The sequence below is a fragment of the Emys orbicularis genome, chromosome 6 (assembly GCF_028017835.1).
Source record: "Emys orbicularis isolate rEmyOrb1 chromosome 6, rEmyOrb1.hap1, whole genome shotgun sequence".
NCBI lineage: Eukaryota > Metazoa > Chordata > Testudines > Emydidae > Emys > Emys orbicularis.
The window spans coordinates 54757395-54829483 of record NC_088688.1 but is presented as its reverse complement, the minus strand read 5'-3'; the positions used below and the strand labels follow the sequence as shown (position 1 = coordinate 54829483).

The 72089-nt window shown below is 42.0% G+C and overlaps 1 pseudogene; it reads left to right on the top strand.

The window, feature by feature from the left end:
• The first annotated feature begins 36637 nt into the window (after positions 1-36637).
• Positions 36638-48652, top strand: LOC135879852 (uncharacterized; annotated as a pseudogene).
• Positions 48653-72089: the final 23437 nt, after the last annotated feature.

Below are 72089 nucleotides of genomic sequence, written 5' to 3'. Positions count from 1 at the left end.
GCTTGGACCCAATTATTTAAGAGTCCACCTCCTTCCCTGTGTCACACTGTGACAGTGGAGATCAATGGGGGATCTCAACTATCAGTGCCTGAGGCTCAGCTTTCTAGTGTCCCTGGCAGGGAATTCTTAGTTGACACTGCCTGCCTTTGCCCCTTACCCTCCCTGAGTATTCATCAGAGTCTTTATTTGGAGAGCTTGGGATCATGCTGCAAGGCATTTTTGTTCACTCAGGCTTTCTTCTGAGCACTCACGTTTGTTGTTTTTTTACTGGTTAGTTTGATGTCTTATGTCAGGGGAAGTCTGCTCCCCCCACCCTTCCGAAAGATGGTTCTGTTTCTGAATTTTGAACTCACTGTATGGTTAATAATTTTCATACTGCTCCTAAGTGTTGCTAAAGACTCTTCACTCATAAATAGAGAAATGTTATTAATTTTCAAAATAAATACATGTATTTGGATGAAAGATAATAATGTACACGAGATAACTTTTGTTGTTGGGATCTAGCTGTCAGAGCTGGATCCCACTGCATAAATCTTTAGCCTTGGCATGTGACTGGAGAGTTCCCTCTTCCTCTGGCTGAATGTTTCTGCAGTTGTCTTGTCTTGTCTTTGAACTCCTCTGTCTCTCCTCCCCCACTCCTCCTAGCACACTTTCTTCAATTCTCTCAGGGCAGCCCATAACTCTGTCTAAAGCCCTACATTTCTTTCTGCTCCCTTAAGGCTCTGGCTCTGTTTTCTTCCGTCATTTTTCTCTGCTCTCTAGCCTGTCCAATTTCATCACTCACACATAGGGAAAGGAGGAAATAGACTCAGACATTCTTCTCTAGACTTGGTAATGGGGGCAGTATATATAATGTAACATTAATTTTAAACATTTGAGCTCCACTGGGAATATGAATGTTCTACATGTACATCAAAAATTGTTACAACTGCCTTATAAGCAATGTGAATTGTACTAGGTAATATTTCTTGTTCTTTTCCTGAGGCCCAATGTTTTTAATTTAAATGCTGATGTGGCTTTGTTCAGTAATAAAAGCCTTTAAAATGCACATATTTGAAATGCATATTTCAAAGTTACATCTTCTTGCTCTATTAATCTTTTAAATAGGATAGAGATATTCTGACACATTGTTTATTTTGCTTGGTTTGTTGTCTTGTGCCCTGGAACTGAAAATGATATTCCTTTGCTGATATTTATTCACAAATAATGTGGGTTATCTAATGTTCCACAAGGAAGGTTCTATAAAGAACTACACACTCAATAAAACTTTTGTAACCTAAGTCACGCCATATTGGGATCTTTGACTTCAATGATGCTATGCTGATTTATGCCAGCTGAGGATCTAGTCTGTAATATTTTGCTTGAAACCTCATTCATTCTCTGTTTCCTTTCTCTTACTGATGATTTCCCAAGGCATTTGTGTAAGTCAAATCTTTCTCCTTTTAAATCAGCCTGTGGTTTCTGCTTGATTGATACAGAGTATGTCTACACTGCTGCTGGAGGTGTAATTTCTAGCTTGGGTAGACATACCTGTGTTAGCTTTGATTGAGCTAGTGGGCTAAAAATAAGAGTGCAGCTGCTGCTGCACAAGTGATGGGACAGGTTAGGCGCCTCAAGTACATACCTAAGGTCTCAGATGGGCTCGTATTCAGGGCAGCTAACCCATCCTGCTGCCTGTATCACTGCAGCTATGCTTCTATTTTTAGTTTGCTAGCTTGATGAGAGCTAGCACAAGTATGTCTAAATGCTGTATATATACAGCAGTGCTCATATACACTATGAGCTAGGGCTTTGATTCCAGCTCACACAGACATACTTGCTGTAGCTCAATGGTGCTAGTGGACTACAAATAGTAGTGGAGCCAGGGTAGCACAGGCAGTGGTGAGCAGCTGTAGGGGGTATCTGTGCTGAATATGTACCCATGAGGTTCTGGCAGGTTTGTATGTGACGTAGCTAGCCCATGCTACCTCTCCATGCTACCCTGGCTATGCTACTGCTTTTAGTATGCAAGTAGTGCAAGTATGTCTATTGAAATGGGAAATCACAACTGTAGCTCCAAGTGTAAATGTAGCCTTAGTATGTCACATTCTAAGGGTCCAATCTTGCTCCCAGTAAAGTCAATGGCAAAATTCCCATTGAAAAAGATTTGGACTCTAAACCAGGGCTCGATCTCAGTTATACCAGGAAAATCCAGAGTAACTGTATTGGCTTCCCTAGAGTTACTATGGACTTACACTAGGGTAATAGAGATCAGAATATGGTGATCAGTGTTTATGATATTAAAAACTCATCAACATTGAAACAAATGAAGCAATAGCAGCTTCAAATAGTGTTTGTTTATACACAAAACTTGGTCATCTGGAAAGAAATGATACTATTAACAGGAAAGGAAATAGAAGAAAAAGTTCACCATAGTTTAATGAGATTCTTATAAAATCTTAGCATTCTCAAACTTTGCTGGAGATAGAGAGTGACTGTTTATTGTTTAAGCACTTGGTAAAATTCCAACGCAACAGAAATTGGATTGTAATCTTATCTACAGTAGTGTGACTTAAATCATAGTAAACTCCACTTTTAAGGGGAAACACAACTTTGATCTTATCCTGGGTAGCACTAACATTTGTTATATTAACTGTATGAGAAATAACCTTAATTTAGCATGACTGCAAGTTGCATTAAACACTGCCATGTTTTACCATAATTATCCAAAATGAAAACAAAAGTGATTTAATTACATCGGGTCAGATTCTTCCTGGCTCTTATGTGAGTGGCCGAAGGAGAATGGGAGGGTTCAAGGACAGGCTCTCACTTTGCCCACAAAGGAAGTAGGGAGGGTCATGGAGGAAGCAAGGCTATAGCTCAGTCTCCCCATCTGCAATGGATTATGAAGTGGAACCATCGTAGCAAAATGTACTCCATAAAGGCATGTATTTGTAATGCTAAGCACGCTCCCTGTGAGCTCAGGGCATGCTCCCTGTGAGCACAGGAATAAATTCTCAAAAGGCAGTTATAGATTCATAGACTTTAAGGTCAGAAGAGACCATTATGATCTTCTAGTCTGACCTCCTGCACAACGCAGGCCACAGAATCTCACCCACCCACTCCTGTAACAAACCCTGACCTATGTCTGAGCTATTGAAGTCCTCAACTTGTGGTTTAAAGACTTCAAGGTGCAGAGAATCCTCCAGCAAGTGACCCGTGCCCCATGCTGCAGAGGAAGGCAACAAAAAAAAAAAAACCCAGGGCCTCTGCCAATCATCCCAGGAGGAAAATTCCTTCCTGACCCCAAATATGGTGATCTGCTAACCCCTGAGCATGTGGGCAAGACTCACCAGCCAGACACCCAGGAAAGAATTCTCTGTAGTAACTCAGATCCCACCCTATCTAGTGTCCCATCACAGGCCATTGGGCATATTTACTGCTAATAGTTAAAGATCAATTAATTGCCAAAATTAGGCTATCCCATCATACCATCCCCTCCATAAACTTATCAAGCTTAGTGTTGAAGCCAGATATGTCTTTTGCCTCCACTGCTCCCCTTGGAAGACTGTTCCAGAACTTCACTCCTCTGATGGTTAGAAACCTTCGTTTAATTTCAAATCTAAACTTCCTGATGGCTAGTTTATATCCATTTGTTCTTGTGTCCACATTGGTACTGACAGGGCCGGCTCTGGCTTTTTTGCCGCCCCAGGCAAAAAAGCCTCCGGCCCCCCCCCCTCCCGCGGGGGGGGGGGGGGGGGGGGCGAAGCAGGGGGGGGGGTGAGCCCCGGCGGGGGCTCGGCTCTCCCGCCGGGGGGAGGGCGGCCGGAGACCAGGGGCGAGGGTGGCGAGCCCCGGCGGGGGCTCCGCTCTGCCCCCGGCCGCCGGGGGCAGGGCGCGGGGGGTGGGGGGTGGGGCGGCGAGCCCCGGCGGGGGCTCCGCTCTCCCCCCGGCAGCCGGGGGGAGGGCGCCGGAGGGGAGGGCGGCCGGAGCCCTGGGAGGAGGGCGGCGAGCCCCGGCGGGGGCTCGGCTCTCCCCCCCCCCCGGCGGCCAGAGCGCCGGGGGCAGGGCGGCAAGCCCCGGCGGGGGCTTGGCTCTCCCCCCGGCGGCCAGAGCGCCGGGGGCAGGGCGGCGAGAGGGCGGCGAGCCCCGGCTGGGGCTCGGCTCTCCCCCCGGCAGCCGGGGGGAGGGCGCGGGGGGGGAGGGCGGCCAGAGCGCCGGGGGGAGGGCGGCGAGCCCGGCTGTGGCCCCGGTCTCCCCGGCGGCCCGAGCGCCGCGCCGCCCCCCTCCAGGTGCCGCCCCAAGCACCAGCTTGGTTGCCTGGTGCCTGGAGCCGGCCCTGGGTACTGAGCTTAAATAACTCCTCTCCCTCCCTGGTATTTATCCCTCTGATATATTTATAGAGAGCAATCATATCTCCCCTCAGCATGCTCCCTGTAAGCAAAGGAATAAATTCTCAAAGGCAGTCATTCCTAATAGATAACAGTCATTAGCCTTTATTAGTGATCACTGAGAGTAAAACTTAAGAAAATGGGGAGAGGCTGATAAAAATCAGCAAGGGTTTGTTAGTTTAGAGTATAGACGATTCATGCCTCCCCATACTGGGACATGTCTCTCCTCTGCCCAGTGACCCACCCTACCACGTTACCTGTGGGGTTGGGTGAGGCGGCGGGGGGGCTCTGTCTTTCTCTCCCTGTGCTCCCCCAGCACATTCAGCTGCTCTCCCCGACAGCCAGATGGGAAGTGGAACGGAACCACTTCTGCCTGAGAGAGGCTAGCTAGGAGGCAGTGTTGGCCTGCTCACTGCCCGGGCTCAGCTGCTGGAGACAGGGGCCAAGTGAGACTGAGCACCCTCTCCACCCTGGCATGTTTCAGGCTCACTTGGCCCCTGTCCCTGGCAATGAGGATGTCAGCAGGCCGCTGCTGTCTCCCAGCCAGGCTCTCAGGCAGAAATGGCTCCGTCCTGCTCCCCGCCTGGCTGCCAGGGAAACCAGCTGAACATGACAGGGGCGGGATGCGCAGGGAGAGAAGGACAGAGCCTCTCTCCCTCCCTGGGAGGCCAATATGCAGGGGCACTTCGTCATGCATGCGCCACCCCTCCTCCCCAAGTGTCGCCTGTGATTTAGAGAGATCATAAGGACCAGGAAAAGGACAGGCAGCTCAGAAAGAGAGGGAGAGGATACAGAAAGAAAAGCCAGCCCCAAAGATGGAAGAGCTAAAGCTAAAATAGTGCCATGCTCATTTACCCCACATGAGAATCTGGCCCAAGCACCACTGTTTGAAAATCTACTCTCCATTTAGACACTTTTTACTGTTTAGAACTGTTTTAAAAGATACTTCACATTCTCTCTCAACCCCAAATTCTGACATTCCCACTTGTCCTCTCAAGGTCTAAAAGCTTTGTTGTTAAAATGGCTTGGAAGGCTGAAAACAAGTTTTCTTTGTCACTATGGTACTGTCTCTGAACGTAACTGACTTTACAACTCACAAGAGGCCAATCCAAGGTAAGGAGGGCTTCCGACTCCCAGAAGCAGCTTGTGTTAGCTATATTGGAGTAACAGAAACATCTCCAGCCAGAATCACTCCTGCTGCACTGCTGCTTGGAGTCCCTTCAAGGAGGAAGCTGATCTCCCATAACAGCAATACTACTGTTAAAGATTGTTACTTGTTCTATTGGGCCTTGGTTTCCTATGTTTTATGTATATTGGCATGCAGCAGCTTTGCCCCATTTATCTCTAAAATGGGCAATAGGAGGTACAATAATTTGTACTATAAACTGATATTGTTCTGCCTTCTTTCTCATTTATCTTTCCTTCCTCACCTTCTCTTTTTAGCCTTTTCCCTTCTTTTCTTCCATTGTTTGTAAGCTTCATAGCACTGCTAGATGTCTTCTATTCTTTTAGTGTCGAACAGTTATATCCTGGTGCCTGATGGGCTGAATCTGCAAAGTCCTGAGCAGTCTCAAATTCTGTTGCAGTCAGTGCGATTTGAGGGTGCTCATCACCACCTCACAGGATCAGGGTGTATCTTCACTGCAAAGTTAGCTCAGGTGATTGGCACTTAGGTCTGACCACTGTAATTGGCTTAGCTTGGGTGATAGCAGCCACACTGCAAAGCCACACTCAACTTGCTGCATCAATACTGGTGCTGTACTCCTTTGTGTGCGGCACTAGGACTTCTGGGGACACATCCCATGGTTAATAGTGTCTCAGCTTAATGCAGTAGTCTATGAATTATTTTCAGTGTATTGTGGGAGAACTTGTCAGTCCTTCCTGAGCACCTGTGTGAAAGTGGTCTTAGCCCACCAACTCAGTAAGTAAACCACTTCCAGTTTGGCACACTCTAGATTTCTATCTGTGGCCTTTGTTCTAACTAGTGCCAAGGCTTGGATCCAGCTCAGGATGATGACCTGTTCCAGCTGTTGGTATTAATGCAGCTTTCATTTCAGGTGTATATTTAGAACCTGAAATGTGATGGTGGGCATTTTGGCAGCAGATTGTTACCCTGAGAAGGTGACATCATGCTTTGCTAAGGAGATCACACAGGCTGCATGCAGCCTTGGAGAGTGGACACACCTGATGCAGGTTTTAGTGAACATGGAATCACCGTGGAGGAGGAACCACAAGCACATCATCATGCTCACCTGAGATGACTAGTAGTAGACCCAGAACTTTCCTATGAGGAAAGCCTCATTTGTAGACCTGTATGAGGAGCTTCCTTTGACCCTTCAGTGTGAGAACATGTAGATGAGAGGGGTTATATCAGTCCAGAATTGGGTTGCTATTGCCATCTGGAAGCTGGCTACCTCAGATTGCTACAGGTAGGTGGCTAATCAGTTTGACACTGGAAAATCCACAGTCGGTGCAGCGGTGATGGATATTTGCAAGGCAATTATTGTTTTGGTACATCCATGGTTGGTGACGATAGCTAGTGTCCCCAAAATAATAGTGGGCTTTGAGCGAATGGGCTTCCCAGACTGGCACTCCCCTCAAGGTGCACAAGATTATATGGTATTTCCAGTCTGGAAGCAGGGAGTACTTAGGTGTTGAGAAAATATGGTTCAGGGGAATTCTGGGAAGGTATTGGAGGATGTGAGTGGCTTAGGTCTGCATCCACACTGTGAGTGGTCATGTTAGCACCATTTAGGCTATAATCCATCACGTCTTACAGACCAGCTAGACTGAATTTAAAGCAGCATCACACTCAAGTGATAGGATTTTATGTGTGAGAGTCAAGTTAGGACAACACTCAGGTAAGGACCTGAGTTAACTTTGCAGTGAAGACATGCCCTAAGTTAGGCTGATCTTTTCTCATAGGCCTTTCTGGCCATTTATGCTAGAAGGGTGAAGGGCATGACAGAGATTATACATTTTCTCAGTATCACGCTCTCTCTCCAGCACTCACAGTTGGCCTTGGTCAACAGCAAACTCACCATCTACAAGGAGCCCTTATAATTTGGTTAATCTTTGGGGCTGATATGAGGATCCCTGCTCTTATGATTTCAGGGGGACACATATGCCTGAGCCAACACTATCAGAGCTCTCCAGCTATGCTCATGAAATCTTTTCAGGACATGCTATGGATGTGGGCTCCCAATAAAAGGGGTGGAGTCTTCGTCATCCAATTTCAGGGGAGCAGGGCACACAGTTTGAAAGATAATTGCTCTCTGACCAGATAGCTAGGGCACCACAGGGAGTTAGCATAGGAGAAAGGCAACATTAGGAAGCAAGCAGGCCTGAAAAAGGGGAAACGCAGATAGCTAACAGGTACACAGTGTAGTAAAAGCACCAGACAGCAGTGTAGCCAAAAGCCAGCACCACTTCTCAAAACATGCAAAAGACCACCTTGGCTTAACCACGAGATCTTGCATGATCTAAAAAATAAAAAGCAGTCATATAAAAAATGGAAACTAGGACAGATTACAAAGGATGAATATAGGCAAACAACACAGGAATGCAGGGGCAAGATTAGAAAGGCAAAGGCACAAAATGAGCTCAAACTAGCTACGGGAATAAAGGGAAACAAGAAGACTTTTTATCAATACATTAGAAGCAAGAGGAAGACCAAAGACAGGGTAGGCCCACTGCTTAGTGAAGAGGGAGAAACAGTAACAGGAAACTTGGAAATGGCAGAGATGCTTAATGACTTCTTTGTTTCGGTCTTCACCGAGAAGTCTGAAGGAATGCCTAACATAGTGAATGCTAATGGGAAGGGGGTAGGTTTAGCAGATAAAATAAAAAAAGAACAAGTTAAAAATCACTTAGAAAAGTTAGATGCCTGCAAGTCACCAGGGCCTGATGAAATGCATCCTAGAATACTCAAGGAGCTAATAGAGGAGGTATCTGAGCCTCTAGCTATTATCTTTGGAAAATCATGGGAGACGGGAGAGATTCCAGAAGACTGGAAAAGGGAAAATATAGTGCCCATCTATAAAAAGGGAAATAAAAACAACCCAGGAAACTACAGACCAGTTAGTTTAACTTCTGTGCCAGGGAAGATAATGGAGCAAGTAATTAAGGAAATCATCTGCAAACACTTGGAAGGTGGTAAGGTGATAGGGAACAGCCAGCATGGATTTGTAAAGAACAAATCATGTCAAACCAATCTGATAGCTTTCTTCGATAGGATAACGAGTCTTGTGGATAAGGGAGAAGCTGTGGATGTGGTATACCTAGACTTTAGTAAGGCATTTGATACGGACTCGCATGATATTCTTATCAACAAACTAGGCAAATACAATTTAGATGGGGCTACTATAAGGTGGGTGCATAACTGGCTGGATAACCGTACTCAGAGAGTTGTTATTAATGGTTCCCAATCCTGCTGGAAAGGCATAACGAGTGGGGTTCCGCAGGGGTCTGTTTTGGGACCGGCTCTGTTCAATATCTTCATTAACGACTTAGATATTGGCATAGAAAGTACGCTTATTAAGTTTGCGGATGATACCAAACTGGGAGGGATTGCAACTGCTTTGGAGGACAGGGTCATAATTCAAAATGATCTGGACAAATTGGAGAAATGGTCTGAGTTAAACAGGATGAAGTTTAACAAAGACAAATGCAAAGTGCTCCACTTAGGAAGAAAAAATCAGTTTCACACATACAGAATGGGAAGAGACTGTCTAGGAAGGAGTACGGCAGAAAGGGATCTAGGGGTTATAGTGGACCACAAGCTAAATATGAGTCAACAGTGTGATGCTGTTGCAAAAAAAGCAAACATGATTCTGGGATGTATTAACAGCTTTGTTGTGAGCAAGACACGAGAAGTCATTCTTCCACTCTACTCTGCTCTGGTTAGGCCTCAGCTGGAGTATTGTGTCCAGTTCTGGGCACCGCATTTCAAGAAAGATGTGGAGAAATTGGAAAGGGTCCAGAGAAGAGCAACAAGAATGATTAAAGGTCTTGAGAACATGACCTATGAAGGAAGGCTGAAAGAATTGGGTTTGTTTAGTTTGGAAAAGAGAAGACTGAGAGGGGACATGATAGCAGTTTTCAGGTATCTAAAAGGGTGTCATAAGGAGGAGGGAGAAAACTTGTTCACCTTAGCCTCTGAGGATAGAACAAGAAGCAATGGGCTTAAACTGCAGCAAGGGAGGTCTAGGTTGGACATTAGGAAAAAGTTCCTAACTGTCAGGGTGGTTAAACACTGGAATAAATTGCCTAGGGAGGTTGTGGAATCTCCATCTCTGGAGATATTTAAGAGTAGGTTAGATAAATGTCTATCAGGGATGGTCTAGACAGTATTTGGTCCTGCCATGCGGGCAGGGGACTGGACTCGATGACCTCTCGAGGTCCCTTCCAGTCCTAGAATCTATGAATCTATGAATCTATATCATCTCTGAGACTGATCTCAATCATTTTTTTGTGACCTACCCAGCACCTGGAGGCCTGAGCATCTGGGAGACTTATGGTTGTTCCCCCCAGATGAACTGAGCAACAAACAGCCAACCCTGACTGGCCATGTGATTCATTCCAGTTGGCATCCCCATTTATATAGATCCTTAAAAACCAGAAATGAGTGGAGTGTTAGTAATTTTAATTGCCAAGTAATTGTTAGGTGACTGAATAAGATCCAATTCTGCTTTTATAAATGTGGTATGACCGCTTCCAACTTCATGCCACTTTCATTCAGTGATTTGAAGGATCACCCGCACTGCTCCCTCACTGCGGTCTCATTGCTTTGTGCTACTTGTCCAGGGCAAAGTGCCCAAAGCTGACTGAGTTGACCATGAAAGCAGCATCTCAGTGTATGAAAATGCTCCACTGCTGCACAGCTAGTGTAATGGCTTCTCCATCTTTCTCATCCTTGCCAACAGAGTAAGAGACATGGATGAGGGGGAAGGGACATACTCATGGTTCACTCAACCCCAGGGATGACTGGCTGCCACCAAGGGGACGATAAGTAGTCAGCCTAATTAAGAGCAGCCATCAGGTTGCTCTAAAGGGGACCTGAGCAGCACACAGCAGGCCTGGGACTTGGAGTGCTGAGGTTGTTTCCAAGCCCTTTTCTTTGCCTTCCTCTCTCCATGCCCTGGCTTCCTTTCTCAGCCACAGCAAAGGATCAGGGCTTTTGTCTTTTTACAGCATTGCTTGTGAGGCATTGGTGAAAAGAATGAAAGGATGTGACGCTTTTCCCACTGCTGCAGTGTTGGTATCTCTAGAGGGGATGGGCAAAGAATCAGATAACATGGGAGATACATTTGCTGAAATAATCAAATTCATCCTTCACACCATGCTGTCTGCCTTTGCATGATGTCTGCCTGTTGTGTACATGGTGCTACTATAAATTATGGTGGTGATGATTCCAGCATCTATGTGGCTCTGAGAAATGAAGCAGAACATATTGTTCCTGTGAATGGGTCTACACATATACTTTAGAATGATGCCAGCATCACATTTGACAAGTTATGTAGGGTAAGTGCTAGTTTTGATAATTTACAGTCATTATTCAACATCTGCCAAGAACGCTGCGGCACTGAAAGATTTAGTTGATTTGGCTAAAATGAAGTGAATATAGCTACTTTGCCACAGACCAGGAGGTTGACTGACCGCACTTCTATTTGCTGTTTAGAGTCTGCAGAGAAGTTGGTCAACCTAAAATATTAGAATCAAACTCTGGCCAAATTTGACACAGCTGTATTAATATTAATGGAACTTAACACAGAATCAGTCTGGTTATGATAATAACTATTGTTTGTTCATTCTTCTTCCATGTTCTCTCTTTATTTAGTATTACTGTGTGTAAGATGTTGGGGATGGGAGTGAGAAGGAGGGTCCAGCTGAGACATGGATAGCACAGTTTCTCCAGGCTCAGTTATAGGGTGATGGTGATTCCATCTTTAGCTCACTTAATACAGAGTTCCAGCCTCCCACGCAGAAGTGTCCCATATTGTTTGACTGTGGGGTTCTGGTAATATATATTACCAGGTACCACAACAAAAATGATATGAGGGAAGATTGAAAAAATTGGGTTTGTTGAGTCTGGAGAAAAGAAGACTGAAGGGGGACATAACAGTTTTCAAATACATAAAAGGTTACCAGGAGGAAGAAGAAAAATTGTTCTCCTTAACCTCTAAGGATAGGACAAAAAGCAATGGGCTTAAATTACAGCAAGGGCTATTTAGGTTGGACATTAGGAAAAACTTCCTGTCAGGATAGTTAAGCACTGGAATAAATTGCCTAGGGAGGTTGTGGAATCTCCATTATTGGAGATTTTTAAGAGCAGATTAGACAAACACCTGTCAGGGATGGTCTAGATAATACTTAGTCCTGCCATGAGTGCAGCGGAGTGGACTAGATGATCTCTTGAGTTCCCTTACAGTCACATACATCATGTTTAGACACCAGGTAGAAAAGACATCAGATGGAGAATTCAGCTTATTTGTAAAGTGTTTTCTAATGTCTGGCTACCATTTGCAAGCACAATATTGTCATCTTACTTACTGTTATAATAATATATGGAGATATTCCTATCTCATAAAATTGGAAGGGACTTCAAGAGGTCATTTAGTCCAGTTTCCTGCCTTCACTAGCAGGACCAAGTACTGTCCCTGACAGTTTTCGTTTGTTTGTTTGTTTCCCCTTTTATCCCTAATCCCTAAATGGCCCCCTCAAGGACTGAATTCACAACCCTGGGTTTAGCAGGCCAATGCTCAAACCACTGAGCTATCCCTTCCCCTCCCTCCTTTTCATATTCTCCTATCCCTGGTTACTTATTTCTCTAGAAGTCTCTGACCTTTCTTTTCTTGTGTTTGCCTTTTTTGTGGTGCTCTTCTTTATCTGTGTGTTTTACTTTGTTGGTAGGGTCTCTTCATCCTTATCTTTAGCAAAGTACTTTTTTTTTTTTTATCTTTAATCTTTCTTTTCTCTATATTGGTCTGTCATTTTTCTGTGCTTTTTACTTTTCCTACATTTTTTTGGTGACTAGCTAACTGAGGGTTTGGGGGGTGTTGTTTTTTCATATTTAGATAGTTTTTTCTTTTCTGTTTCAGCTTTTGTCTTATGATTTGTGTCTATGATTATTTGTGGTTTTTTTTCTTTGTCTCTCAGTGTCTCCCGATTTGCTTGTTTCTTTTATTTGATCTTAACATTTTTCTTCCTCCTTGCTAGTCTCATTATATTTTGTCTTTAGAACAATTGTTTTCCCTTTCTGTCTGTCTTTGTGTGCTGTCTTTTCCACGTTGGTATCTTACAGTGTGCCTTCACTTCTGTTCTCCTTTTGTTCTATAGCTGGTTCTTTAAAAAAAAAAAAGGCATTATCTAACTTATCTATCATGCTGGACTGACAGAAATGAAGAGTGAAAATTTCTCTTTGGGCCTAGTCCTACACTCACTGAAATCCATATGACACTCCACTGACTTTTTAATATATCTGACAAAGGCATAACAAGATCCAGTGGTTGGAATTTGAAGTTTGACTAATTCAGTGGCCTTGAAATAAGAGGAAATTAGCAGTGATGGTAATTAAACATTGGAACAGATGACCTGGGGAGGTGAGGGACTACCCTCTGAGAGAAATTCTACAGTCTGTGTGTGGGGAAGGGGAGGTTGGGTGGGGGCAGGCTGGATGGTCCCTTCTGGCTTTGGAATCTGTGTTTCTGTGAATCTATGCAACTCCCTGTTCATCCACATCCTTCACAGGCTATAAGGAGACCAGGATTGTTTGCATCGCCCTCAAAATGCAGATAACATTTGCAGTTCTGCCTTATGACGTCTCACACTTTAAGGCTTCAGGTGGTAGCCTGCAGGGTCAAAGAAGGATTTTTCTCCCCTTATGCCCAATTGGCCAGTTATAGTCTATTCTATTTTGTTGTGTTTTTGTTTTTGCCTTCCTCAGAGGCATCAGGCGGTGACCACAGCAGGAGATGCGACACTGGGGTGGGGGAGTAGGGGGGCGGCAGACCTGTGCTCTGAGATGGTACAGAGAATCCTCTTTCTTAGAGAGTTAGCTGGTGTGTCTTGCTCAGATGCTCAGGGTCTGGTTTCACCAGATTTGGAGTCAGGAAGGAATTTCCCCCCAGATCAGTTTGGTCTTGGAGGTTTTTCATCTTCCTCTGTAGCGTGGCGCATGGTTTGCCTTCTGAGATCATCTGGATATATCTCAGCTAATCAATTCCCGCACTGCAGGGACCTCAGGCACCTGTAGCACCATGGTCTCTCCTGTACTCTGCCTTTGGCATACAACAGTTTAGGCTCCTGAAGATTGAAATGCTTCAGTTTAACTCAAGTTATTGGGCTTAATATAGGTGTATTGGGGTGAAATTTAATGGCCTGTTATATACACGGGGTCAGATCATATGATCTAATAGTCTTTTCTGGCCTTAAATTCTGTGAAACTAGAAAACTTCATTTGGGAACAGGATCATACATCTTTATGAACAGGTATGCAGTAGGGATGGTAACAAATTCCCCCAACATGGTCCTGTTCATGGGTCTGATTCTCATTTACACTAAGGCCCCATTACATGGCGTTAGCAGTGTAGAGAGGCCAAATGTCATGTCTGGCCAAATAAAGGCCCCTCAACATTGCCAGAGTACTGTAAAGGGGCATTAGTGTAAGGATATGTCCTGAAATCAGAGGTGCAACTACAGCATGTGTAGCCATACCTGAGATTTGATTTAGCTAGCTTGAATAACCATAGTAGTGAAGCTGCAGCAGCATGAGCTAGCCTCTTAAGTAAGTACTAGTGTCCATGGACGGATCGTATGTGCTGCAGTCAGACCTTTGATTGCAATGTCGAAAATCAGGCTCAGTGTCTCAAGATGATTCTGAAAGGCTCACTAATGCGGCTGGGATTATAGGTAGTGCCTTCATATACTTGGGGCATGTCTTTACTAGCAACGTTAAAGAGCTGCTGCAGCAGCACTTTAACATGGCTGTGTAGTCGCGGCACCAGCGCTGGGAGAGAGCTCTCCCAGTGCTATAAAAAGACCATCTCCAGGAGTGGAGTAGCTCCCAGCACTGGTGCACTCTCTACACTGGCACTTTATAGTACTGAAACTAGCAGCGCTCAGTGGGGTGTTTTTTCACACCCCTGAGCAAGAAAGTTGCAGCGCTGTAAAGTGCCAGTGTAACAAGGCCTAAGCTTACACTTAAAAGTTAGGTTGATGTAGCTACATCTGTCAGGGATGTGAAAAAACCACACCCCTAACTGACATAGCTATGTTGATTTAACCCCCAGAGTAGATGCTCCTTGACTGCAGTTCCAGCTCGTATTCTGTGAGAGTCCAAAAGACTGCAAGAGCTGAAAAATTGGCAAATCCCCAGTTATCTTAAGTATCTTATTTTTTTCCTAGTTGCTTTTATTAGCTAGGAAATAGCCTAGCCTTTTTATATTCTTTAATTTTAGGGTGTGATTGTGTGGTTATGTGTATATGTATGAGCACTCATAAAGTCCGCATAGGAATATGTCAGTAAGAAAGTTCCCCAGGTTTAAACAGCCCTAAATATTGTCTCATAAAAATGCTCATTAAAGTGTGTTCTGTGTAGTATGTTTATAAAGTCCTGAGAGACTTGAAATTCTCATCTGTATTTTTCTGGTACACAAGAATTGTCAAATTTGTGCTGATCAAGGATATTCTATTTAAAATTACAATCTCTCTTCTGGGAGGAGAAGAAAGGGTTAGCTACCACATACGAGTAGAATTCTATGCAGGGAGGTTTAAAATTGGCTATGAGTTTGTTTTTCAAATATTAAGCAATAATTTGGTTTCCATGTGAAGACATTTAACCAGCTCCATGTTATAGATTTGATTGACTTTGGTACACTCTGACTTTGGTTGACATTTATAACCAAATAGACTGCCACCTTTTTAGACACCATTAGAATTAATAAGGATTGATTGTTTTTAGTATTAATTTGATGATTTAATTCCAATCTGTGCTGCGACTAATTTGTTAATTTGACTGTGATTTGATATCGATTTGGCAGCTGTATTGCTTCATTTTGTATTTTAGCTTAGTATTATTAACAGTGCTAAGCTTTGGTGATGTGTTTTCTAGATTTTATTAAGTTTGTTTTAAAAACATTTACAAAATTGATACTAAGTCACATTTCTTTAAATAAGCAGAGTGAGAAGAGAATCTCTGAGGATACCAGCCAGTCTATTTAAAAGCCTGACTAGTTCCCCTTCATTAGCCTTTTGTCTTACACTGTTCTTTAGAATCTGGACAGACCAGCAAACTCATTACACATAGGCCACCAAACTGCCATCAGCTTGCAATGATTTTCAGTTCCTATACCTGGGACATATTTGGTTGGTTCCTAGGCATTACTGTCATGTATAATGTGACTCTGGTAAACCAAGTGCCATCTCTGGCCAAGTCCATAGGCATTTGTCAATTCTTAGCTAACTCCTAGCTGGAAACCAAACCAGCTCACCTGTATGCTAATTTTGTTTAAAACAGATATGTTTTATAAGAATATATTTAGCATTTAGAATCTATGAAATGCTTGTAGGTCTCTGCATGCATTAATCTCATTTGTAATGTCTGTATTCCATGCTACAGGGAAATATGTAATTTTTGCTTTATAACTTTGAAAATGTTTGCTCTGAACTTGTGAACCCAGGCCTGGGAATCATCTTACCCACCCATTCAGCTAGCCTATCAAGATTAAGGAACATCACAATACAAAGTGAATAGCCCTATCACACCTGGAAAATGCTACATGAAAGGGAGCTTGTCTCTTGGACTGGAAGGCCAAATGTTAAAGATAGGCCAGAGACACTAAATTAAAGCAGAGATCCTCAGGGTCCACCCTAAAAGACATTTTGAATTATTACATCTGTCACCTTTAGGAACGATAGGTGTTAACTCATTTGTGTCTGTATGTTCGCCTGCTTTAATCTGAAAACTCATTTATTTTTCCTAGTTAATAAACATTTAGATAGTTTATTACAGGATTGGCTACAGGCATTGTCTTTGGCTACCCTAGATCTTACAGCAATCTGGGGTAAGTCACTCGTCTTTTGGGACTGGAAGCAACCTGAATATTTTGTAATTTTTGGTGTAAGTGATAAATTATCACTAAATCTAGGTTGCCTGAGTGGCAAGTTAGACTAGAGAGCCCAAGGGGGACTGTCTGTGACTCCATGGTAAGACTTGTACAGGGATCCAGGAGTTCATATTTGTTAGTAGATTGGTGAAATCTAATTATAAAACATACCACCAGTTTCTGGTATCTACCCTGTTTTTGACAATCTGCCCTGAGGTAGGCACTTACAGTCATGAGCTACTCCAGACACAAACTATTATCAAGAACAACATCATATTGAAGCACACCCATAGTAGTGAGTGCTTCATAGAATGAAATAATAGGTTTGCATAATGGTTGTTACGTTACTGGTAACAAATTAATAAAAAACCCGGGCACAGATCCTGCAGACACTTCACTTTATGCAGGGTGAACAGTCCCATTGACTTCTTTGCAATTATTCAGGATATATGACTAAGTCTTTTCAGAATTGGGCCCAAATATGTTAGGTGAAAATTCACAGTTAGAAAAAAGGGTTGAATTCATTGTACAAGAACTAAGTACTGACCTTGAACTACCATTGGTATTGAGAGGAAATGGGTGTACAGATTGAGAGAAGCACAGAGCAGTCATACTGATTCTATAGACTGGGTTGAGGAACTTTTTCTGACACTAAATCAGCACCTGGTAGCAGGCTTCCTGGCAGAAAAGTCTGTTAGCAGTCATTTAACAACGTTAGTCCATATTCTACCCTGGTACACAATGTAGTCCCAGCCTGAGTCCAGGAAATGAAAAGTTGTGGGGTAAATTAAAAATAAACAAATCCATGATTTTAACTTGCCTGAATTTCTCTGGTGTCTGTTTTATCTCACTACCGTATTTTCTTTATTTGCTCATTTGCTGCTTTCAATGTGTACATCTTGTTTCTTATTTCTTTATGTTTGTCTTCTGTTGCCTTTTCTGTTGCTCCCTTAGTATTGTGAAATGATTTAATTTTAATCAAATTTTTAGAAAGGCAATAAATAGGTTAGCATTACTGGGGAAATGGTAGGAAAGTGCATGCAGATTACTAAATGCTTGCTGCAGAATTTAGAAAAGTCCTTTTCCCCAGATTGGGCTTCCATTGGATGCAGATTTGTGTTGACTAGCTTCAAAAGCGAATGAACTGACCAAACATTAGACTTAGTCTAATTGCCGCTTCCAGTCACATCATCGCCACTCTTTTGCCAAAGGCACATTTATTAACTACACTTGATCAGCTGGGAGTGCATTTGGTTTTTTGAAGTTTTCTGAGGTTGTGCTCCACTGTAATCAAATAGATTTGTGTGCAGCAGGCAAGGCTTCTGGGCAACATTTTCACGTTAAAGGCAGGAAACAGAGAGGTCATCTATGCTAATAGCAGTGCAGCTGTAGCATTTAGTGAAGATGTTGCTACGCTTCTCCCACTGGCATAGATACTCCACCACCCCGAGAGATAGTAGCTATGTAGACCAGAGAAGCCCTCCAATTGACATAGCATGGTCTACACCAGGGGTAGGTCAGTATCATTACAGAGATAAGTTCATTGTGTAGACCAGGGCGGAGAAACTGAAAAAGAGCATCAGTAGACTAGGGGTGAATTGCCCTCCACCCTTATTTTGGTGATTAGATGGTTCAGATAACTAGTATTGGGATATGTTGGTCTAGATCAATAGTGTAAAGATAGGGGACCAGATATCCTGTTTTTAAAAAGACTGTCCTGTATTTAAGCCCTCCTGCAGGTATCCCGACTTTCTCTTTAAATTGGGCAAATTGTCCCATATTTTCTGTCTCCCCTACATCAGTAATGGCAGGTCCTGCTGCTGGCCAGATCCCTGCTTGCCAGGTCCCCACCCAACAGAGCTGAGTGGAGGTGGGGGGTCCAGTGGCCGATGATGGGTGTGGGTGTGCAAGGCTTGTGGCGGGGCCAAGATGCAGCATGCGTGGCCAGCCGCTCCCCCGTTGGTCCATCAGCACAGTCCCGGCTGTTCTCGGCCAGCAGGGCTCCGTCCCCCGTCCCGTTTCCGACTGGTGCTGGCTATGCATTGCGAGCTGCGGTGGCTGGTGAGTGCGGGCAGGTGCCAGGCAACAGCCAGTTACGTGTTGCCCATCCATCGGCCCTCTACGTGCTTCCCCCTCTCACAGTCCTCTCCCTGCTTTGACCTTCACGCCCCTCCCCCCAGCAACCTCCATATCTAGTTCTCCGCACAACGCATCCCACTCCCAGCGCTGTGCAGAGAACCAGAACCTGGTCAAAACGCTGAGCTCACCAACAGCCTGGCCAGCAGGCTCCTTCCTTCCCACACTGCCTCTGGCTGGGCCGGTGCCCCAGAAAAGCCAAGACCCTCCGGTCCAGACTCTGGCCAGGGGGAGCAAAGTCCTGTGGTGCCAAAGCTCCGCACAGCCTCTCAGCTAAACTCTGGAGTCGGGGGGAAGCGATTTCCAGCCTGCCCCCAGGGAGTGTGGGACTGCTCTGTGTCCTAGGCACCCTCCGCTGCTGAGCCACCTCTTTGGCCAGGTTCCATGAAGCTCCTTCAGTCAGGTTCCCTGGGCCCTGGTGCACAATGCATCCTTAGGGCTTAACCTCTTCCTACCTGTACTGTAGCTGGAGGTGACTGGGGTATGTCAGTGTCCAGCAGCAGCCTGGAGGCGTTAGCTGCCTTTCAACACTGTGCGGGCAGGAAGGGACAAGCTGCTTCCAGCCACACAGGGAAGGGGAGCAGCAGGGAGAAGTATGAGCTCTGCAATGACATGGGCCAGGTCATCCCTTCACCACTCCTCCTCCCCTGTGGCTGGAAGCAGCTCCGGTCCCCTCCCGCACAGTGCCGGAAGGCTGCTGCTGGCCATGTTCTGGTGTGAACCCTGGCAGAAATCTGGGGCAGAGGGGCATGTGATGCTGTGTCGTCTCCCCCTCCCCAACGTATTGTCTCGGGAAGATGCAGTGCCAGGTCCCAGAAGAGGCGGGTTCATCCCGGGGGTCCAGCCAGGCATGGAGAGTGCTGGGCAGGGAGGGTTGGGTCAGTCGATCACCCCTACCCCCCGCCCCGTATGAGAGAGGTGTATGAGAGTATGTATGTGTCACTCCTCCTTGTGTGAACCCTAAAGCCTTAAAGATAAGAAGGCAAATAAAAAGAATCCAACTACACAGTATTTCTTTTTAACAGGGGCTCAGGCAACTTGGTGTTAATTTGAATGTTTGTACAGCATAGTTCTGATTGATTCTCACTTGAATAAGAATAATTTTACCAGGTGTCCCGTATTCAGCATAGGGAAATATGGTCACCCTATGTAAAGACAATTCAGATCTTAATCAAGACAAGAATTGCTGCTATTTTGTGGCTGTTGGATGGTTTCAATCAATATGTACACATGTCAATATCACAAAAGTTAAGAAAAGAAGCACTAATTCATAGCCACATTGGCAGTCTCAGCTGAGAAGCTAAGGACTGAATGGGCATGGAGTCCAAAGTATCCTCTCAGTGCTGGAAGTTGTCTTCTGAGTCATGCAGGAAGCACACTGGCCCAGAAGCATGGTGGAATCTGAATGATCAATCCTCTTGCTGTCTCTGTTTTGTGAATAAATAGCAGATCTCCATCCCTCTGGTTGCCATCCTGGTAATTTCCATTATCCCTAAATTCATACTAAAAACATTAAACATTGTTAAATGAAAATATACATAGGCCCTTGTCACAGGGGACAGCTCTCATTACCAGACTGGCACAGCCTCCTGGTCATGTTGGGGATTAGTCTGAGGCTGACGCCCACATCTCCAGTCTTCACACCAGTACTCTATCTCTGGTCCCGCCTATAGTTTCTCTCTCAGCTCCCAGAAACGCAGCATCCTCTTTGCAACTCAGCCAGGTTGTCATCTGTGTTTCCCCCTTCCAGAGGTAGGTGTGGTGTATCTCCAACACCCCAGTGATAAGTGAGGGTGGGGGGACCCAGGCCTGCCCACTCTAATGAGATGGTTCTAGGGTATGCAGTCTCTCTTGTAAGATCAATTTATATTTTATCAACATAACAGTCTAGTCTCCTGTGTGGTCTTATTTCAGTGGCTCTGTTTAGGGTTCTGGATGGTGTTGGTGGCCTGTGACATAGCAGGTCAGACTAGATAATCTAGTAGTATCTTCTGGCCTTAAACTCTATGACTTCAGATAGAAGAGCCTTCATAATCTATTACTACCCATCCTATCACTTCTTATATGCTACTGAGACATCAAGTCCCGCTTCTGCTCTGCCAATATGGCAGTCTCGATGGTCCATTTATCAAATTTTCCACCTAATATGTTCGTGCTTTTTTCCATGCATGGGAGACACTCCCTATTACAATCTACAAAACGACCTCAATGTCCTTCTTCAAATTTCTCCTTAAAACATATCTCTGTAACCATGCCTACAAAACCCTTGACATAGTTAGTCAACTGGTGTGTTTTGACTGTTGCTTAGTATACTGATCATAATTGTCTCACCATTTCCTTCCTTGTGTTTGTTGTGTCCCCCTATTGATTCTCTTCTTTTATCTAGAGTGTTGATTCTTGGGGGCAGAGACCATCTTTTTATTATGTGTTTGTACCTCATCTTGTGTAAACCACATGTTTTATACTACAGCATTTGACTTTGGCCCAAAGAAAGGGAGAGAAGCAGTGGGGAAGAAGATACAGATTTTAGTTGAAATACTCTGTGTCTCTGCACACATGCAGAGGACAGGACAGGCATCTCAGCTAGAGGGGCCCAGAAGCATTCAGAGTTAGGGTGTGGCGGTTACTAGACATGCTTATTAGCTGTTCTTGAAGCTGTATTGGAAGTTTTCATTGTGGGCAACCCACCTGACAGGTAACACCCAGACCCAGTCACCACCCAACACCTGAGCCAATCAGAGCCACAGGTGCACGGGGAGGAGGTTAAAATATAGGATTTAAGTCCAGCCCTCTCTAAACTCAATAGCTGATCCATGCAGGACCAAGAGACACATCTGCTGTGATGGCTGGGTCTCAGTTCCCCTCCTCCTTTAGATAAGCATGAGTGCTACTCCAGCTTTAGTTACTAGAGAATCCTCCTATTAAGATAATAGTTTGGACCTAGAGGAACAGCTGGGAGGGGAATACAATAGTTATGCATAATATTTCCTCAGCATCCCCTACCCTATTATACTAGTTCAATAGGGCTGGAGCCTTTATTAGTTACTATTAGTAATACTTATTATTAGGGCTGTCGATTAATTGCAGTTAACTCACACAATTAACTCAAAAGTAATCTCAATTAAAAAAAATTATCACGATTAATCACAGTTTTAATTGCACTGTTAAACAATAGAATACCAATTGAAATTTATGAAATATTTTTGGATTTTTTCTACATTTTCAAATATATTGATTTCAATTACAACACAGAATACAAAGTGTACAGTGATCACATTATATTGTTGTTTTTGATTACAAATATTTGCACTGTAAAAATGATAAACAAAAGAAATAATATTTTTCAATTCACCTCATAGAAGTACCATAGTGCAATCTCTTTATTGTGAAAATGAAATTTACAAATATATTTTATCACATAATAGCACTCAAAAACAAAACAACGTAAAACTTTAGACCCTACAAGTCCACTCAGTCCAACTTATTCAGCCAGTCACTGAGACAAACAAGTTTGTTTCCATTTACAGGAGATAATGCTGTCTGCTTCTTATTTACAATGTCACCTGAAAGTGACATGACATGGCAATTTTGTAGTTGACATTGCAAGGTATTTACGTGCCAGATATGCTAAACATTCATATGCCTCTTCATGCTTTGGCCACCATTCCAGAGGACATGCTTCCATGCTGATGATGCTAGTTAAAAAAATAATGTGTTAATTAAATTTGTGACTGAACTCCTTGGGGGAGAATTGTATGTCTCCTGCTCTGTTTTATGCACAGTGTGCCATATGTTTCATGTTATAACAGTCTTGGATGATGACCTAGCACATGTTGTACATTTTAAGAACACTTTCACTGCAGATTTGACGAAACGCAAAGAAGGTACCAATGTGAGATTTCTAAAGATAGCTACAGTACTCGACCCAAGGTTTAAGAATCTGAAATGCCTTCCAAAATCTGAGAGGGATGAAGTGAGAAACATGGTTTCAGAATTCTTAAAAGAGCAACACTCTGATGTGGAAACTACAGAACCCGAACCACCAAAAAGAAAATCAACCTTATGCTGGTGGCATCTGACTCACATGATGAAAATGAACATGCGTCGATCCGCTCTGCTTTGGATCGTTATCGAGCAGAACCCATTGTCCGCATGAACGCATGTCCTCTGGAATGGTGGTTGAAGCATGAAGGGACATATGAATCTTTAGCACATCTGGCACATAAGTATCTTGTGACGCTGGCTACAGCAGTGCCATGAGAACGCCTGTTCTCACTTTCAGGTGACATTATAAACAAGAAGCAGGCAGCATTATCTCCTGCAAATGTAAACAAACTTGTTTGTCTGAGCGATTGGCTGAACAAGAAGTAGGACCGAGTGGACTCATAGGCTCTAATGTTTGCCATTGTTTTATTTTTGAATGTAGTTATTTTTGTACATAACTGTATATTTGTAAATTCAATTTCATGATAAAGAGATTGCACTACAGTACTTGAATTAAATGAATTGAAAAATACTATTTCTTTTGTTTTTTATAATACAAATATTTGTAATAAAAATAAATATAAAGTGAGCACTGCACACTTGGTATTGTGTTGTAATTGAAATCAATATATTTGAAAATGTAGAAAACATCCAAAAAATATTTAAATGAATTATATTCTATTATTGTGATTAATCTCACTGTTAAACAATTAATTTTTTAAATCTCTTGACAGCCTTAGTTGTTGTTATTAATATAGTAGTAGATTTTATGGCCAGAAGGGATAATAATGATAATATAATTGGAAGAGATGGCTAAAATCTACCTACAAAGACACACATTTGTGCCTGGAATCCTTTAAAAAACCCTAACTTGGATGTGATTCCCATGTACGTTAATGTCCCCTTTGACAGTGTAATGGTGGTTTAAAAGGAGTGTAAATAGCCCCCTAAAACTACCCCCTGCTCAGGTGAGTTCCCTGGCTGGAGCAGAGCAGACATAAGGTCTCTGTACCAGCCCCCAACCTAGGGCGTGTGCTGGAGACAGAGAATGGGTGTGGCTGGTGTTCACTGTGCTACAGCTATGCTTTGCTTCCCATAGCCTTTCTGGTGTGACTGCCAAAAGGTATTTAAATTACTATCCCTTAGAACTGTGAAATCTTGTCCAGTGGGAACTGAAAATAGCAGCTATTTAAGGGCCTTTCATTCCTAAAATGGGTCAAAGAAAGAATAATGGCAACATGGATTTTCCTTCGTCTGAGAGGCAGGTTATTAATTAGTTACAGAACATTTTTGTCTGACTGCTGTTCCTCCTGAATGTAAAGGTACTATAGTATAATTTGTCATTCCCACTGAAGGATTAGTACTCTACTCTACCAGAGTGCATTTTACCTGCAATGATGTTCTGATAAAAAGGAATTGTTTTTGGCCTAAACTGCAATTTCATGATATTCTTTAAAAAAAAAAATTAAAAACATTGCTTCCATTAGCTATCACAAGAGACCAAAAAGATCTAATTGTCTTTCTCCCATGCAAAAGCAAATTGCACTGCTTATTTCCTAACTAAATGACAATTTGTCTGTAATTACTTCTTTTTGGGTGAGATTTATTTTTACCATTTTTAGAGGGTTATTGACCTCAACAACAGGCAGTGTGCAATCTGACCTCTTTGTGACCTCAGATGCTGAAACTATACATTGTTCAGAAATCATTGCTAGGTAATGAATAAAGGGAAGAACAGTAAAGAGTGTTGGGCAGAATTCATATAACTTCATTGATTTGGAGAATAACTACATACCTCTTTAGAATGGTCATTGCAATGATTAATGTCTGAAAAATGCCATATATGGCTAACATTCAACAGCATTTTTCTCACAGTAGGTGTCTCTGAGGGCTGGGGTTCATAGCAGCCCCCAGATCATGAGGTTATTTGCACAACTGTCCTTTAAAAATGTTTTTTAAACAAACATGAGCAACTGTGCATAGATCCCAGAATACAACATCTCGGTTCCACTTCTGCACTTCCAACACAGGGGTGGCTTGGAGATCCTTCACCCTATTTTACATGAAATGAATGAGCTACATTGATGGACCCCAAGGTTACATCTTATTAAGCTTCATCAATATTTTAAGGTCAAACCTATGCATAGCAGTGTGGTCATGGAAATTTTCTGTGATGGGGGAAAAAAGAACTTCAGCTCTGCTAATTAAATACTTACATAATTAGTCTATTTTTCAAAAGTGCCGAACACCCAGAAACTCCCATAGGTTTCTGTTGGGGCTGCTGGGTGCTCAGGTCTTTTGAAAATCATGTTTTAGTTACATAAATATGGATTTAAGAACCCACTTTTAGGCATCTGTGGTCAGAGTCTCAACTGATGTAAATTGACATAGCTTCATTGATTTCTGGGATCTGACCCTGTTTTGATAATCTTGGCCACAATGTGTTTACTCTTTCCTAATATGTCATATCTGACCTTATATGCCATTTAAAAGCCATTCATAATTGAGACTTTTGGAAACAGAAGCCATTTTATTTTCTGATGTTACATATTACAAATAATAATTAGTGCGTGTGCTAACAGATAATGAGCCATAATCTTTATAGTACCAAGCAGTAGCTCATTGGTGTTACATTATTGTGACCAAATCAATATATTTAACATTAACAGACCTATAATTATAAGAACTAAACATAAATCAAACACTTATCACTGCATTCAATATTTAAAACCATCACAAATACTTAAAACTGGCACTGGGAAATATCAAATGTAATTGTAATGAATAATTAATAGTTACCTAATTATATAATCCATAGACCTAATTAACAAAATAGTGGTGATTGTATAGGGGAAGGGGGGAAATGGTGCTTAGTTATTCTAAACGAACTCAACATTTCAATTATTCTAAAAGTATTCTACCCTGGGTCCAATTTTCTTCACTTACAACCTTCTTAAAGCACTTTGTAAAGATTTTAAAATGATTAACAAAGTGTGTGGGTGAAAACGTGTCTGACATAAGGATGTGGGGGCTGTTAGCAACTCATATTTAATTAGAAAATTAAAGCACCGAGAGTCTGCAGTCACTTTCTCATTAGAAGTGCAAGTAGCAAAGTGCTCACAGATCTAAGCTGACAGCTATTGCAGGGAAGTACGATTTCTTGCAGGTTTTTTTGTGTGTGCTTTGCTTTTACACAATCTTCTGTATAGAAGAAAAAAAAGCACCATTCCTTTGATCAGCTACCAGTGGAACCGAATATGTGATACATATGTTGGGCTAAATTCTGCTCTCAAAGGGCTGAAGAGAGTGGGGAAGGCTAAAAGGCTTATCAAACAACAGTGGTTTGGGGGAAAGGGCAGTGGAATGTTACATAGGGGTCATACATGTGAAAAAAGGGAATATTTTCCATGTGGGGGAAGGAGGGAGCCCATCCTATCTACTCTCCTTAAGGAAGCTGTGAGTTCAATTCATATAAGGAAGAGCTCAGCTCCAAGCCACTTTTTATTTTAACACAATTGATTTGCCTATTGCTAATAATCAGATTGTAAATTCTGTGAATCTGATTCCCTGCTGTGTTACTCCAGTTTTATGCTGATTTAATGCCATTAAAATTAGGAATTACATAGGTGTAAAACTGGAGTAGTGCAGATGTGAATCATATCTTGTGATTTCTTTGAAGACCCTTCATGTAAGGAATGTTGTGCGGTGGTATGCACTTACTGTCATTTGATAACACCTGGGCATTGGAATTTAAATGATGCAGAAGATGCTGATCAGATAAAATATCCTGGGCAATCATTAACAATTTATGATCAGTTTATTACATGAATATTTGCATAACAATGATGCATGTATGTGCTAGTTAAAAAAATTGAACTAATCAATGTGTGTGTGTGTTATAGTCTCTTACAGCAATGGATTTTCTTCTCTGACTTGTGGAGATGTTTTTCTTAATCATATTGGCAATAGATCACAGGGTTCACTGTTAAATTATATATTTATCATGTCCTGTTCAATCTTCAGGGGTTGTAGATCCTTAACATTATTCAGAATGGTTTGACCAACAGCTGTAAATAATGTCACTTAGCCTGCAGTGTTTGTGTAACTGTTTTCTCCTTCACAATCTCCTGTGTCGGCATTTCTCTGAAACGGAACAATTGCATTCCACTAACATGGGTAAATGTTGCTATTTCTGATATCTAGTTTCCAGGTCATCAGAGACAAGCCTAGCAGGAGACGCTGGACCAGAACAAAGATACATTTTACTATGTTAAGTAAGTATCAATTAAATTGTTAATGGTCATCCCAAAGGCATAGATAATGAGCAGTACTACATGTTTCGAAGCGAGGAAGAAATCAGAGCAGATTTAAGATGTTGGGTCTCTGGAGTCTACTCTTCAGGAGGAGTTAGCAGATTACTGGAGGAGGCTAACAATGATTGCAGCTTCTGAAAAGGGAGGAAATGCGATATATTTTCCAGCATGGGTTGATCCTCTTTTTCTCCACCTCTGTCACTCTTATGATAGATTCCACTGACCTGACCTCCAAATCTCTTTTACTTAATATGCCTCCTGGCCTTTTCCAGTTTGTGCAACCCTCTGAAGAAATCATTCTGTGTCTGTTGGACATAAGATTTTTTGTTGGTGGCCTGTTAAGCAGCTGAGGCTAATAAATAAGATCTGGAAAGGTGAAAGCTTGCATATTCTTTGTAATATACAGCTATGCAGATGCTATATTTAAATTCAGTCTCATGATGGAACCTATTCCAGTATGCAAGTCTTGTATGAATTGCTTATTTTGAAATTTGAGTAATTTAAATTCATCTTACTCTCTCAGATGTTAAGTTATACAGAAAAATAGCAAAGTTGATTTCAAGATATGTCTCTGCATTCTTAAATGAGGCTGATGACATTCTTCAGCACCCTCTCTTCTGTTTTGAAATGGATTTTTTATGAGCTTTACAGATAATGAAGAGTAAAGAATCTGGTTGCAACTGCTGTTCTACTAAAAATGTATTTCTGTTTGAAATGAAGATTCAGGCTCTAAGCCATTTGTCTTAACGTGAGTGTATGTTTTTTTATAAATGAAGTTTTATAGGATTAATGCATTTCAAAATATGAGTTTCTTCCAGCACATGAGAACCAAAGAATTAGTCTACATGTGATATAATGAAAGGAGTGAAATTTTGGAAAGTGAAACCGATTTCTACTTTAGAGGAGAGTAAAAACATGTTTGAAAATGACACTGGGGAGGTTTAATATCTATATGCATCACATTTGTTTGATAGACTCTGATCCGGAGGTTAAAACGAGAAAATCTTCTGAAGAAAGTTTGGGAAAATATTCCCTCCCAAAATAACCAGGGACTGTGTATTATGGGTGTTGTGAAACCCAACTATGGCAGCAGACGTGATTAAAATAATTTACATTTATATAGCTCCTACATAAAGAAAGAGCCTAAAAGCTTTACAAACAATATGTAGGGATCAGTGAAGCCACAACTGAAATGCAGCTGCCTCCAAGGTGAAAGGAAGCTATTATTTTGATAGCACATACCAACACTACACAATATTCTGGACAGAATGTGAAGATTATCTTTTTGAAACTCCAGGGAGAATGTAGGCAGGTACAATGTGCTCATCTTATTTGCAGTTTGATCTGAAGAGCAGGACGAACACCACAACTCAAGGACGCATCTACTCTTGCTGGGAATCAGTTTCTCAGAGCAGGTTGACATACATGCACTAATTCTGCTTGAGCTAGCATGCTAAAAATAGTGGTGTAGCTGGGGGTGGCATGGACAGCAGTTCAGGGTAACCACCTGAACACAAATCCACCCAGACTCCCTTGTGTATGTACTTGAGCAGCTAGCCCAAGCCATTGCCCATGCTACCCTCACAGCTACACTCCTAATTCTAGCCCAATCACTTGAGTAGAGCTCATGCAGCTGTCCAATCATGCTCCCAGCTGCAGTGTAGACATACCCCCCAAAAATGTGCCATAGGTTATTTAATAACCATAAGAGGTGAGGAACTTGACTGTATGTTGCATTCAAACGATGGAACCACTTGTAACACCATGCTGGGAAGTGGTTCAGTACAGAATCAGAGGGCCACTTCCCAGCATGGTGTTACAAGTGGCTCCATGTTTTGAATGAAACGTACAGTCAAGGTCCTCATCACTTATCATGATAATTGCAATGCATAATTCCATTACACTGCTCTACAGCCAAAATGCTTCTGAAATAAATGTAGTCAAACTTTACTAATTCTGGGTCACTGAGAACGAAAATGATGCTTAAAATTGTTGATTGGCTCTAGTTTTCAAGATATGCTATTGGATCAGTATATACGACCCTTGACTTGGGAATGGCGGAGGATAAGTGAGTTATAAAGGGAAGGGATCTCAATTTAAACCAGAAATGACTAAAATACATCTTTGACTGGTTCTATGAATAAATCTATGACTGGGTTTGGACAGTACTTGCTTTTTAGGCAAAACAATGAATGATGCAATCTGAAGCTGGTATTGCGTCATACATGATAGGAATTGCATCATGTTATTCCTAGAAGTCATGGATGATGCAATCATAATGAAGCTTACATCACTCTGCTGAACAAATTGCCCTATATCAGCTCTAGAAACCATACAGTGTCGTGCTCTCTTATTTGTCAGTGTTTGATTTTGCAAAGGGACACATTTCTGTTTAGCCAAAGTGAGAAGAGATGCCTCGTACTTGTGTGAACAGTGCAGATAACTTCTGCTATGTTTGTGGTGAAGTGACTTTTGCATCACAAAAGCGCAGTATAACCACTATGGTTAAGAAAGCCTATCACCTTTATTTTGGCTGCAAAATTGGAGATCAGGACAAGAGGTGGGCCCCACACATATGCTGCAACACTTGTGCAACAAATCTTCGCCAGTGGTTGAACAGGAAAAGGAAATCTATGCCTTTTGCAGTGCCAATGATTTGGAGAGAGCCAACAGATCATACCAGCAATTGTTACTTCTGCATGGTGCCTCCAGTTGGGAAAGGTGTGTCAAAGAAGAAAAAGTGGACTGTGCATTATCCAAACATTCCATCAGCTATACGCCCAGTACCCCACGGAGAAGGACTGCCGGTTCCTGATGCACCAGAATCATTCTCACTTGAGTCAGACGAGGAAGAGGATGAAACTTCTGGTCCTGAACCATCAATGTCACAGGACCCACATTTTCTCCCATCCTCCTCCTCCGAACCACACCTCATAACACAAGGTTAACTGAATGACCTTGTCAGGGATTTGGAACTACCCAAGAGTAAGGCAGAGCTGTTGGGCTCCAGACTACAGCAGTGGAATCTCCTGGCAGGTGATGTTAGGGTTTACATGTTCCGTGACCGTCAAAAGGATCTTGTCCCATTCTTCTTCATGGAAGGTGATCTTGTAGCCTGCAACAACATTGATGGTGTGATGGCAGCCCTCAACATCGTTCACGATCCAGATGAGTGGAGACTGTTCATTGATTCATCCAAGACGAGTCTTCAAGCTGTTTTACTGCATAATGGCAATGTTTTGCCATCAATTCCAGTTGGTCATGCAGTCCATATGAAGGAAACCTAGGACAACATGAAACAACTTTTGAGGTGCATAAACTATGACCAACATCAGTGGCAGCTTTGTGGCGATTTGAAGGTTGTTGCTCTCTTGCTTGGTCTGCAGACTGGATACACAAAGTACTGCTGTTTTCTCTGCGAATGGGATAGTCGTGCAAGAGATTCCCACTACATCAAGAAAGATTGGCCACTCTGACAGCCATTGGAGCCTGGGAGAAAAAGTGTTCAGCATCCACCACTTGTTGAATCAAGGAAGATTTTGTTACCACCCTTACACATCAAGCTGGGTCTGATGAAGAACTTTGTCAAGGCCATTGACAAAACACAAGCAGCTTTCAAGTACCTCCGTGGAAAATTTCCAAGGTTAAGTCAAGCTAAGATAAAGGAAGGTGTCTTTGTTGGTCCTCAGATTCGTGAACTTCTTCGAGATGATGCATTTGACCATGCACTGCGTGGCAAGGAAAAGACGGCATGGAAAGCCTTCCAGTTAGTGGCAATAAATTTTCTCGGAAACAACAAGGCAGACAACTACAGGTTGTTGGTGGAAAACCTCCTCAAGGCATACAAAAGCCTTGGTTGCAACATGTCACTAAAGCTACATTTTTTGCACTCTCATCTAGATTTTTTTCCACCGAACTGCAAAGCAGTGAGTGACGAGCACGGCGAGCGATTTCATCAGGACATTGCAACAATGGAGAAACGCTATCAGGGCAAATGGAGCCCATCAATGCTTGCAGACTATTGCTGGACAGTGACAAGAGATGCTCCATTTAATGAATACAAGAGACAAGCCAATAAGCGCCGAGTAGACACTGAATAGGACTAAACTATGTACAGAATAGTTTTTTGCCTTTTTTTTCATAATAAATTTTATTTATATAACCCTTTTGCTGATTTTTTTAAGTGTTACATAAACAGGACAGGTGAAATATTATCATGTAAAGCAATCATAAACACATGAAAAGTCCTAGGTTTACAATTTATGATTAAAACTCTACTATCTACACAATATACATAGACATAAAATGTAAAAACTTAAATATCTTAGAAACAGTAGCCAATCAGTTGTTTTAATTGTCATATTTGAATTCAGCACATCAAAATACATAATAAATAGCACATTTTATCTCTGAAGCAGACGACTTCTCAAAAATTGTAGACCAGTGTTATTTGTGGTTTCATACTGATGATACAAAGTATATGCTGTTGCTTCACCTCTGAAACAATAATCATTATATCGAGGCTACATAAACTTTTAAATGGGGCTACTGACAACTGAAGAATATGCTTATAATCAACTAAAGCAATAGCTATGGGTGAAACATGAATATTACATGGCCCTCATTCCCTTTGTAACATCCACATTATAAAGCCTGTATTCCAGAATCCTGAAAGATGATAAATACTGATCACTGATGGCAATTCTTGTAAACTTAGATCCATACAATACTCAATCCCAATTCCATCAGGAAGGTGGTCGTAGATGAGAATCAGGATCATGGCAAGGTAATTAGAGAAGAGTGATGGATCAATGACACAGCCCTACTTGACACCAGAGATCAAAGGTTTGGTCTCTGGGCTGTTGCACAGAATGGTGGCAGTCATCCCATCATGAAGTAGTCTCATGATAGAAATGAATTTCTGTGGATAGCCAAACCTACACAGCACCTTCCATAGGGCATCATGACTGATAGAGTCAAAGGCCTGGGTTAGGTCAATGAATGCCATAAAAAGTTTCTAGTGTTGCTCTCTGCACTTCTCCTGAATCTGTCATGCCACAAAGATTATGTTGGTTGTGCCTCGGGATGGCCTGAAGCCACACTGTGATTCGGGGAGGAGTTTCTTAGCAAGGCGGAGGGGGCAGTTTAGTAGGATCTGGGTAAGGATCTTCCCTGCAATGGAGAGGAGGGCAATACCTCTTTAACAATGTTGGCCTTCTTAAAGTCAGGTGGAATTTCTTCGTAGGTCCAGATTTTGTTGAGGAGTTGGCGAGTTTGTGCTGAAGCATTATTCCACCAGCTTTAAAAACCTGAGCTAGGATGCCATCTGGGCCTGATGCCTTGTGATTTTTTGTCTGGATGATGGCACTCCAGCCTTCCTCAGAAGATGGGGGATCAGCAAGGTGTTCCATTGCTGAGCGTTGTGTAATAAACTCTATGGTGTCTTCAGAGACTGGATTCGCAGTTTAGTAGGCTGTCAAAGTGCTCCTTCAAGCATTTTTTAATGACTACATTGTCCTTGAAGAGGGTGGAGCCATGCTGGGAACATAAGGGGGTTGGGCCTTTGGAGCTTGGCCCATATATAGCTTTTGTTGCTCGAAAGAAGCTTCTCAAGTCATCCTGATCTACGAAACCCTGGATCTCAGAGGCCTTCTCTTGCTACCACTTGTTTTTGATGTCACCTAGCCTCCTTTGGATTTTGGCTTTGAGCAGGTGATAGCCTCAAGGGGCTGGCATCACTCCTCGCCTGAGACCTGCTTCTGCCCTCCTCCTCCCACTGGCGTGGGGCTGGAGTTGTCACTTGCATGAGCCCTGCCTGCCCCCCGCACAGCTGTTGCTGTTCACCTGAATTCTGCCTCCCAGCCATGTGGCTGGCATCCCTACTCACTGGAGCCCTGCTCCCACACAGGGCTGGCATTGCTGCTTGCCCCCTCACACGTTCCTCTGTGCTCTGTTAGGGGTGTGTGCCCCACTTTTTTGGCAAAGTGATCAGTTGGAAAGAGCAAATGGGACAAATGCTCACTTTTGCCAAAAAAAAAAAAAAAAAAGTCAGGATGGCCAGGACCAGGCTTAAAAAAGGGACTGTATCACGAGTGCTATAAAACTGCTCCTTGTTGTCTTCCTCATCATCGAGTGTTGGGGCGTATGCACAGATAACCGTGGCATATTGGGTTGATGCTGAGCTTGAGCCAAAGAGTCATGAGACGCTCATTGATCCATACAGGAAGCTCCAAAAGTTGACTGGAAATCTTATTTTTGATGGCAAAGCCAATCCTATGAATGTGTCTCTCTTCAGGTGGCTTTCCTTTCCAATAGAAGGCATAGCCACTTCCATCCTCTTTTGATTGGCCCTCATCGGCCTGGCAGAGCTCACAAAGAGCTGTAATGGCAATATTGAGTCTTGCCAGTTCTCTGGCAATTATGGGCATTCTTTCTGGGCATTCACTGTGCTGAGAGTCCATAGGGGAGGGGACATTACAGTTGGCGAAATTCATTGTCTTGTATCTCTTGTTTCAGCTGCAGAGTTGAGTGCAGAGTTGAGGCAGCCTATGTTTGGGGCACCTTTTCTAGCCCCAGCCCCATTTGGAGTGAGCAGAGAAGGTCCTAAAAAGGCCTGTTCAGTCTCAGTCGCTGCTGCCGAAATGCACTTCTGTCTCCTTCAAGCACAGGATGACCATCACATGGCTGCCATATGTATGCAGATTTGTGACTAAAGACTCCCAGAGATCACTGCTCCTGTCTTCTCCACCACTCATCCATTGCCGCAGGACTTTGTGTGGGTGTGAGCCCTTTGGCAGAGGCCTGTGCGTGAAATCTTTTAACATGGGGAAACTGGTGTAGAGGCAGTAACCACACGAGACTGGTTAGGAGAAAAAATGTGACCCAATGGCAAGGAGATCCAAGACAGCCAGGGTCCTCCCTCTTGCCGCAGCCCTCATCTGCCTTTATAGCTGCAGAGTACTAGAAGGTCCTCTATATGCGCCTGATCCACTGTTGGGGTCTTGTGAAGTTTGGACTCACCTCAGACCTGCTTGCCAAGGGGGACCCTACCAGGAGTATGAAAGCTCCAGACGATGTAGCTCTGAGGGTCTTTAGCCCACGCAAGCCTCTCCACTACGACAAGGTTGCGGTCCATCAGAGAGGTCAGCTGAGAATAGAAGGGATGCAAAGGAGGATTTAAGCCACTTTATGTTCCCTTAATCCTGGGGCTACCTAGCTGCGGGTAAAGTCTCTTATGTTCATGCTACTCTAGTTTATGCCAGCTGTCAATAGTCCCAGGAGCCATGAAGGCAGTTTGGAAATTTCTAGGGAATAGGAGTTTTTGGGTCACATCCACTTTTTCCTGTCCATGTCCCCTACTCCAGGAGCCAGAATGTGGTGTAGAAACTGCTGTTAGCTCTGTTCCATGCAGGGATACTACTATGTGGCAGGACAGCTTTGTACCAGCTGGTTTAGTCCATTTTCCCCATATGGCAGAGGAGAGAATACTGGATCTTCATGAGCTAGATCCTCAGCTGGTGTGAATGGGAATAATTTCATTTCTAGCCAATGCAACTATGCCAATTGTCACCAGCTGAAGATCCAGTTCCAAGTGGAGAGTCCAATTCATAAACACCCCAGGGTCCTTCCCCATTTAATGTTATGAAGACATAAGGACAAATTCTTAAATTCATACAGTGAGCCCGATTCTTTTCTCATATAAGCCGGTATAAAATAGACATTAGAGAAAAATCAGGCCCTGGTCCAATCCCTGGTGTAGTTTAGAGCATGATCTCAGCCCCTAAGGATCTAGCCTCTGTCACCTTTCGCCAGCCAATTGTTTAACCCAATTGAATATTTCACAACCGACGCAGAACTTGTTGTCCTTACACATTAATCCTTTACATGGTAGCATATCAAAAGCCTTCCTGAGGTCTAAGTAAATCTACGTCTACTGCCTCACCCTTCGTGACTGTCATTGTTGCTTCCTCAACTATTTTAATCAAGTTTAGGCATCCTTTATAAAACCCACACTGTCTACTCTCTACCAGTATGAATGCTGTTTTGTTTTGTTCGAAATCAGTGACTCTAGAATGCTTCTGATTATGGAGGTAAGACATACATGTCTGTAGTTTCCTTGTTCTTTCTTTGATCCCTTTTAAAGGTTGGGTATTGTATTATCATCTTTCTAGTCTCTGATTGTGTATCCTGTTTCCACTACTTGAAATATTTTCTTTTATTTATCATCCTTCAGGATTCTGGAATACAGGCTTTATAATGTGGAGATTAGAAAGGGAGTGAGGGCCATGTATTATTCATGTTTCACCCACAGCTATTGCTCTAGTTGATTATAAGCATATTCTTTAGTTGTCAGTATCCCTTTTAAAAGCTTATGTAGCCTTGATAAAATGATTGTTTCATAGGAGAAGCAAAAGTATAAATATTTTATGATCAATATGAAACCACAAATAATGGAATTGTACATTGCAATGGATTAGATGACATCCGGACATGCAGCTTTTTAATATTAGTATCAGAATTAGACATCAGATGCCCAAACTTCAAAGCACTGGTACTTTTAAAAATGATGATGAAAAGCCTTATTTATTTTTAGGTTTGGAAGGTGTTGAAGGACTATATCTTAGCCAAAGCTGCCTCTGAGAGAGCCTCCATAGTTCCAGCTACTTGAAAACTGATCTCCGTAATAAGATACTTATTCTGCAGACACTTATAGAAGAGGCAATTAATTTTGAAACCTGTCAAGGACAAAATAATGTAAATTTTAACTACAGTAGTTACGTCAGTTATGTTTACAAGTTAGTAGCTTTTTATTTTTAAATGTGTGGTATTTTCCGTATTTTCAAATGTAGGATAGACCCAGTGAACACTCAAAGTGCATACTACTGAGTCTTTAGGACAAATTCAGTGTTGATGTATAAGGTAGTGTTAGACTCCTGTACACCAGTTTAGATTCCTTAAAGCTACTTACAGGTACTTACTGAAATGTGAGCTTAAATGGTTTTCATTTACACTATATGAGGAGGTGGGAGTTAAATTAGGGGTTGCCTGCTTTAACCCACACATTCATACACGCCCTTTCCTCCCCTCCAGTATTGTTTGCCTTTGTACACATCTCTTTTCTGACCCTTCAATTTGAGTTACACCAAATGAGACTCACTGGGACAAATTCAAAGGTGATGTATAAAGTGGAGGGAGGGAGAGAGCGATGGTTTTGTGGAATCAGCTTGAGAGATACATGTTCAAATCTCAGCTGTGCTACAGATTTCTGTGTAGTTTAGGGCAAGTCACTTAATCACTCTGTCTTAGTTTCCCATCTGTAAAATTAGGATAATGCTCCCCTATCTCAGATGGGTGTTGTGAGGCTAAAATCATTCATGTTTTGGAGGTCCTCAGACATGACAATGATGGTGGCCACGTAAACAATGAAGGAGAGAGAGAAAGTGGCAAGTTGGCAAGTCAATGTGCCACTCACTTCACTATTTATGACCCAAGGTTGGAGCTCCCAAAAGAGGGAGAGCTCTCCTTTTTCTTGGAGACTACATGGGTGGCTGTTGTTATATGCCCAATAGGGAAGACTGACACAGACCCTTGAGGGAGAGCTGTGACTCAGGGAGAGAGACTGGGTGAAGGTTTTGACGTTTGTTTGTCTGGGACTTTCTTTACCCTGGAGTTGAAAGGGTGGCATTTTTCAGTTTAGTTGGAGAGCTACACATATTTACAGCAAGAAAAAATGAAGCAATTTTTTGATGTGCATGGTGATCAGGTAAGAGTGGTTCAGAGACTGACCTTGGCATTTTCACACACATTGCTTTTCTTCTTAACAGAGTGGCTTCATCTTTTGTGATTATAGTCACATACCACCATGTTACTGAAAGGCAGGAAGAGTTCCAAGTGGTGCTTCAGTTATGTGAGTTAGTGCTTTCTTGTGCATCCAGAGTTTAGCTCTTATACAATCTAAAACAAAGTGACATGAAAACAGAAAGTTGAAGAAAGCAAAAATGTAACCCAAATAAAACATTATGGTAATCTGACATTTATAAGTGGTAAAAATGTGGGAGTTGGATAGCTAAAGGGCAGAATTATGTTTCATCTCTGTAAAGTGTTCTGCTCTATCTTTCCTGTATTTATCATCCAGGCTAAACAGTAACTGATGCCGATAGACCTTTCTGCTGTTTAATAATACTACTGTGTAATTTAAAAGTATGCAGTAACCCTAGGCTAACAGGATATTAATGCTTAATGCAGCACTTGATCTGCAGGTCTATTGGCAAAAAAATATACTAAAACATCCTTTTTGTAAATTTTATCTAATTTGTTACATGCAATAGTATTTAAGATACAATCGTCAGCTGTGGATAAAGAACACTTGATGCATGAGGGGGAAAAGGGGTGTGACACTTCCTAGGAGTACCCAGGGTTGTAAGGCACCTCACCTTAGTGCAAGGAAGCATTGTCTGGCCCTGCCAGAGGTCAGCCCCCTGACTTCACCAGTCACAGGAAACACAGGCACTATCCTCTCTGCCATCCCTTTGTAGGTTAGGGACAGATATGCTCCAACCCCTGAGCCGTCTGGGAATCCACTTGGAGTGTCCTGCCCCTTATCCACTGGACACTCACAGAACTACCAGATCCTTTGTTACCAAGGCAGAGGGAGTTCTAGGTAATTTTGTCAGATCTGACCTCCAGGATGGTAGACAAATAGTTTAATAAACAGGTCAAGGTAAATGGTAAAGTGTGCTAGGGTGGAGAGAGACTGGAACACAGATTTACCTTGTCTGGAGAGATGTGACTGAGGAGGTTGATATAATCCTAGGGGAAGAGGTAAAATTCCTGGCCTGCGGTAGTTTAAAACCATAGTGCCTTTAGCCACATTGAATTAGAGTGGAAAGGTCTAAGGGATACTTTGAATCTGGGAGTTCTTAAGAATTTACTAGTTGATTGTTGGTTGGAAATGACATAATATCGCTGCCCAGAGGTGTTAATCTTGTGACCCACAGCAGAAGGGAATATGTCTCTGAGTTCCCAGAGGTAAACTCTGAAGGGGGGATGGGGGGACAGAAAGGGACAAAGAAGCCTCTATGTCTTCTTCAGCAGAAAGCAGTAGTGTGTCTCTAGGGCAGGGGGGAGGAGTCCCCCTTGCCTGAGAGAGCCTGCAGTGCAAGCAATGCCCAAACAGAATTTGCTGCAGATCAAAGTGCAACCCTCTCACTGAAAAGCATAAAGGAAGCCATCCACATTAATGGCCCAGACAGAGCACAGGGGGAGGTAGTTCTATGGCTAATGGATTGGTGTAAAGCTGCCCTGATGCAGAGGAGGATCTGGTCCATTGTATGTATCTTACACACTGTGAATTAAAAAAAGAAACCAGTAAGTGAAGTCTTTTGTGATAAATGTTTTGTCCTAACTTTTCAAACTTGGATATCTAAAGGCAGGGATTTGGAGCAATCAAAATTTTGAATTGCTCCAGTCTGGCTCTACTCCAGCTCCGGGCAAAAACCTACTGGTCCGCGCTCCAGCTCCGGGCTCCGCTCCAAAGCCCTGTCTAAAGGTCAGTTCTAAATCTATCTTTAGGCCCTTAAATAAATAGGCTGGTTTCCAGAGTGGCTGAGCTTCTGTGGGAGTTGTGGGAGCTCCTCAAGTTGCGGGATCCTGAAGATAGTTGGACACTAGAATGTAAAGGGGATCTACAGAACATCTTAGGTGGGTAAGAAAAGTTTCACATTCATTGATCAACCCTCCATAGACGCTCAGTTCTTTTCTCTCTGTTGCTGGGGTCATAGTGGTTAGTCTCCAAGGAGATCAACAAGAGCAAGGCAAAGTAGTTCTTTCTCCTGTGTGAGGATGCCTGTAAACAGTGTTGGCCAAGAGCACACTGTTTCAGTATCTCCCTTCAGAAGCATTCACAATTGGAGATCCTACAGGTCTCTGAGGGAAGATCTGGTGGAAGGTGATGGGAGAAGACATTGCCACCTGCCCTGGGGCAGCTGGGTCCTTGCTGGACAAAGAGGTATAAAGTATACCACCCCAAGCCAGCTTGCGTGAATCTAGCACCCCAATGCCATTTTGACCATCCTTTGGCAGTTGCAAATTATGGAATGTAACCTTTACCTCTTCGCTTGCCTAGCGTGATTCTATCAATACATCTTGCAGTAGTCCACAGAAATGTGATAGGTGTACTTCATGTGACATTTAAACCTACACTACTTTGTAAATAAAGCAAAGATGGGTCAGGGATCCTAAATTCAGATCCAGATTGGAATTCAAACCTCCCCAAATGTAGATATTTTGGTTTGAGCCTAACCATAGAAGGAAAGGAAGCTAATAATAACTCTCGAGGCAAAGCATTAAAGTGTACTTAGTACCACTATTCCCAGGAGTGGCAGAATTCATATTCTGTGCAATGTTGTTAGCGAAGAACTTTAGCTCTAAACAAACTCAATTAAATACAAATATTTTTATTTTCTTTACTGAACTCATACAGTAAGTTTATTCTGATCAACAAGAAAATACTAACCTTTTTTTCCAAATAAAAAGAATCCCAAACTTTCAACAGGGACCAGTGTTTTCCAATTCACGTCAGGCTCTTTGGGGAATCTTGCGAGTGTCCTCAAAGAATCCTTGGCTGAGTTGTGGTTGAGAAGGAGAGAACCAGAAGCACCCAGGACACAGAGCTGGGAACATAGGCTTGTATAAGTATTTACTGTCCTTAGGAGAGCAAGATGTAGTAGACTCCACCACTCCATTTTTCTGTGAACAAGAAAAATCAGTGTCAAGCCTTCCTTTCAACTCAAACTCTGGAAACTTAGCATGAATGCCTCAGCTTCAGATATTAAAATCACCCCAGGTCCTGAAACTGCCAAAGGAACTGTGAAGCCTTTCTCTGGTGTGTTTATGTTATATATCTAACTTGCAGGCTAACGCTAAAAGGATCATTATGCTCTGTAAAGGAAGGAACATATCATTTTGACCATTACATAATGAAAAAAAAATTGTTTGTGCTAGGTTAGTAAAACCTTCTGAACTTAATGCACAGTACAGAAAGTGCAATGTTTTATTTTTTTCTTTTAAAATGTGTACCTACTACATTATAATACCCCATTTCATGAAATAAGGTAATTTACTGCAAGCAAGACAAAGATTACATTGCAAGGACAAAGGGAGTGTCCTAGTCTCATGCATACAGGAGCAAATAAAGAGTAACTCCATTGACATGACTGGAAGTGAATTGGTTTGAGTGGATCAGGCCCACTAACTTCATTTTCACTAGGATAGTTGCATCTGGCAGACATCATGCTTAGAGGCATGTGGAATATTCTAGTGGTGAAGGCATTGAACTAAAATTCAGGAGACTATTTGGGTTTGCAGCTATGCTACTGACATGCTTTGACAAGACACTTCACCTCCCTGTGCCTTTGATTTCCTTTCTGCCCTTTATCTGTCCAATCTATTTAAACTGAAAGCTCTTCAGACTGTTTCTCATTAGTGTTTGTACAGTGCCTCACAAAATGAGGCCTCGATATCAGCTGGGCCCTTTAAGAATGACTGTAATGCAAAGAGTGAATAATAATGCTAATCTCCATTAGATACCCGTAAGAAAAAGTTGTATATTGTTTGTTCTTGGTTCTAATAAATTTTTACCTCCCCCCACTCACCTATATTGTTTGTAGCATCAAGTCTGGAGAAAGGACACAGCAATGTTATTTCTTATTTTCATTTTAAAGTACTTTTTTATTTTCATAGGAGATTCCCCACTCCAAAATTGCTTTTATAGAGGAAAGCTCTGCTGTAGCCTCACAATCAACATTTTTTCCATATAATATATTTTCCCACATAAATAGGAAGAAGCCTGACTATTTCAGATGAACACAGAATGAGATAGTCAACTGTTTGCTGCACAGTGTCATCCTTCTAACTAATGTGAGTCAAAGTGCCAAACTAACTTCAAACTAGAGATGTATGTATCCAAGAGGAAGAATTGGTCCCAAGAGGCTGATTTTATTTCAAAGGGGTGTTTTCAAAGTTCATGTATTTGCACCTACATTTTCTGTGATTGCACATACAAGTCTGGAATGTGCGTCACTGACAAGTGGACAAAAGTGTCCATTTAGACGTGATTAGAAATCTGCAGCTGCATGATTTGCATATGTAAATGAGAAAAATGTGCACTTATTATTAAACACACAATGTGCATACAGAATATTTAAAGACAAAGCCCAAGCTGGAAAGGATGAAAGTCTATTTTAAAAATCCTAAAGAAGTTTTATTCATTTTTAATTAGCCAGACAGCGGACATTGAAAAACGGAGGAAGAGAAAGCAAGGTTAAAGCGCAGAATTGGAAGTCAAAATATCTGGGTTCTATTCCCATATGTCTAAGACTTGCTGTGTGCCCTTTTAAAAGTCTCTTACCTGACTTAATCTGTCTGTCTGTTATTATCAGAATACCTATCGCCTTGCTATCAACACTCTGTGCTTTACTTTTCCCTTTTGCAGAATAGGGATAATTCCTAACCCCACAGGCATGCTATGAAGCTTAATTTATTAGGTAAAAATCCTTCCCACCTGCTCGATGGGGTTGCATGGCCCCATCGAGGTAGAAAATTGGTACAGTTCCAGTGATCAGGGATTGGAGCAAGAAGTGGAAAACTTTAACAAATTGCTGCAGACTCTCCATCCCTTGCATACTGCATAGCCGTATTCCGTGGGGCTCCATCTGCAGAAATGCAAAGGTCCATGGGTCAGGGTAATGCCCTAATGTGGCTTTTGGATTAAGCAGATCTCTTGGCCCAGTCCTGCAGTGATTAGAGGCTGTTGCTGCTCAACCTAATAGGAAAGATTCAATCTCCTCTGAATCCTTCCCTTGTTAACCTGGGCTTTGCACAGGGGAAAAGACTTGTGTCTTAACATTTGTAAAGAGCTTTGAGAGCCTCTGCTAGAACATGCTTAGAAATGTAAAGTAAGTTAATGGGTGAAAATTATGGATTTTGATTTGACATTTTCACAGCAACATAAAAGAACATTATTTTTGCCTACTTTTTTGGCAAATGTCACATTTACCATTGTTTAAGTATCACAGTCATTCTATGAACTTGATGGTCACTTATGCTCACATTTTCCATTGTCTAACTGTCCCAAAATCAAAGGTGGGACTAGCAATAGGAAAACTGTCTTTTGCTCAAAGGACCAACCCCATTGACCCAACCCTTTCTACCTCACCTCACACAAAAAAGGGCAAAAACCTTGGACTCCCCCCTAATTTCCCAGTTATACTTTATATGTGAAATGTAACAGATAGCTGCACATGGAACACAGCTGAAAAATATGTCAAATTTATAGTACGTCCTGTGTGGCTGGGATAGATGTACAGGTCTTTGGGGCCTGTGGCCCTGGACAGAACCCTGAAACCTTGCTGCAACTTGCCTCCCTTGCTAAGAAAAACAATGGTCTGGGGATTCAGGGGTTAATTCTCAAGCAGAGTTCAGCAGCATGTCCAGCTAAGAATTAATTAGGTGCAGCTAAACCTGTTGGGATCAAAAGAAGGATGTGTTGCTCTTTGGGGACAGATGCAGATAGACATAGCAGTTAGCTTGTAGGTTTATAGTTTAATGCTTGTAAAGCAGAACAGACGGAATACAGCTAGAGACTTTTGCCAAGGTTGTGTCAATTTTGGTCAAAGCTGGACTCCCCGCGATAAAATCCAACTGGGGAGGTTGATTGATTAGTGTTCAAACCAGAGCCTGTGGTGAACTTTATTCTTGTTGTTTTGCCTCTGGTCTTCCCAGAGTGACTTTTGGCAAAACACTTCACACACTTTTATGTGCTTCTACAGTTAGGAGTGGGGTGTATGAGGTGGCCAGGGAGAGGTAGTACCTCTGATGGGGGGACTTGTCGTACCCTTTGGGGGTAGTCCATCCACTTTGGTCCCCACCTGTCACTCAGCTCTCACCTGTGGCTCCAAGTAGCTGCAGCATGCGCAGCGGCCACACTCCGGGCAACGGCTTCGACAGGCCGGCCAAACCAGGGGAGTGTAACTGATGGGACTCAAACCCTCAGTGAATTAGGGATATGCCTACCCCGCATGCGATGTCAGCTCCGGCGGATTGGGCGAAAGAGATCACTAAGATCCAACGGCCAAGAAGGCGGTTCTGCAATGCTTTGTGGAAAGCGAAGGACTTGACGAGGCACGAAAGATGTCAAGGCCATCCACTGCAACCAAAGAAGTTACCAGTCGTGACGATTTTTCGTACCATTGGTGTCTGGCTTCTAAGATCGAGAGAGTGGGATTGCTCCCGTGCAACGGCTCTATCACTCAAAAGCTTTCACGCACAGGTCCTGTGCAAATCATCAAACATCATCATCATCATCATACTACCTAAGTCCTGCGGTGATGGGGGAGGGGCAAAGCGACAGGTGGAGGTTACCACTGGGAGTTGTAGTCCCAATCCTGCATGCAGGCGGCCTGTGGATAGGTGGTCGTCCAGCTCTGTACTTGGGGCAGCAGAGTTGCCCGGCAGCATCCCAGGCGTCTGAGCAGCCCTCTTCAGGACAGCACTGCTCACCCTAGTAAGGGAGGGGCCTAGAAAAGGTGGCCTAAAAATTGCCTGCCCTACAACAACTGGCCAGCAAGCCGCGGCTGGCAGTTCAACCCAATCTGCGGCTGAAACCAAAAGAAAAAATTGAGAAAACTTACCATTGGTGTATGGAATGTTCGTACCCTCATGGATCAAGAAGCTGTTGCAAGACCTGAGAGAAGGACAGCCCTCATTGCTCGGGAACTAGTCCGTTATAACATCGATATAGCGGCATTAAGTGAAACAAGATTGCCTGGGGAAGGTTTCTTGAGTGAACCAGGAGGTGGTTACACCTCCTTCTGGAAGGGTAAGACTGAGACAGAGGACAGAATACACGGAGTTGGTCTGGCAATAAAAACCTTATTGATGCATCAACTCCCAGACCTTCCAGTGGGTATCAATGAAAGATTGCTGAAGTTACGCTTCCCACTAAATGCCAAACGTCACGTCAGCATCATCAGTGCATATGCACCCACTTTAACATGCTCTGACAACTCAAAGGAACAATTCTATGAAGATCTCGACAGACTGATCAAGGCCACACCTGTAACAGATAAACTACCCCTACTTGGAGATTTCAATGCCCGAGTCGGGGCTGACAGCGAGAACTGGAAAGGAGTAATCGGGCCACATGGTGTAGGCAAAATGAACAGTAATAGCATTACTTCTTTTGAGTCTTTGTTCTGAAAATGACCTGACCATTACCAACACTCTGTTCCGAGAAGCGGACAAATATAAAACGACGTGGATGCACCCTAGGTCCAAACAGTAGCATCTGATAGATTATGCCATTGTTAGACAGCGAGACATCCGAGACGTACTGATTACCAGAGTAATGCGAGGCGCAGAGTGCTGGACAGATCACAGATTAGTCAGGACATCTCTTCAATTCTACATTGTTCCTTCTCACCACAAACGCCCTAAGCATGTGCGACCTGCTTTCAATATAGCCAAACTGAAGGATGCTCAATGTTCCAACAAATTCCAGAAGAGTCTTGATGACAAACTTACATCCCACGGACAACTGATCGGTACTGTAACCGAAAAGTGGGACCAGTTCAAGCAGATAGTGACTGACACAGCAATCAGATCTCTTGGACCAAAGAAAAGAACACATCAGGATTGGTTTGATGAGAACCAAGAAGAAATATGCTCAGCATTGGAAGTAAAGAGAAAAGCCTTTATGGAATGGCAGAATGACCCCTCCTCAGTCTCTAAACGGGACCATTTCAAGTACCTTCAGAGCAAAACACAGAAAGACCTCCGTCAGATACAAGACAACTGGTGGGAGAGCAAAGCCAAAGAAATTGAGCACTATGCTGAGACCCACAACTTAAAGATGTTCTTTAGTGCTATTAAGACTGTCTATGGACCCTTTAAACCAAGGACCACCCCATTGCTCTCATTAGACAGCACAATGCTGATTAAAGATAAAGAAGGCATCAACGAAAGATGGCGAGAACACTTTAGCAACCTTCTCAATAGACCATCAACCGTGAATAATAATGTCCTTAATGAAATTCCACAACAACCTGCTCTGACAGATCTTGACTTTCCGCCCACTATAGATGAGATTAAGAAAGCTGTTAGCCAGATGAGTTCAGGGAAAGCTCCTGGAAAAGATGGGATACCAGCAGAGATATATAAAGCAGCAGGTCCAGCAGCACTAGCAGCGTTCCACAGTGTGATCATCAACATCTGGCAGGATGAAAACATACCACAGGACCTTCGCGATGCTACTGTTGTCTCTCTTTTCAAGAACAAAGGCAGCAAAGCAGAATGTGGAAACTATAGAGGCATATCCCTCCTCTCTGTTGGAGGGAAGATCATCGCCCACGTCATCTTGAACCGCCTAATAGCCAGTATTTCCGAGGCAAATCTACCTGAAAGTCAATGTGGTTTTCGACCTGTCCGGAGCACAGTCGACATGGTGTTTGCTGTCAGACAAATACAAGAGAAGTGCATTGAACAGAACATGCACCTGTATGCTGTCTTCATAGATCTGACAAAGGCGTTTGATACCGTCAACAGGGAAGCCCTTTGGACCATTCTAACATGACTTGGCTGCCCAAGAAAATTTGTCCAGATTATACGCCTTTTTCATGACAGCATGACAGGCAAAGTATTGTCTGATGGAGCCACATCAGCCCCCTTTAACATCACCAACGGCGTGAAACAAGGATGTGTTCTCGCTCCTGTGCTATTTAACCTGTTCTTTGCATGTGTCCTTAACCACGCACTGAAAGATCTGGACCGAGGTATATACTTGAAATACCGGCACGATGGTTCACTTTTTGACCTCTGTCGCCTGAATGCAAAGACTAAGACAGTGCAGAAACTCCTTCTTGAGGCACTCTTTGCTGACGACTGTGCCCTCATGGCTCACACTGAAAATGATCTTCAGCACATTGTCAATAAGTTTGCTGAGGCCTCGCAACTTTTCGGACTAACTATCAGCCTCGGAAAGACAGAAGTTCTCCATCAACCTGCACCTGGATCAAATGCTTCTGTCCCGAGTATCTCCATCGACGGCACTCAGCTGAAAGTAGTGGAGAACTTTAAATATCTGGGTAGTGTCATATCCAGTGATGGATCACTGGATAATGAGATTAGTGCACGAATATCCAAAGCAAGCCAGGCACTTGGCTGTCTGCATGTCAAAGTTTTAAATCACCACAACATCCGGATGTCAACAAAACTGCTTGTGTACAGAGCTGTTGTTCTTTCATCTCTTTTGTATGGGTGCGAAACATGGACACTATATAGGCGTCACATCAAGCAGCTCAAAGCATTTCACATGCGCTGCCTCCGCAACATCATGAAGATCCGCTGGCAAGACAAAGTGCCCAATCTCGAGGTCCTCGAGAGAGCCCGGATGACAATCATCGAAATGATGATCATGAAGTCACAGCTACGTTGGACTGGTCATGTCAGCCGCATGGATGCCAACAGAATCCCCCGCCAGCTTCTGTATGGTGAGCTCTCCCAGGGCATCCGGCATTTAGGTCATCCACGGAAACGTTACAAGGACACCATCAAAGCCAATCTGCACTACAGCAGTATCAAACCTAGGGACCTTGAGGACGCCGCCAAGAACACAGTGGCGTGCAACAGTCAGAAATACCTGCATCGCCTTTGAGGAAGACCGCTGCCGGCGTCAACAAGAGGCACACGAACGACGTCACAGAGCATCAGCAGCGCACAATCCACTGACCACGAACTTCCCATGCACCATCTGCAGCAAAATGTGCACCTCTAGAATTGGCTTGTACAGTCACCAGAGGGCACACCATAAGACCAACAACTGATGATCTGCACAGATTTGTCGTCATCGGATTCAATGGACTACCAAGGCAGTTAGGAGTGTGTACAGTTACATGTGTGTTCTTGTGCCAAAATGTCCCTGCTCTCCGCATCTGAAGCCCTGAAGCATGTTTCCGAAGGACAATCTTGTGAGTGAAAGTTAGAATGTGTAAGGGGTGTGGATATGACACATACCTTTACTGTGGCATGGCCCTGTATCCATTCTGCAGTGCAGTGTGGATGGGAGCAAGGGGCATGTACCAGGTCATGGGTATCGATCATCCTCCAAGGCCACTCCCACAATGCATTGATCCCTTTGCTACCTGATCCTTACACAAAGGTATAAAGGTCGCTGACTCCCACCTTGCCAGCTGTAGCAACAACTTGAGCTGAGCACTTCAAAACAGTTTGCTGCTGTAATCTATTGATCATGAATCATGGTCCAAGAGCAGCTGCCTAGCCTTTGGCATGCACATGGATGCTGAACGGTGTTTGTCCAGACTTTGCTGTCTTCCACAACTTCATCTGAGTTGGCTGGAACATTCACCTGTGCTGGGGGGATTTCACAGAAGCTGGAGGAGACTGGCATTCTCTGAGAAGGACTCGAACAGTCATTCTGGGAGGAGGGGACCTAGCACATGTCTATATGAAGAAGATCTGGACATAGTGCTCTCCAGGGCTGGGAGTATGGAGCCGGAAGGCACTCACAACCCACTCCACAACCCTGACAGGCTCATTGTATGATGGAATGCCCAGGAGGGACAGAGCAAAGAACCAGATGGGACAGGGCTGGATTACCCAATAGGCAGACTAAGCACATGCTTAGGGCACCAGCAAAGCAGGGAGCACCAAAAAAAAGAGATTTAAAAAAAAATGATATTTGATATTTCAAAAAAAGCATTGAAGTAGTCATCATGGGAAAAATCAGAACTTTGTTAGACTTCCTTACACTCCACTACACACTCTTCCCCTATTTTTCTGTTCTCTTTTTATTACTTATCCCCATCTAAACCAGGGGGGCGTCCTACTAATGTAGATCGAAATAATGCGAGGAAATCAGATCCTGTCATGTATTGCAAAAAAATTATGTTTTATTATTGATATATTCTTCTGTGTTATACGTACTTGATTAGTTTTTTTTCTTTCTTATATACATAAAAATAGTGTACGTTGTGTAATTTTTTTTTTTTTAAGTTCAGATAACTGAGATAAGGGGCAGGATAAAACGTAACCAACTGAGTGGATCACAGAAACATAAACTGGCAGAAGAAAGGAAACAAAAAACTAGTGAAATTTTCCAAAATCTTCCAAAGCTGACATCATTTTTCAAAGCGAATCCATCAAAACAACATCTTCTCTCAGTAGCACAGACATCGTTCCAAAACCTGTAGGTGTTTCAGAGACTGACCCCTCTTCTATTGGTGAAACAAACACCATTCCAGAACATGTGGATGTGTCAGAGTCTGTAAATGATCATCCTACTCTTGGTGGTAAAACAGACATTGTTCTAGAAGGTGTGGATGTGTCAGAGACTGAATCTGCTCATGCTGTAAATAATAGGAGAAAAGATTGTGGTATGTGGGTTGATTTCAGTACCGATGATGTAGCTTACTGGATAGACCGTGGACCAAATGACTGTCAACATCACACTGGGCCATTTGAGAAATCACGTCAGACTTTTACCAATGGCAAACAAACAAGATATTGTCCACAAAAAATACTTTTCGGCATGAAAGCGAATGGTGAGAAATACACTCGAGAATGGCTACTGTATTCACCATCAACAGGGTCTGTGTATTGTTTTGTTTGCAAACTTTTTGCATATAAACCTTCAACATCCCGGTTTGCTGCAGGTGGATTTAGTTTTAATTGAACAACATGAAAATAGCACTACTCACAGAGATTCAATGTTGATATATTTAAATCAAAGACAGGGCTTTGGATTGACACAAAAATTGGAAGATCAAATTAAAGGGGAGCGTGAATACTGGCAACATGTCTTGCAGCGTGTTATAGCTGTTATTCAAACATTAGCTGAACGTGGTCTGCCTTTCCGGGGATCAAATGACACATTTGGATCATTGCAGAATGGAAATTTATTGGAATTGTTGGAGCTTGTGGCTCAGTTTGACCCATTTTTAGAAGGCCATATCTCAAAATATGGGAATGCTGGCAAAGGTAACCCATCATACTTATCCAAGACAATATGTGATGAACTCATTGGTCTAATGAGTGACAAAGTTCATTCAGCTATTGTGGATGAAATAAGTACTGCTGGGTACTTCAGTTTGTCTGTTGACTCTACACTTGATCTTTCACATATTGATCAATTGTGTACTGTACTAAGATATGTGTCTCCCACAGATGGAAAACCAGTTGAACGATTTATAACATTTCTCAATTTGAAAAGCCACACTGGTGAAGAAATGGCAAATCAAGTACTGCATTATCTGTGCCAAGTTTGCAAAATAGATTTCTCAAAGTCCAGAGGTCAATCTTAGACAACGCTGCCAACATGTCAGGGCGTTATCAAGGAATGCAAAAGAAGCTTTTAGAACAGAACAAATATGCCATATTCATACCATGTGCTGCACACTCTCTCAATCTTGTTGGCCGCAGTGCTGTTGATTGTTGTCTGATGGCAGTAAAGTTTTTCTCAACAGTCCAGTTACTTTATACATTTTTCTCTGCCTCAACACACCAATGGGCAGTTCTTAAAACATATTTGGGCAATGATCGTGTGTTGAAATCTCTTTTTAATACTCGCTGGGAGGCACATGCAGTGGCAACAAGTGCAATTCTGGAGTCCTTCTCAAAGATTGTGGATGCATTAGAAAGTATAGTTGAAGACCAATCACAAAAGGGAGAAACTATACAAGAGGCAGAAAACATTGCAAACAAGATGCAAGAACTAGAGTTTGTATTCATGTTGACCATGTGGAATGAAATTTTACAACACTTTTACCACACAAGTCAAGCTCTCCAAGAAAAAGAATTGGATTTGAAAACATGTGCAAACCTCTGTCAATCATTAGCAGACCACTTACACACTTTGAGGAATGATTTTGAAAGATTTGAAGACATATCAAAAGATATCTTGCCTGATACTAACTACAAAGAAGCTCAGTCCTGCAAGCGAATCAGGAAAAAACAAATGATAGCAGTGCTATAGAAACAGCATTGAATCCTAGAGACAAATTTTGCATATCTACTTACTACACTATAATTGATACACTTGAAGCTCATATGAAGAGGAGAGGTGAAGTGTACAAAGAAGTATCAAGTAGATTTTATTTTCTAAACGATATGGACTTATCTGATGAACAATATTCACAAGGTTCCCAAAAGCTAGTTGACTCATACCCTGTTGACTTGAACATGAATCTCTGTGGAGAAGTACAGCAGTTCCACTGTTATATGTGTGCAAAGTTTAATGAAACAGGAAAAATGAAATTCAGTCACATTGATCTTTATGACACAATATTGAAAGACGGAATACAATCTGTATTTCTAAATGTAGAGATCGCACTATGTATTTTTCTAACATTGATGATTACTAACTGCTCCGCAGAACGCTCTTTTTCTCAGCTGAAAAGAATAAAAAAACCCGCAGAGAACAACAATGTGTCAGGACAGACTTGATTCACTTTCCCTATTGTGTATGGAAGCGGACATGCTTCGTCGAGTCAGCTTCGATGAACTTATCCAGAATTTTGCAATCAGAAAATCTAGAAAGAAACTATTTTAATTTCAGCATACTTTTAATTTTTGTCATTTCAAAAAATAAAATTTTATTTTACAGTTTAGTTTTTATTTTGAATTACATATTGGGGGGGGGGCACCATAATCTTTTCAGTGCTTAGGGCCTCTAAAGGTCTTAATCTGGCACTGAGCTGGGACCTCTGAGGAAGTCCCAGGAGAGTTGGAGGAGGAAGACCATGTGATTCTGCATCTCTACCTGGCAGAGCCCCTTGAGGAAGCCCCCTCTGAGGAGTCAGGAGCAATTGGATTTTCTTTAGGGCAAGGGAGGATTGGGCTCTTAGGCAGGATCAGGCATTCCTGCAAATGGAGAGAAAGCACAGGCAATTGGAGTGCACACAGAGGAAGCGGGATCATGCAGTCCCTAGTTCATCTGATGGCAGAATGCTTTTGTGGCTCCTCAGCTGCCATTACAACCACTCCTCTCTTGGAACGGGCAGCACCTTCTCCTCCAGCTGCAGACCAGGCTGCTGCAGAGGTGGTGATTCCATGCCCACCCCTACTGTGAAGGAGCATGCTGGACGTCTGCCATAGCACACGCTGACAGAACCTGAAACACCTCACTGGAGAACCCCCCAGATCATGGGGGAGGGGAACAATGATCCCCATCCTGTCCCTGTAGCTCAGTCTATGCTCAACTCTCAAACCCCACTCAGGAGACATCCCCATTTGTCACCCCACACAATATTCTGTGGGCATTCCCACCTTCTCAGGGGGAGGGAAGTGTGAGGAGACATCTTCCCAGAAAGTAACATTTGCCCACTTCTGAGAGAATTTTGCAATTTTGCTCATTTGTTCCTGTTAGAAATGAATCTAGCCCTGTTTCATGTATGTACATAGAAGTTACTGTTCACTTCACTTGTATGTGCACTTTTTTTTTTACAAGCATGATCAATATGATGCTTCCCTGAAGTTTGGAATGAGGTAGCATAATTCACAGTACATGTGATTTCTGTAAAAGACAGTGCTATGGAAATACTAACATTCTTCCCACAAGCCCTTCTCCACAACCGTGTGTGTGTGTATGTGTGTGTGGGGAGGGGAAGGGCGGGGGGGGGGGAGAGAATGAGGCGAGTACTAAAGAGGTTAATGGGTTCATGCAAAGAGGTATGCTGTGAAATAACTGTTGCTGGCCAAAGCACCACAATGGAAATCAGATGACAAAGTTAAATGAAACATCTTTGTCTTTGCTGATAACTAAGGGAGAATACAAAGAAAACAGAAGTAACAGTGAAAATATGTGACACTGAGCTATTAATGACTCTCCTACCCCTACCAATAGTTACTACTGGCAATCATGAAAGAAGTCATGTCATGGGAGCCATCGTGCCTATCATCTGATAAGATCCCTGAGATATGGTGTCAGACAGAATAGTAAGGAGGGAATGTGTTAAGTTCCTCCAAAATCCTTACATAACTGTTTCTTTAATCACTGTGACAAAGTTTATGTGCTCCCCATGAACCAACCTGAAACAGAGCAGTTGACATGAAACAAAAATACTACTCGATGATGGCATTAAAGTGCATTAAAGGTCTCCACAGCACAAAATCACAGCCAAAGGTGTTAAGTTTCTGGGAGGTATTCCAATTGTCTGCTCTCAGTTAGTACATTAACTGCAGGAGATCAAAACCCACTGAGGTATCTCACAACTGAGGTGTGTGGCAATGCTTTTTTGAGCTTGTCAAGCAGAAACACAATGTCACAATAGTGTCCCAGTCACCTTCTGGCTTGTTGGTCTTCCATTGTATGTGAGCACACAGCATCACAAATTTCCCTGGCCTTCTGGGAACCAGGAGCAGTTTGCACATGAATGAAGTAAAGTTGTCTGAACTGGTTTTGAAAAGCAGTTGTTGTGTGGAAGTATTCCCCTTCAGCCTCAGCTATGTTATGCAAAGCACAGTGTTCCACAATAATCAGAACTGTGATGGCCACACTGGCATCTAAACCGGTCCAGAGACACCCCAGCAGGATTGCTAACACCCAAAGTTGCACTCCCCCACCATACTGCAGTTACTCAATTAGTGATTGAATTGCCTTTTTCTTGGGTTGGTGATATAAGGATAAGGCTTCATGAGCCATGGTAGGAATGGATATGTAGGGTCCCCCAAAATAAGTGTTGGCACAAACACTGTACATAGTCACATTGTTTTGGGGGAATAAAGTCCCTTCCTCCCTCCTCCCCCAGCCATACATCCCTGATCTTCTGAGGACTTTGACATCATGGACGTTTCCTGTTTGTCAAATGTTCATGTTCATGGCCCCTGTGGTCCACTAAGCCTTGGAGAACCACCTTTGCAGTTCATGTATTCACTGGCCCCTTCTATTGGGCAAAGTACAGGGATGTGTGTTTTGTTCTGTCAATGCCTCCTCCCCCACAATTTGGAAAAACCATCCTCTGAAAATCTGCTATTATTTCAAGGACTTGGTGTAATGGGGTGTCCATCCCAGATGGGACTGGAAGGGGTTAAGGTGGCCAGGTAGGCCTATTCACTCCATAGGCTGCACCTGGAGGAAGAGCCAGGGAACAGGGAATTGACTGCAAGCAGGTTCAGCTGTGCTGGAATAGGCAGGGCCTATAAAGCCAGGAAGTTGGCAACAGACAAGTGGTGGTCCTGGGATAGTGTAGTTACTCCCTGGGAAGGGGGAGGAGGGTTTCAGAGCAAGGATGGAAACCAGGAGTTGTAGGAAGCAGTCTGGGGAAGGAGCAGTGAGGGCTGGGAGAGGAAAGCCCATAACTGTTTTCTGTAGGGTCCCTGGACTGAAACCTGGAATACTGGGTGGGCCCAGGTTCCCCTACCAGCTACCAAGGCCATGGCATAGACTAGCGGGGCAGTGAACAAGAAGGCTGCCTAGGTCACTGTGGGAGTGACAGGGAATTGAAGGACGTTACCCTGGGGAAGGTGGGGGATGGACACTGAGTGACCTAGCTGTAAGGCTGAGTCATGAAGCAGACTCTGCAGGTCCTGGGATGAAAGGGGAGCTGCAGACCAGAGTGAGAGATTGGGTGATGGCGTACAACCATGGAAAGGCATGCCAACCTCAAGGAGCTAATTCCCAGAGTGACCAGGAGAAGGAGCCAAACAAGTGGTGAGTGGAACACCCTGTGACACTTGGGTAATGGCAACTACCTGTGGGTAGATTACAGTATAGATAGCCTGGTAAACCTGTACAGCCACCACCCCAACAGTTGACTTTCCAAACCTGAACTGATTGGCAACTGACTGGTAGCTGTCAGGTGCTGCCAGCTTCTAAAGGGTAATATCCACTTGCTCCTGTACTGGTGTGCATTTCCCAAATAGAGTGATATGGTGTTGGAGGTTTGGTGCAAACTCCTTGTACAACTCAATGAAAGTCTGCTTCCTCATTCTGATGTTCTCCAGCCACTGGTTGTCATCCCAGGTTTCCAAGGCAAAGTGGTCCCACCACATTGTGCTGGTTCGCTGGTTTACATACCATTGTGATCCCACCATTCAGAATATATGTTCCATGGGGCCTGAGTGAATTTTCATTTACCCCTGGAGGTCAGGTGTCTTTACCATCTGACAGCTCCCTGGACCAATTCTGTCCAATATCCAGGACTGCACTGCATAAACATCAATCCTCCTAGCAGGAGCAGAACCACATCTTTGTGGATTTGCTCCATGTCTCCAACATAGTTTGGCAGAAGGGAGAGATGAGCAGGAGCTGCCATTGTCAAGTACAGTTTCAGCCATGTGCAGCAAGACCTGTGACACATAAGACTTTGAGATACCACCCATGAAATTTTATTGCTAAAGTTGTGTACTGAAGAGGGGTGGTGCGGACATGGATTTATGCCTGTGGACAGCATATACCCATGACCAGCATGGCATATGTGGATAGTCAGCATGGATACAGGGTACACTCTAGCAGTACACTCACATCTAACTGTGCACTCTCACAAGTGTAGACCTAGCCTAAAAGTGAGCATGATAACATTTACCTACCACAGAGGATGGTTGTGAGGTGTTGTTTAATTATATTTGTAAGACTGGAACTCAGTTTATCAGACAGGAAGTGCTATAAAAGTACAAAGTATTAGTCTGACTAAAAACTCAGTGTGATAGGTATAGCAATTCCCAAATATATTTGGGAGACCTTACTGTGTTAAGTTTATGTATCATTGTATGTAATTCCATTGAGGAGGGTGACCAGAGCACTTCCAAGAATTAAGAACAGTGGAGCATGATTAGGCAAATTCCCTCAGATTGTTATGCCTCAGGACAAGTACCACCTCTTGGTGAGTCTCGCCTATACTGGTTCAAACTGCATTCTCCAGAGACTGAGACAAAGAAAGGTCTTTTGGATAAATCGCCTGAGTTTAAACTGACTCAAGCTTTCTTTCTGATCCAGCAAACAGACAGGACCTTCTGTCCAAGGGAGGCCCCAACTCTTTCTGGGAATGGTTGGAAGGACTTGACTTATTCATGGGGGTACTAATTCTGCACTAACAGAGGTTATGGTCTTGTGATTACAGCAAAACTCCTTGGTGGGGTGTGAAGTCCTGATCAGCTGCAAGAGCTCTTGCTGGAGTTGCTGTGATTTCTGGTAAGCTTATTAGCATATGTATAGATTCTGTTATTGTTTTTAATATGTTTCTCTGTAATGCTTTCAACTTAAGAATAAATGTACTTGCTTAAAAAGGTCTGTGTGGCAAATTATACCTACGGGCAATTACACTGTTTATAGCCTCTGAGGAGAAGGCAAGGCAGGCCACCTTAGGCAGTCTGATTTGCTGGAGAATTCACAATGTAGGCAGGGAACTATGAAGCCTGGAAAAAAACCCATTCAGGTTTACCTCAAGTGTCTCCACCCAAGAGAGGTGATGAATGGGGAGCCAGAAGCCTAAGACTGGATGCTCTTGGTGGACCACAGAGGGGGAATATAGGTGCAGTTGCCCAGAGATGTGACACTTTGCACCAGGAAATGAAAAGTGATCCTGTGTATTATATCCTGCATATGAAAATTTGTTACATGTTTGACCATGCAATGATTAGAGGTCAAATATATCTACAGACCATGTGTAAATATATATATTCTTGTGTGCAATATATATATTAATTAATTTTTGTTTCCGGATGAAAAGTTCTTGATAATATTTACCATTTTCAATAGTATCTACTGTCTAAGGAGCTCATTCAAATATTATTAAATCATCTCTCACAACAATTGTGTGGTATGGAAATAGGGCCCAATTTTCAAAAGTGCTGAGTACTCACCACCTGAAAATAAGGCCCCTTTAAAGGCATCTGAAACAGGGCACCAAAAAATTCATGCCAAAATAGTTTTTGAAAGCTCAGTTTAAGAATATATGTTGGTCAGCCTTAATTATAGGTGATGTTACCAGCTGTAACTAAAATAATTCCGGTTACTACAATAAATTCATCTACACAGATTCCCCTGGCAGTTTTAATTGGGTACAATAGTCTTCCATTCTTGTCATAAATGGTAGCATGGTTTTGTTCTATGCTGCCTCATTCTACCTCACCAGTAGCTGCATTTTGTATAGAAATTTATCAGCTTATTTGAGAACCTCTGGGATGAAAGATGAATCTGGCTCTATGTCTCATAAATTGCTTGAAGAATCTCTAGCAAGACATGGTAGAGATGGTTGAAAAGTGCAGTTCCCTGCAGGGAGGGATGCAGACCATCTGTGAAATCCTATAGGAAATCAAGGATAATCTACGTTACTACATATTGTAGTAATGTGTAGCAGTAGGTAAAAGGCTAGTTTCTTCACAGGGATATGCCAAACCTGGAAACTATAAAATGACAGTTGGTGGAAAGGGAAATTGTAGTAGGTTATGCATCTCTGACTGTTTTCAGCAGCCATCAACATTATATTAAATTCAGCAGAATAGATGGTCCCATTGCTGACAGGGGAAAGGTAGCCCATGGGGATATTTTATGCTGATAATAGCTTCAAGGAGTGTAGTGGAAAATGATGGCTAACAATAACTCCAGAAGATGGGCAAAGCTACAGCTCAAACAATCTGTTTCTAGGTATTTGGATTTGCGTAAAGAGAATGTAACTGAGAATCAATGTAACTGAGAAACTTGAGCTGAGGACTGTTGTGCCACATCTATTAGAATGGCAGATAAATGTCTCGGAAATAGTGGTTCAATGCAGATTTACAAAGATAGCAAACAAATGCTAATAGGAATCAGAAAGGATTAAACCAAAATTGTCAAGAAAGCTCAATACAAAGCATGTTTCTGGCTTTCCTTTTGCTAATCCTCACAGTATGTGTTACTGCCTCCTTCACATTCTCCACCTGGTTCCTCTATTTGCAGGATTTATTTCTGCTGTCCTGCAGTATTTCTTTTCAGAGGAAGGTTTTAAAGTGGTTGTATTACTACCTGGAAACAAGCAAGAAAAGAGACAAAGACATTCTAAAGTCTGCTTCATTTGCTAGTTTCTGTCAGAAGGCGTTGCTTAGCATGGAATCCCAGCATGTAACTTTTCTGCTGTTCAAACTCACGCTTTTTTCTAAAGATTCAGACATCCCTTCAACAGCCTTCTGACATCACCTCCCCTTCTTCCCTTAACTAAGCAGCATCAGCAGTCAGAATTCTTCTATGCTATCATTCTATGGTTCTGAAAACTAAATGATTCTAAATAAAAAGGTGATCAAAGAACAATAAGGTAAGAATGTGAATCACTAAAGTTTGCAGACAATTTAATTGGTAATGAGATGGTATACAGTTTCCCTCTAGGCCCCCCATAGGAACCTTCTAAAATACCTTCTATACACTCTCTCATGATGATGATATAATTGTACACATGGTGCATCCATGCAGAAAATATAACTCAGTATAAAACTACTTTTTTTTTAAAGCAACAGCATCACATTCTATGCAGATTGCTCTGCACTATCCTTCCAAGATCTTTCTCTTCAGCATTGCTTTTCTTCTTAATACAAGCAACCATGAAGGCCAGTCACTGATCAAGGAGGACTGCACACAGCTTCTATCCTTTAGAGCTGCTATGAACATCCCTGAGATGGGGCCACTTGAGAGCTGTGCAAGACATGACCTCCATGAGATGATCAATTTGCCTTCACATTGTTCCTAGTCCCCACACACATACAAAAAACAGCAAGGGATTTTCAGTGGGGTATGAATTCAGAATTCCCACACTACACCATTACCTCACCAGACTGCCAGGCTAGCCCTTGCTTGCTATTTTCAACCAGAACAGCCCCCATTGTTACATCTACTTAGTATTATTTTCATCTCCTTAATTTTTTCTAAAGTCTAAATCTCATCATAGACTTTCTCTCCACATCCCATTTTTGTAAATTATCTAGATCTTTTATAATCTCCTCCTCTGTTCTCAAATGTCTCTGTTGTTCCCAGTTTGGTATCATCCTTGAATTTATTAAATGTCATGTATTTATTCCTTTTCCAGAGAGAAGAAGGATGGACAAAGGATTAAGGCACCAGCTTGTGGCTCTGAAGCTCTGGGTTCATTTTTCTGCTCCACAGCAGATTTCCAATTTGACCTTGGGTGACTTCACTCAGGCGCAGATCCACAAAGGTACATAGGCCTCTAAGCCCCAGATTTAGCTGGCTAAGTTCCAGTTTTGGCACCATGGCAATCCACATAACACCCACTTGGTTTGTACCCAGTCCTGTAGGGGCTTACATTTTTGCTGTATTTGTTTCCTACCTAAGCTCCAGTGAAATCTACAAACCAGGAAAATACAGGCATTCCTCCACATACTGGGACAGACTCAAAATCTAGCTACTTGAGGAGGTGGTAGAACAGAGTTTAATTTCCCCCTCCCCTCTACCTTATGGGGAGAAAGGAGTTGAACAAGAGTCTCTCACACTCGTGCTCTAACCACTGGGGAGTGGGCCTGATGTGGGTCTTCTTCAGTGTCTCCTGTTGAAGCTGCTCCACTATATATCAATAATGACTCATTGAAGCAGGGGGAGTGGACTCTGGGTGTCCCTCATCCCAAGTGGGCGCCTTATCCATCAGGCTAGAGTCACTCTCTCTTGGACCCAATGACTATTCAAGTATTTATACAAAGTGAAACAGCTTCAACAGGCGACACTGTGGGGATTCATGTCAGGATATCCTATAGTCCAGGGGTTAGAGCACTATCCTGAGCAGTGTGAGACTCCCATTTAAATGCTTTCTCCTCATCAGGCAGGCGGGGAATTGAGCCCAGGTCTCCCACATCCTGAGTGAGTGCTCTAATCACTGGGCTAAAAGGTATAAGGCTGCTGCTGCCGCCGCCACCACCACTGACATTCCTTGCAAGAAATAATTTAGGCACCTAAGCCACTTGATTCCAGGAGAGGGATTCCCAGCTATGGATTACTAAACAGAGATAGATGTCTCCCTGAAACCACTCTTAGGGCTGGTCTACACTGGGGGGGGGGGGGGTGTCGATGTAAGATATGCAATTTCAGCTACCGGAATAGTGTAGCTGAAATTGACGTATCTTATTTCGACTTACCTCGGGTCCTCACGGCGCGGGATCGATGGCCGCGGCTCCCCCATCGACTCCGCTACCTCCGCTCGCTCCAGTGGAGTTCCGGAGTTGATGGGATCGTGTTCGGGGATCGATATATCGCGTCTATATGAGACACGATATATCGATCCCCGATAGATCGATTACTACCCGCTGATTCAGCGGGTAGTCTGGACGTACCCTTAGGCTGATTCGGCGGGTAGTCTGGACGTACCCTTAGGCATCAAATTCCATGAGGAGGGCAGGGCTTAGTACACACCCCTCTAGTTCTCAGCTTCCATTGGCTAATTTAGATGGCTCTCTGCCCAGCTTGCTGGCTTTTGTGGATTGTGTTCTTAGGCACAAATCCCTCTCCCCAGGCATTGTACAGGGAGCCTACATGTCCAACTCAGGCTCTGTGGATCCCATTGTTGATTCAGTTATTTTCTAGGTGTCTAAAAGTTAGGCATTACAATGCTCAGAATTGCAATGCTAAAGCCCCTTTGTGGATGCAAGCCATTGTCTGTAACACTGACTCCAATGGGGCCAAGATTTCACCCTCTATGCTTTAGTTCCCTATTTTTAAAATGGAGATTTTATATTCTGGGGAAAATATGGGAATAATCGGGGTGGGGGAAAATATTACTTCCTTATTTCACAAAGATGGTGTTAGAGTAAATCAGTTAGAGACTGTGCTCAAATACTATGGTAATGAGGACCATATAAGAGATACTGTGTTGGGCTGGCTGAGTGCTGCTTTGAACAATAAAAAAGAATCACTTCAACATATTGGAGCCTGTGAAGAACCTATGAATAGAAGAATGTGAAATTCATGGATTTTTTCCCCCCCTTACAGTTATTTATTTAAGTTTACATGGGTTTGGTTTGAGTTTTTAGGTTAGAAAGAACTCAAAACTATAAGTGAACTGTACCATGAAATTAAGTGAACATTTGATGTCAAAATCATACGATAACCATTAAGTTCTATAGAATTTCTATCTAAAATTCAACCTATGTTGTCCAGAAAGATTCATGGATATGACACAGATTTTAGGTTTGTAATGACATTCAAATCAGCATGCCTACGGTTTGAAAGATACTGGGGCCTCACCCCCACTGAATTCAGTGTGAGTTTTGCCTTTGACTTCAGTGGGGTCAGGATTTCACCCACTATGAGCTGTATGCATACAGATAAAAAATGAACACATACAAATAAGAGTATCTATTTTAAGCACACATTAATGTTTGCTTGTAATAAAATACATTGGACTTCCTTCTGATATGATAGTGTCACTGTGGAAGTGCTGTAAAAAGACTGTACAAAAGTTAGAACCAGTCCCTTCCCCTCCCTGAGCAGTTTACATGGTAAATGTACAAGAAAGAGTATGAGAGAGGAAGAATTACCCCCTGTTCACAGATTGGCAACTGAGGCAGAAAGTGATCAAGTGTTTTCCCCAAGGTCAAACAAGAAATCCCTGACAGAGCCAGGGTTGAACCCAGCTTTCCTGAGTCCCAGTCCAGTGCCTCAACTATGTGATCATCTTCCCAAAGACAGTATGTTTGCCTCTTTCCCTTTCATTTATACACATTTCAAATGCTTAATTCCTTTCTCCACATTGATACACTGATGGGCAAACAGCAGCTCAACTGTTCTGGAATTTAAAGAGAGATTTAATATATGTTAATTCTTTGTGGTATAATGATATAAAATTTACTTACCACTGAGAATCAGTTTTAAATTAGCTATAAACAAATTAAGATCATTCAGAATAATTCCATCTGGCAAGTTTTCATGGTAACAACTTCACAACAGGGTTTCTGATGAGGCAGACTCTTTCTGACTGTGACATGTTTTTATCTTAACATGAAACCTCAGGAGGTGGACTGTGATCGTAATTGAATACATAATTGAAAACAAAATCTCATTCAATGTCATTTGAAATGGAAAAGTTATGATCTGTGTATTTCCTGTATTGGAATTAAATGCAATAGTTAGAAAAAGAGAGTTAATATTGTAGTTGTGTCTAAACTTTTAACAGTGATGGATGGTTACAGTAAATTGCATTTGTCAGAAATATTTTTGTTTATAAACAGTCTGGAATAAGGAAATAGACTGGTCCTTTCACAGTAACCAAACCTGACAACACGACAATGGGAACTTACATTGCTCAGCTCCTCTCAGGATTTTACCCAAATGCTCATGCTAGCACTCGCTCATTCTAGTTCTAGTGGCATTCCCCATTTTAAAGGTGAGGAATATTATTGAAAAGGGTAATGAACTTTTAAAACCTTCTGTTTCAGTTGTTCACAACTTCCTCAAACCTTACTAATTACAACTTTAAAAAAAGTGGAGATAGATATGTTAAATTCCTGTTTCATCCACCATGTGGTCATTTTAGTAAACATGGTTTAGGGGCACCAGAAGCTCTGTGCGTCACCCATTGTGCACCTGATATATGTATTAATTTACACTGCAGCATGGTTTGTCAGGTCTTATTGCTTAATTAGCTTTTAGGATGGTGGCATTTTCCATATTGCCAGCTGAATAATTTATTAGGAGAATGAATGTATAGGTGAAGTCAATCTAGTGTCAATCCAGTTGGAAAATATTGTCTTTTTACTGACACTGATGGCATCATCCAAAAGGGCAATGGAAGAAAGGTTGACCATAGTGATTTGTAGGTCCAAACTTTGACCTATCTTAAAATTGTCTTATTGTAAAGCCCAGTCTTGTATCTACTGAAGCCAATGGGGATTTTTCCATTGATTTCAAAGGAAATAACATTGGGCTTCTGATGGGAAAATTCTTTGGAACTATGAGTTTTACCCTTAGTGCAAGTGTATAACTCCCAAGAGAGTTCTATGCATGCTGAGGGTGATAGTTAACATTGTATAAAGACCCCTCACAAATTTTTATGCACCACTTAAGCTTCCTTAATGAACCTGAGTCTCCTTTTCCCATTTCCCACAGAAGAGATGCCCAAGAAAAATTCCAGGAAATGGGAACCTTGAATATCCTTTCTGTAGTAGAAATAGGGAGCCTGAAACATGGACCTGGTGTAAGGTCTGAGGCCTGAACCAAAGTCAGCAAAAGTTATGCTATGAGCAACAATCAGGCCCTGTCAAAAGCAGATGCTTGCCTGAAAGTCAGTGACTGGTACACTAATTCGGCGCTAGCATTGCTAAAACACACCAAGTACGTAAATACCAGCAGACCAGCACAAGAACACCCTAACTTAGCACATGATAAAATGATTTGACAAAAGTGATGAATAGAGATATTTTTGTGTGAAACATCAGGAGTAAAAGTACAAAGACAGGTGGTGAATAGGAATGTTTTGTCTTAAACATCAGGAAGAAAGTACAAGGGGAGGTAACAAACGTGTCATGAAACATGTAAGTTGTTTATCCAAGATTGTTTCTCGGTCTATAAATGTTGGGCTACGTCACTTTAACCCTTCGTGTGGCCTAGGGTGCAGTGGAAAGTCCTGCCACTGATGTGGTCCATTGTCATGGGCATACATGTGTTAGTTTACCTATAACCATTGAGCCAGGACATTAGTACCGTGCTTCGTTGGCAATAAACCTGGATGGGTGCCTCCAATACTAAACCAAGTCTTGTGATCTTATTGGTCAGTTCGATCGGAGCCTGCTGTATGGGCTATTTGGCCAGAGCCAGTGCAGCATGCAGAAAGAACACACACATGCTGCCAAACATCTGACGACACTTTCTACCTCCCTAGTCCTCTCATGTGGGGAAGGATCATCTGATCCATTAGTATTGAATAGACAAAGCATCACATTCTATTCTGGTGTAAACAGATTGAGTCAATAGATAAATCTGCCCCCAAACTTTATTTCATTGCATGTGGGTGGGTGGGGGGGAACAAAACAAATGTGAAGAGGACTTTCAAACTATATTGTCTTTGGGCTACTGATTACTAAATACTGCAACCATCACTCCAGTAAGATCAATCTTTAGTAACACAGAATTGAAGGAGGCTGAATTCTTTGTCTGCATGTCTTCATATTACCTCCATAGTTCAGTCTATGAACACTACTAGTTTTCTGAGATGGAATAACCAGAGAAAGGGAGGTCTGGTTATTACCTTCAGAATGGTGTGAACACTATTACAGGGGAAGATTCTGGCCCTGAAACCAAGACTTTTGAATTAGTGTAGGATAAGCCTGAGCTGAGCTAAAATAATAATCTTCTGAAGGATAATAGAGAATGAAGCACATAATCCAGGAGAAGTAAGTAAATGTTTATTGTAAAAGTTTTTATTTGTTTTTAACTCTGAATTCAAGCAACGTGTTCAATAATGGATCTTTTGAAGGCTTCCTGAAAATATGCTGCAACCAATAACATTCATGTAGGTATTTCTGTGAACATTCCTGTCTTGACAAGTTTGGCAGATAGTTTATCACCCCTCCTCCCACCAAAAAAAAAAAAAAAAAAAAAAAAAAAAAGGTTGAATATCTTAACCTAGTAAGTGCTGCCTGATTTAAGCAAACCAAAATACAAAACAGTTCACTGTTCTTGACATCAAGATCTTATTTTATACCTAGAAGTCAAAAAACAAAACAGAGCATGTTAAAAGCATGAAGTATTCAATAAATCATGAGATGCTTATAGGAAATTTCATGAGTAGTGAAAAAATATATTTACTACTGACAAAAACAATGGGTAAAAGGGATAAATGATTGCAAATATGTATCAAATATTTATAAAAGATAAGAACAATACAAATAATTCCAACTGAAAACCAGCACTGAAACTTAAAATAATTGTGTGGAAGATCATTAATAAGGATTTGATAACACTGGAATCCTTAAGCAATTCTACATGGGATGAAGACATTCATGATGGAATCAAGTTATAAAGGAGTGATATCATTTATTTCTATTTAGAATATACAAACAAAACCCAGAAGAATTGGAATGTACCTAATATTATAGTGCTTTGTTTATAACTGTGCAGGTACATATTTTAAAATATTAATATTATTATACTTCATCAAATTGTTACACCCATAAATGTATTGTTATTGTAAATGTTTTTGCAAAGCTTGCATTTCAATGAAGCTATTAATGCCAAAATTTTCCTTGCAAAATTATTCTGGTCGTGAAGAATATTCTCCCATACTGTATATGAATTTATAAACAATCCTTCCTTAGTGCATTGATGTAAGTTACTGCAAAATACCACATAATATTATAGATGATCTTCTTTGTTGTATTATTCAGGCAGATCCATTCATTCCTGGTATTACTACAGTTATTTTGTGCTAATACAGTAAATAACTTGTCACCACTGTACTTTTAACAATATACAAGCCTAGTATAAAACTTCTGTTTATATATTTCAAGTAGAGATGGGTTCAAATCAAAACCACAGAACCAGAAACTCAAAGGGAAAATTCAGATCTTGATTCAAACTTCTGGCCCCTTTCTCTGTAACATGCCAAACCAAAATCCTCAATCCAAACAGTCCCCAATGTTAAGAATGTTCAGATTTGGATCCAGATCCAAAATATGAAGTCACTAATATTCAGATGTTTTTTCATCAGACATAACTTTCTTCATTCTGGCCCAAATTCAGCAAAATATTTAAGCACTCACGTCAGGCACACGATAATTACAATCCTATTAAAAAAATCTCATTGAGGTCAATGGGATTTAAGAATCTTTGTCAATGTCTTGCTGAATTGGGTCCTCTATTCTGAAATTATTGCCTAAACATTCATAATCTGGTGTAGGCAAGACAAACAATATAGTCTCCTGTGCTGAAAAGACCTCCTTTACCCTTTTCAGTTTCAGGCGTGCTCAGTTACATGGACTTACACACATAGCAATTTATTGGACATTACATTTAGAGATATACATTCAGAGCAGCATGATTTGACCAATCTGGACCCTCCCAAACAGTTCTTTATCTTTGCTTTTCTATGATGCTTCTCTGAGGAACTCTTTTACAGTAAGTGAAATACTGTTTTGCTAGGAAGAGGCATTAGAGAAGCAAAATGTCTCACTTTATGCAGGCTAAAGTTATTCTAATACCATCATAACATATTTCACCTTCACCAGCATAGTGAGTTTATTTTGCTTTATTGGCTAATACCATGTAATGCTATTGCTATCACCAAGGAAAAGTTACAATTGGAAGAGAGATGTGCCATCTTTTGGGGGGATGTCTCTACTAGTAGCTTTTTCAAAATTGTAAAGTGTGAACTCTGAAGTGAAAAATATTGTTTTCTGTTTCCAAAAATATATATTAGGACACTGTAAAATATTGCACATGAAATTTCAACCCTTTCATCAAAAGAATTCAACATTTTGTAAAATTACTTCAATTTTGCAGAACTGTAAGCTAATTCAAACCTGGGAAAATGCCATTAAACAAGCCAAGCAAACTTCTCTATGAATACTGTACTCAGCTTTGTGGTAAAACAGTACTGCTCCTCATGCTGTGCCATTTATTATTGGCATATAGAGAGTTTTGATTTCAAAGATGTCAGTCACTTCTCCTGTAGTAATCGAGCTCTATGCAGATAGGTTAATATTAAATCAGGGTTCATGTAAGGGCTGAGGGTACAAGGCTGTAGCCCTCAAAGCTACTACTTTGCCTATTTATTTGCTGATGTGATGCTCAGAGCTACTCTGTACTAGTTACATGTAAAGCCATGGCCCTTCGCATGGCCAGTCCCATTGAACTTTTCCTTGGTGTCTCTATGTAGTTTGGCATGGAAACCCCTTCTGCAATGCACAAGGCATACGCAAGAATTTCTCTTTGTTCTCTCCACCTAAATATCCCACATAGCCCCAATTTGGTGCTCATTGTGCATAGGGACCTGCGTACTATGGGTAAATTTAACACTACAATGGTAATGTGCAAGTAACGGAGAATTCCAGGATCATGAGACACAATAATGTGGATATCACAATTTCTGTCAACCATACTCAAAGCAGCATATGAACCAAGAAGCAGTGCAAGATGCAAGTCATGGGGAACTGATGATTTTAACTTCTTAATCGAGTGCATTCTCTGGTGCTTTGTGACCAACATAAAGTCCAATTGGGCTCTCTAGAAACCAAATTAACTTTTAATATTTTCTGGGTGTAGGAAGCTAAGTACTGAACCCATGAACTGCCAATCCAGAACTTGTTTATCATATCATCAAATGTGTCATTTATCATTTACATCCTGTTAACATTCACTGTAAGGATTGTCATCCTTTTACACTTTTTAATCTTCACATTTTTCTCTCTGTAATTTAGTAATGTTTTAATAAGAATTACAAAGGGGAAGAGTGTACATATTTAAAGTCTTGCTGGATCTTGGAACATCAATTCAAGCTTTGTTCTAAAATAATACAATGGTAAAAATGTTTGTTTATGATCCAGGCTGTTGTTCTCAGCAAGATGCCTTACTTGAAATTGCTGAAAGTGTACTAAAAGTGATGGATGCTGATAAACACTAAATGTTCTGAGGTTTTGTTTAGATAGATTGTTTTATGAATACAACTGAACTGCTGTGGTCTGGAAATCTCACTAGTACAACATGGTTTCTTGTAAGATTTTTAGTGCTGTCTCTGGATTCACAAAACCTTCGTATTTGAAAGAGGGTGATATTTAGATTAGGGAATAAAATCATATGCAGATTATATTTGGGAATCTGGAGGCATGAGGCTTCGGGTAGAACACTGGCATGTGGATCTCTTGATTGATATGGTATACGGAAGAGACCTCAGGAAGGAAGCAAGGATGGGGATGCAGTGTAACTTTATCTCTATAGAATGGTCAGTTTGCCATAAGAGCACAAAGCTCTTATATTCATCTACTGAAATAATGGCTATAAGGAAGAAAGTCTTGAGGGACAGGGAAAGGAGAGAACAGGTAGCCTTTGTTCGAAGGAGGGTTTCCTCAGGGCACTGAGAACCAATTTAAGGTCTGTCTGCGGGTCTGTACAGGGAAATAAGCTGTGTAAGTCCTTGAAGAATCTGGCCATAGTGGGGTGGGCAAAAAGTGAGATGCACTCAATGGAAGGGTGGAAGGCTGTCACAGCAACCAAATATATTCAGAGTAATCTCATTGATAGATATTGTGACTTAAAATACAATAGATAGTCTAGGAGTGGAACCTCTCATGCTCAAGAAGCGTGAAAAGAACACCAAGAATGGAAGTGTTTCCGCTTTTGAAGGTAAGCTTTGTGGGTACGGGGTTTCCTTCTAGATAGGCAAACTGACTGGACCTTATTTGAGCAGGTTAGCTCAATGCTCAAGAACCACCTAGGAACCATGCTTTCAGGTTCAAGGAGGAGGAGTTGGGATGGATCAGGGTCCCAAAGGTCTGAGACAGGAGATTGTTCCAGAGAGGAAGGCAGAGAGGCAATGTCACAGAGAGGTGGAGAAGGTTCTAGTACTGCATTTGCCTAGCCCACAACAGGGCTACGAGGATAATTCTTGCTCTTTCCTGATGCAGTTTGATGACATTTTTGAGAATTAGAACTAGAGGTGAGTAAGCATTTAGCAAGGTACGGGGATTTGATTAAAATAGACTCATATTTATATGGGAAGGAGTATCTGAATGTTTCCCAACTATTAAGATCTTCAATATGATCTACATTTGAATATCAGCCTGTTCACCCACCCTTAATGTACCCTTACTAGCGTTAAAAGCTTTGCTTCGTACTGCACCAAAGAATGGCAGAAAGCGAATTCCATAAACTTTAACAAGCCAAAAAGAAAATACACATTGAGATCTATGACTCATTCTAACTTTGTTCTCCTTTTATTTATCTTTCAGGATGCATAGATTGATACCTACTGTAATTATTTTGTATATTACTTCTGGGTTTTCATACCCATACTATACATCATACTACTGCATTTCTTCATTTTCTCTGCTATATGTGGGGGAAAGGAAAGCAGTATTTAAACCATTTTATGTTCAAGTTGCTGCTTTGTAATTTTAAACAGCCTCTTGAGTCTTATTTATTGCCTTTTTACAATAATGTTGCTGTTATGCAATGATATACTAACATTTATCTTTCTTGCTATTGACACATAGAAAGTTTAGAGCTGTCTGGAGAGTTTGTAATAGACTACCACTTCCTGAAAGCTTGTTTTGTCTAAAACCAGTAACAAATTAAAAGGATATATTTAAAGATATTGTATTTTGCTTTTTTTATACTATGCATATTTCCCAAAATTCTGTGAAGGGGATCTCTTTTCACTGTGAAAATTAAGATTACCTGCAAGTGATTCTTGTTTGGAATAAACATGAAATACCTCTCTGACTGTACAAAGGGAACAGATGGAAGCTCTTACCTTTCCAGTACCAGGGGTAAAGTTTAGGATAGAGAAAAAAAAAAAACCCTTTGCACCATTCACAGAATCCAACAGCTGTCTAACGTCAGATAATTCAGTTCCTTGGTGCACAAAATAACTTGCTAATATCCACCAGAAATAAGTGTTTAATAATAGACTGGACATGGAAACCCCCAGTGTTTTGTGCATGAAAAGGTGCCATTCCATATATATAAGTTAATATGAAATTACCAATTCATATTGAGAACTATGTAACAGTAGATGATTTTTCTGAACACTGTTTCATTATGTACCCTGCTGTCTTGCTGATGAAAACCCACACTTTATTTCCACAAGTTGCCATCATACATTTCATTTCCATTTAAAAAAAAAATAATTCCAGCTGAGTGAAAGTTCCATAGCAAAAGTTTTCATTAATTACAGTCGTGCTTTACACAAATTCAGATACCAACTGTTTGCGAACCATATGTTGGTTCTTTAGAAGTGGATGTTATGATATATAGACTAACATCTAGTGAAGACAAGTATGACCTAGAGGCTCCCTTCTGAGCAGGGTCACTCAAAATCTGAAGCTATCCCCCACCCTTCAAAAGATTACCACTGAGGGGAGGCGGGCTTGGAGAGTGAGCCCCCCACCCCCAACCTACAGAGGTGGCTTCTGCCCTGCAAGGATGGGCCTGCCTCCCCTCTCCAGGTATTGAGACCTGGCACACGGAGTTGCAGAGCCACTTAGGTTTGGCTTGGGCGTTGCTCTGTTAGGGGCAACCAGACCAAACTGAAGTGGTGTGTGACCCCTTGCACCTGGTCACAATGCCACTCAGTTTGGGGGCCCTCAAGCTACCCCTTTTTTCCCTTCCCCCCTCAGGCAGCTCAGATTCTGACTCACTTGGTTGTGCTGCTGCTTATGGATCACAGAGTTGGTTTGAGCTTTGCCTTTCACAATGGGGATAATGAACACTTAGTGGATCTAGTAATGAATGCAGTGTTGATATAAATGGTTGTGTTAGTCACAAGTCAGTGTAGATATATTACACACACCTCAAGGGGGTGGCAGAAGGGTAGGGTTTTAGCAGGAAAAGCGAAAGGAATGTTTAAGATGATGTCATAAGTGTTTCTTAAACCCTCTTGAAGGTTGGCTTTCCTACCATAACCTTTACCTTCTGCTCTTTCGGTACCTTTATACCACCTGTGGCTCCAGCCACCAGGTGGGAGATTCCACTTGTGGGCTCAGTCCACTCTGTTGTCTGTCCACGAATTGACAGACACATTCATAGAACCATCTGACAAATGTCCCAGTTCCATATAGAGAGGTAAGCTGAACAAGTGCTTTCTGTCCTTGGAGATGGTTAAAATGATCTGAGTTTGAAAGGATTTTGTTTCTCTGATTGGTTTTGTAATTTACTATGCAGAATAGTACGTAAACGCTGCCCATCCTGCTAAAACTCTGAACAAGAAAACATTATGGGAAGGCTTGGTAATTTTTTTTTTTATAATCTTGATGGATAATCTTGATGTTTATTTTTAATCTATTTAAATTTTCAGTTGCATGAAATTATGGAGTGGGTCAGACAATAATTATTTAATGACCGTACACACTGATATTCAAAAACATTAAAGCTTTATAGCTGTTAAAACACAAATTATCCACATTGCATGTCAAAATATACAAAGTAAATAGCCTTAAACCAAACTCTAAGTTCTCAAGCAGCATTTTTCTTACTTGCCCCATCTGTACATTTTGATTATCTATAGAAATATTTTTTGTCGGTCTGTGAGTGTATGGTGCAATTGACATTTACCGACCTTTACCAATAAGTATAATCCTCCAAGCCTAATTATGGAGAATCATTTTCAAAAAGTGTGGTTGGGCAACATTTCATAAATGCTCACACTGCAGTTTTAAGGAGTAACTAGAGTAACTAGAGTGAAAGGTTAAGCAGACCATGCACATCTAACATGTCAGATATTTCTTTTTGCTCTCATCTGCTCCAATACTAGTTATTTTACACTTCCTAAAAAAAAAGTCACAAAAATGCTTTTATGTTTCAACGTACAACATGCATCAGTGCTGGGGAGTGGACTAGATGACCTATCATGGTCCCTTCCAGTCCTACAGTTCTATGATATGGCTTCCTTTATTATTGCAATATAAACTCCTTTAACAACCACTGTGTTGAATCATTTAAACAAACCTTGGTCCGCGACCAACCAGCAGTCCACAAAGATATTTCTTGTGAGTCTTAACATGACAAAACAAAAAGAGAGAAAATGTGGTGAGGATGGAGGGTGATTGGGAAAGTAAGTGGCCCCCAAGTGTAATCACTTGCACTGTGGTTCATAGATTTTTAAGGCCAGAAGGGACTATAATCTAGTCTGACCTCCTGCACAACACAATTTCACCCAGTGATTCCTGCATCTGGTCCAACAACTTGTGGTTGAACTAGAGCATGTCTAGTATGCAGAGATTGAAGACAACTGATCTAGCTGGAAAGTGTCATCATTATAAAATATAACTCAGTCTGGAGAAGAAGAAAAATTCTAGCTACTTATTCAACTATTTGCTGTGGTAAAAGCTCATGAGTATATAAGATGGTATGGCACCATGATAAAGTCTGGCTGGGGAGGCTGACCCATAGAGGAGAATGGGGACTCAAAGCCCCAGAACTGCAACTGCTGTGAGGTTCCACAGCATCATATCTAGTTTTTGGCTGAAATATTCCAAATTCCAATTTTCAGGTGAAATATTTTGGTTTTCTACTAAAAACTGAAACAAATTTCAGTTGTTTAGTTTTTCAAGAAAAAAAAAATAAAAAAATTCCCTAGAAATTTCCTTTTGTGAAAAATTGTTTCATTAAAACCCTATTCCCCCCCCCCCCCACACACACACTGAATAATAGCTTTGATGGGAAAGTTTTGATTAGGCATATTTAACAATTGTCAGTGTAGGTTTTAAAACAGACAAGTGGTTCAGAGGGCCACAATGGAAGTCTGGCACTTTGGAAAAAGGCTGTAGTTTAGAATTTGCATTTTCTTCCCTTTTATACAGTGTGCCTCATAATCTTTGCCCTTCCTTCACCTTAGTAAATTCCCCCCCCCCAACATAATGTGTATAGAAATTTGTGTGTTTCAATAGTGTGGTTACAGTTGTGCACCGCTGCTGTAGCATGATAAAAAAAACACTGACTAATCAGACTGGCACTGAACAGTGTCTAACTGGACGTAAAGTTCAGAGGTAGTGTTTATCAAATGCAAATGCTATTTGTTTGGATCTTAGGTTCCCATTTACTAATATACTACTTTTGCAAAGTACACAACTGCCATTGGAAGGAAATGGGCAGAGACTCTTCCTGTGAATGTACTTGTTTGCTATAGTAGATTACATCTTCTAAAATGCCTTTTAACCTGGGAGCTGGTTCTGTAATCATTTCATCAGTAAACTTCCCACTGAAATCAAGTAATGGGCCTGAGTTTTAGAGATGTTGCGTATTCGGAACACCAGTCAAAATGAATGGGAGCTGCAAGTCAGGCCCCATTCCAAGTGAGGCTTAGTACCAAGTTCAGTGTAATACTATTCTGACTGTGCAAACACAGTACTAATTCTATCAGGGGAAATGCCCCCTCCCCCCCAAACCAGTGTGATACTTCTGAGCTTGCTTAAATATGAGTTACCTCTGAGCCAGAGCCTGCTTAAGCCTGATGAGTCACCCCAAGCCAGAGTATGAAGAGTCATGAGATGCA